Genomic DNA, 70,520 nt, shown 5'->3' with positions numbered 1-70,520 from the left:
TCCGGACCTGCGGCGACGGCGCCTACAACCACACCATCTTCCCCGGCCCGCTGGAGTTCCGCTCCCGGGAGGCCGTGGAGGCCAGCTCCGAGTACACCCTGCTGAGCATCTTGCACCACCTCCTGCAGGGCCAGTGCGACCCCGACCTGCGGCTGCTGGGCTGCGCCGTGCTGGCCCCTCGCTGCGAGGGCGGCCGGGAGCGCAGGCCCTGCCAGCGCGTCTGCGAGGACCTGCGGAAGGCCTGCCAGCCCGCCTTCGACGCCATCGACATGGCCTGGCCCTACTTCCTCGACTGCAGCCGCTACTTTGCGAGTGAAGAGGAGGGCTGCTTCAACCCCCTGGCGGGCCTGCGCCGTAAGGAGGGCGGGGTGTGGGGGAGGGGCTGCGCGGTGGGGGGGCTGCTGGAGGGCCCGGGGCTGTGCAGTGAAGAGGGCGGGGGCAGGGGGCCCGGGGCTGTGCAGGGGCACGGGCAGGGGGAACCTGGGGCTGTGAAGTGGGGTCTGCCATGGCCCTGGGGTCTCAGTGGCATCGGGGTGGTCCATTAGGACCACCTGAAAGGACAGTCCAGCCTGCATCGCTGCTGCACGGCAGCAAGAGGCAGGGGCAGGCGCGGGCTCGGAGTGCTCCACTTTTCCCCAGGCCCCGGGTGAGGGTCCCACGATCAGGACAGATTGGGGAGCAGCTCACTGCAAGGCGCTCTGGGGACCAGGGGAGGAGAGAGCTTGGGTCAGGAGTGGAAAGTTCTAGCAGGGTGGGGAAAGGGCCTCAACCAATCTCCCCACAGGAGGCACCTGAGCCAGAAACACAGGGCCGGGCCTGAGCGTGGCTGTGGGCGGCCCAGGCCTCGACAGCTCCCTCCGGAGCCCGCGCGTGCACCAAGCCTGGGGGTCAGTTCCCCCCACAAGGCCTGCAGGGCCTTTGCACCTGCCTGTGATCAGGCCGGGAGGATCCCACCTGGGGTCGTGGCCAGGAGCTGGACGCCTAGGCAGTCTCGGGGGCCTGTGTGCACCTGGAAGCAGGGAGAGGGGCTGCAGAGAGACAGATGCTGGCTCCTTGTGCAGACAAACCAGTGAAGCTGCCCTGGGTGATAGTGAGTCCCGCGTCTCTAGAGGTGTGCAAGCTGGTGTGGGATGGCCACTTGTGCTCTCCTGAGCAGGGACACAGACGAGGGTCTTGTGAGCCCCCACCCTCCTGGGCCCCTGTCCTGCAGAATGTTCCGCGATGGGGCAGAGGTTCTATTCTGCACCGTCCACTGCTCTTGCCTCCAGACGCAGGTGGCTGCTGCTGCTCAGGACTGCACCTATGCTCTCCCATTTCCACCTCACCAGGACCCTGTGCTTGGTCTCATCCTCATTTCATAGAAAAGGACTCAGAGGCTTGGGCAAGGCAACGGCTAGTGTCCTCAGCCTGTTATTGCCTCACCGATGGATGGGTGGGTTTGTCCATCACCTAACAGCTACTGAGAGCTTTGAGCTGGGACACAGAGGATGGGGGAGACACTTAGACATGCATGGGGGACACATCCAGGCTGGGCTCTGACCATTCACTGGCCGTGTGGGGCTCGGAGCTGAGCCCTGGTCTTCTGGCCGCCTTGGCACCCCCCTCTGAGAAAGGGTCACCCAGCTCCATGGGCTCCTAGGCCTTACAGCGGGCAGCTGGAAGGGACTGACCACCCCAGGAGGGCTTTCCGCCTTGCAGAGGCAGGAAGCAGGTGGTGGGGGGCAGCTGGTGGGGGCAGGGACGGAAAGGAAGCTGCCCAGACATCCCCGTGGGGCCCAGCCCACCTGCCCTGGGAAAGCCCATGCTGTTGACTGGTGGCGGGGAGACTATTTTGGACATTTCCACCACCAAATTGCTGGTTCCATCGACTTTCCTGCCCCTTGAAAGCCATTTTGAGCTGAAACAAAACCACAGGTGCAGCAAACCACTTAGGGAAAGTGTTAACTCTTCCTGCTCCCCCAGGACGCTTTCTGGGGGCTGGGCTGGGGAGGTCCAGGAGAGGGGCAGGTGGCGGGCTGTCCTCAAAGCTCAGCTGCCCTCGAGAGGCCATGGGAAGGCAGCAGGTGTTGGAGCCCAGGCCTCAGAAGGGCCCTCCCCCAGACCCAAAAGTCTGGGCATTCCCCTCAGGAAACAATTAGAAGTATTGGAAAAACGCTTGTCTTCCTTCCTTGCTTTTTCTTCTTCCCTCCCTTCATTTCTTCCTTCTTTCTTTTCACTCCTTCCATCCCTCCCTGCCTCCCCATTTCCTTGCATTTCCTGACTCCCTCTTCTCTCTTCCTATTTCCTTCCTTCCCTCCCCCTCCCTCCCCCTCCCCCTCCTTTCTGCCCTTCCCTCCTTCTTGCCCTCCCTCCCTCCCTGGAGCAGGCAGGCTCATTGTGGAATCAGCAATAAACAGCAAACATTTGGAAGGCATTGCTCTAGCAGAGTCGTGGAATGTAAGGAGCCTTTCCAAACAGTTTTTGACTGATTCATGCTGGTGTTGCAACTGTTTACATGACAATGCTGAATAAACCAAGCAGACTACAGAATGGCCTCGGTACCCTGACTACTGCCAAAAATCAATGACTTAGCCAAGAAAGACAGAGAAAAAAGGCAACTCATCACACAGTGGTTTTTTGGGTTGAAGATCTGTAGCCACGTCTTAGCCTTCCTATTCTACAGGCTTCTTATAGCCGTTGGCTGCGTTATAGGTGCCATAAAGGAAAGTTGAATTAAACGCGAAGGCAGGGGGTGGCCCCGGGGGGGGGTGTCCTCGGGGCGCGGGGCGGGAGGGGGCAGGCCTGAGCCCAGCCCCCGGCTCTCCCCAGGGGCCCAGGAGGCGGAGGAGGCCGTGCCCTCGGGGCTGCCGCCCACCTTCCTCCGCTTCGCCCATCACTCCCACGTCCAGATGCTGCGCGTGCTCAGGAGGACGGCCGCCCGCTGCGCCCACATCGCCAGGACCTACAGCATCGGGCGCAGCTTTTACGGCAGGGAGCTGCTGGTCATCGAGCTCTCCAGCCGCCCCGGCCAGCACGAGCTGAGTGAGTCACCACGGGCCGTTGGGGCGCCTCGCCAGGCGCCCCACTTGGGCTTAGAGTCTCGAGACCAGCCCAGGGTGCGGGCGGGGCTCGGGCTCTTCTCCAAACCCTGGGCAGCTGGCCACGTCCACAGGGCATGCCGGGCCACTGTCCAGACAGGGGGGGCATTTGCACCCAAGAGCCGCTTTACTTGAAAATGTGGAGGAGAAGGATTATTTGGATGGCAACCTAAACAGTCATCTAGTAGGGTTGAGTAGAATGCCAAGTGAAGCATAAGGCAGAGCAGTAGTTTGGATTCATGGGCAGGGGGCTGCATCACTGGGGAGTCTTGGGGAACCCCACGGGGGTACAAGGAGGCTGCGAAGGGAGCAGGACTGTGGAACAGTCTTGGTGCATTTGTAACGAGGATTTACTGAGCCCTCCAGAGGTTTGTTCTCACGGCCTTCCTTCTCTCATGGGACCCCAGACCTGTATGTATGTGCCAGGCTCAGTCTCGGTAACTTTGGGGCAGAATGTCTGAAAGGCTAGGGGGGCAAGATATTGCAAATAAAGCTGTTTTTCCAGTTCAAAAACCCAAAGCCATTTCAATTCACCCTGAATTGATGCCCCGATCGAGAATGGGAGAGGGCGCTGTGGCAAAGCTCTTCCCTCTTGTTCCTTCGGAGCGATCTTCTTGCACGCAAGATTGTGGAATTCAGCTTTACTGCAGCTGTAGTTTGCTAAGCTGTGGACAGGCCGCTTGGGCTGGTAGAGGCTGTGCTGCAGCCGGTGGTAAAGTAGTGTGCTCAGGACCAGGCAGAGCACAAAGCGGGGACTGGGCAGAGAGTATGGGGCTCCAGGGAGCAGGGCTCGGGGATCTGATTGGAGAATCCAGGATTTTCCAGCAGACACTCGGCCCTCCCTGGCTGGGTGGACATGGGCTTTCTGTGCCTCAGTTTCCTCGGTGGCAGGACAAGAGTGATGATGCAAACTTTTAGGGCCATCCCGAGCTGAGCCCCAGCCTCAGGGGGCTGATGAGCCGGTGGCTAAGGCCTCCCTTGGCCCCGAGCCCAGGTCACCCTGTCCCTAGAAGGCGGGACGTGTTGGATACGGGCTTTTGCACTCCCCAGCCATGGGTCCCTATGAGCAATGAGAGGATCAGAGAGGTGAGGCCACTCACCCAAAGCCACACAGTGAGCAAGGCTGCCAGGCCTCAGGCCCCTGCTCCTTCCCACAATCTAGTCATTCATTCGTTCATTCCAGTGCTGGCTGCTCTCCCGTCCAAGCACCAACGTGAACCTTAAGTTGTTACGCGATGAAGATGACTGATACCGTTATTCTGTTCTATTCTGTATTATATTACATTATATATTCTATTATTAACTAATATCCTTGATTCGTCATGCTAATAATTATGGCAAAACGGAAGAGAAGAGCTCACCCAAACAATGGCCTTGACAAGACCCCTTTGCCCCGGAGACATTTGCGCATAAGCAGTTCCACGTCTCTCTGGGCCCTGCCCCCGACCCCTTGCCGCGGGGGGGGGGGGGGGGCCCTCTCGTCTCGGGGATTCCGGGTGTTGAGGCAACGCCCCTGGCCCCGTGTTTCTCCCCAGTGGAGCCTGAGGTGAAGCTCATTGGCAACATCCACGGGAACGAGGTGGTGGGCCGGGAGCTGCTCATTTACCTGGCGCAGTACCTGTGCTCCGAGTACCTGCTGGGCAGCCCCCGCGTGCAGCGCCTGCTCAACACCACCCGTGTGCACCTGCTGCCCTCCATGAACCCCGATGGCTATGAGGTGGCGGCCGCTGAGGTGAGCGCCCACGCCTTGGGCCGGGGGCCATTGCCCCGCTACCCCCCCCGCACCTGCGCCGGGCTGGGAGATGAGGATGCTGCGGGCGTGGGGCTCAGCTGGGCCCTGTTCCCGCAGTAATGCTGCGGCGGGTTAGACATGAGGCGTGGGCAGGTGGGGGGAGACGCGTGCACCAGGCATGTGTCAGCTGGGGGCTCAGGGTGCTCTCAGACAAGGGGGCACGCAAGAAGAGACCCCGAGAGGTGGGGAGGGGAGAAGGGTGGGAGAGGAGGTCAAGGTCAGGGTCAAAGCAGTGTGGTAAGCAGGCTTCCAAGGTCACTGCTAGGAGCTGCGGAGAAGCCCCTGGCCCCAGCTTGGCCCTGGGCTTCCCTCTGCATCGGGGTGGGGCGTCCTGACCCCTGACTGGGGGCCCTGCGTCCCTAGGGTGCCGGCTACAACGGGTGGATGAGCGGGAGGGCAAACGCGCAGAACCTCGACCTGAACCGCAACTTCCCCGACCTGACGTCCGAGTTTTACCAGTTGGCTGCGTCCCGGGTCACGCGCAGGGACCACCTGGCCATCCCCCAGCACTACTGGTCGGGCAAGGTAGGACCCACCCTCTCCGGAGGTCCTGGCCAGCACCAGTCACCCAGGGCCCCATGTCGCCCTCCCCAGTGCCTGGAAACAGCCTAGGCCATCTGTTCCTCAGTTTCCTCCCTGGGCTGTCGGTGCTGGCCGAGGGGCACAGAGACCACATCAGGGTTCCCCGGGCATCCAGAGCTCTGTCCTGGACGCTCTTTCACTGCAGAGCCTTTAGTCGATGCTGCTTCTCCACCACCAAGCCAAATGCCCAGTAGGCGCCAGGCACGCGCAGCAGGGACAGACCCTGGGAGGGTCTTTCCTCTGGGTCGGACACCTGCGGCTGGTGCACCTGCTCAGTGCTGCACGAAGGTCCTGTGCACACCTGGGCAGGCTGCCTGGAGGCGGTGATTGCCACAGGAGGCAGGAATGACCTCCAGGCAGGAGGATGGGTGGGACCTGGGTAGAGTCCTGAAGGCCGGGAGCTGGGCTGGGGCCAGGGCAGGACCCGGCGGGAGGGCCTGGCGGAGGCGGTGGCCGTCCCACGGTGGTCCTGAGAGCCGCCGGCCTCGGTCCTGGGCAGGTGGCCCCCGAGACGAAGGCGATAATGAAGTGGATGCAGGCCATACCCTTCGTGCTCTCCGCCAGCCTCCACGGGGGCGACCTGGTTGTGTCCTACCCCTTCGACTTTTCCAAGCACCCCGAGGAGGAGAAGATGTTTTCTCCCACTCCCGATGAGAAGGTAGGGGGTGAGGGTCGTGCTGGGCCCGTGGGTGGGGCGGGAGGGGCGTGGTGGGGCTGGCCTGGCTCCCGGGAGCCCACGAGGGGCTTCTGTGCTCCAGCTACTCCCAGGCCCAGCACCTGAGTCCCCTCCTCCAGGAACTGGACCCCCCCACCCAACTGGCCACGTCCCCCCTCGCATCAGGGTCGCCGGTCTGTTTGCAGGGACGACGGCCAAGCCCCGGGGCCCACGGCCTGGCGGCGATTCGCGCCCAAGGGGATGAAGTTCCGCGCAAGGCCGGCAGAGGGCGCTGCTGCTGCGTGCAGGGCCCCTTCCTCTCGGGGCGCCGGACCTGGGGAGTCAGTGGGGCGCAGTGGGATGGAGCAGGAATGCTGGCTCAGCCCCTCAGGCCCTACGCTAGGGTCCCCGCGACCGCCCTGTCCATGCGATGAGCCGGGCTGCGAAAACGCCTGGGGGGCAGGACCTCACCCCACCCCGCTGGTCCCTTAAACGCCAGGCCAGTTTGCAGTGGTCCTAGGGCCAGCGTGGCCAGTCGGGTGGGTTCTTGCTGGGGGGTCCTCCATCGAGGGGGAGCAGAGCCAGAAATAGGCAAGGGCAAAACAGTATGGCCAGGGTCCCCCATGTGGGCTGCCCGGGAAGCTGGGGGCGTGCAGGGGTGTGGGTGTGTGCACAGGGTGAGGGCAGTGACCTCCGCCTGCCGGGGGCTTAGGAGGAAGCTCCCAAGGGGCGCTGCCCACGGAGCCAGAAAGTTGAGGGGAGATTTGGGCAGGGGGGCCTGGGACCTGGGTGGGGCGCCAAGGGGGTGCCCTGGGAGCACTGGGCAGCAATGCCTCTCACGAGTTCCTGTCTGCCTGCGGTCACTCATTCTCTCACACACTCATTTGTTCATTATCTCATCCACTCATTCCTTCATGCTCTCCTCTCATTCACCTAGTCATTCATTCATTCATCCACACAGTCACTTATTTACTTCTCATCCACTTACTCATTCACTCTTTTATTTATTTGGTCACTCATTCACCCTTTCATCCGTCCACTCATTCACTCACTCATACATTCACTCAATCAGTCCTTCACACCCTCATGCATTTGTCTGTTCACTCACTCATTCATCCTTCACTCATTCATTTGCTCACTCATTCATTTGTTCATGTATCCATTCATTCACCCACTCATTCATCCATCCATTCACTTCCTCATTCATTTACTCAATCACTGCCTCATTCATTTGCCCTTTTGCACATTCATTCATTCACTTATATTCATTTGCTACTCATTCACTCATCCATCCATCCACTCACCCATCCATCCATGTACTCATCTCATTCATTCTCTCACTCACTAGTCACTCTCACTCATTCACTCATGCAACCAGCACATGCCAAAGGCCTGGGGTATGCCAGGCTCTGTGCTCAGAGCTCAGGAAGTGTCCCCGGGGAGGCTGGGTGGCCTTCACTGCAGTGAGCGGTGACAACGCCAGGCTCGGCGTGTGTGTCCAAGCAGAGGAGCCCCTCTACCTAGGGCTCAGCATTTCTGAATCTCGGGTGCAGAGGCTAGAGATGTCCCTAAGGGAGCAGTTTGCCTCAATGAGTCCCACCAGAGTCAGGAAACATGAGAATCTCCTCCGCTAGCCATCAATCACCAATCGATAATCATTCGTCCTGCAGCCAGCAGTGTCTCTGTGGAAACCAGAGTCCCTAGAGAGGTGCTGGGGTGGGGGGAACAGGAGAAATGGAGCTGGCTGTGGTGTCCCCAGGTCGCCTGTCCCCAGCCTCCAAAGTGCCCCCTAACTCAGGGGATTTGAGGCCCCTGGCCTGGCTATGGCCCCTCTCCCACACTTCTCCCCGACCCCTGCAATCTGAGAGTGTGCTCTGGAGCTCGGGCCTGCTCCTCCACAGCTGCCAGGCCCTCCCCAGCCTCACCATGCCCCCCACCAGCTGAATCCCGAGGGCTCCCAGGCCCCTCAGGCCTCACTCCTCAGCCTGCCTGCTCCTCCGGCCACTCAGCTTTCTGCTCGGGCTTGGGCCTGTGATCCCAGAGCCCCTTCTGCCAAGAGCCCAGCATACCCCACCTTGCTTCCTTCCAGTCCCTCTAGCTGTGCAGTCCCTCACCCCCTGCTCCGGCCACCAGACCGGAACTCCCCCAGAGTTCCTAGTCCTGTTTTTACTTGCCCATTTAGCCCTGTGCTGAGCCAGGCCTGCGCTCATGCACGCCCAGGTTTGGGGACAGATGATAACTCTCTATGTTCCCCCGAGAGCATGTGGGCCATAGCAGCCGCTTCCAAGCCTTAACCCAAGGGCCTGGCCAGTGACGGCAGGAGAGGCAGGGGGCAGGGGAGGGCTTGCAGGGGACAAACAGTAATGGGGTGCCGCCTCAGGAGCAGACCTTGGAGACAACCTGCTCCCATCTACTCCCCCTCCCCCAGAACCCACAGCCTGTTTTGCAGATGCACAATGGAGGGCTGGAGAGGTTGGAAACGTGGGCCATGTTTTAACCACTTCAGCACCTGCAGACTAAAGGTTCTCTCTTTTCGGCAGTTCCTTCTGGACAGGGAAACCCTTGGAGATGCCTCAGCCCTGGGCTGGGGCCTTGATCACCTGGGTGGTGTTGGCCTGGCCAGCCAGCAGTGGCAAGGGTATCTGAGCTGCCACGCTCAGTGACCCAGGGACGTCTGGGATGCATCATGGGTGCTCAGATGTGGGACCCAGATTTACCTCTCAGGGAACCAGACCTGTCCTCTGCCTCGCCCAGAAGGCCTCATCCTGGGGTCTGGGCCTCTGTCAACCCCACGTGGCCCAGAGCAGTGCCCACTACTGACCCTGCAGTTTTGCCCACTCCTGCCCCCCAGGCCCAGTGTTGTCCTAGGGCCGGAGGTGGGGGTGGGGCCTGATGAGCCCAGTGCAGGGCAGCCCGTTCATCCCTCTGGCCCAGAGTGGGGGGGGGCTGCACCCCTGCCAGACCCGATGCTCAGCCCTGGGGTGCACAGATGCCCGAGATCCGGCCTCCAAGGGAGGGCCTCACGGCCTCGCTGCTCAGGGGAGGGGCAGTGAGGGAAGGGTGTTGGGAGGTAGGGGGAGCCGTGGGGGAGGGGCTGGGTGCTCTGTGAGCAGTCCTACCACAGCACAGAGACCACACACAGTCCTGGAGTCCCACCGGATGCCTGGTGGCCCCGGCTCCCCCAGGGGACTTGGACTGACACGTTTTCTTAGTTTTCCCACCCTGGCCTCTGTCCCTCCAATGGCCTCCAGCCTCAACTCCTTAGTCCTCTGCATGAGCTGACCTCCATGCCCTCTGCCGTCCCCTCAGGAAAGAGCCTCAGCTCCTCAGCCAGGTGCCAGGGCCTCCACGCAGGGGCCCCCAAGTGCCCCGTGCTCTAGCTGTGCCCCCCTGCAGGTCCCACCTCCAGGCCTTTGCACGTGCCGCCTGGCCTGGGCACTGCCCCCTCCCCTGTGCCGGCTGCAGGGGTCAGCAGCGTGGCCCCAGCACCAGGAGGGCTTCCCTGACCCCGCTATCCCCTGGCTTCGGGTCTCGGCCTGGCCAAAGCCTCTTGCGCGGTCTCTTTTCCAGATGTTCAAGCTGCTGGCCAGAGCCTACGCGGACGTGCACCCCATGATGATGGACAGGTCGGAGAACAGGTGTGGGGGCAACTTCCTGAAGAGAGGGAGCATTATCAACGGGGCCGACTGGTACAGCTTCACAGGAGGTGCGAGCCTGGGGGCGTGCAGGGAGGGTTGGGGGGTGCCGATGGGGAGGGGGCTGGGTGCGGCACCTCCTTTCCATGTGTCCTGGGGGGCTTCTGGCGCACTCCAGAGCAGCAGCACGTGCTGTACCCTCCTCTCGGAGGAACCTCAGGGCCCGGCCCGCCAGAGCTGCGGCCGCTGCCTCGATGGAAAGGGGCGCCACGTCGGCGGGTTTACTTAATGTGCACGCCCAATCCGTGATTCCAGCCAGGCCCGTCCCTTAGACACAGGACACCCAGTCAGATTTGAGTTTCAGGCCAATGATGAGGAATTGTCTCGGACCGCATGAGTATGTCGCACGATTGCAGGCTAAGATAGAGTAAAAATGGGTTCCTCGCTTCTCCGACATTTGGATGCCATGGCATGCCTGGGGGGTTGTTTGCTACGTCAGGCAGTCTTAGATGAAAACACGGAGGGGTACGATGCGGGGCGCCCGTGCGTGCTGTGGAGGCCCCCAGGAGCTCTCCGACCTACCCAAGGCCCCCCCAGCCACAGCGGGCAGAGCTGGGATCCCCATTCGCAGCTGCTGGGTCCCTCTGTCCTGAGCGGGCAGAGCAGGCAGTGCCCTTTCTGGGAGGCCTTCATCCACCATGTAACTGACCAGTGGTCCCAGGTGCTCCCGGAAAATGGAGCTGACGGGACCTTCCCCCAGGTGGTTGTTGGGACCAAGTCTGGAAAAGGGACGCAATACTTAGCCGGAGTCGGAGCCACTGGGTCTTCAGGCCAGCGGAGGGCCGGTAGCCAGGGCGCCCGGGGCAGCGGGGCTCCATGGGTTGCCAGCTTCTCTGCTGGGGACAGGTGCGCTCTCTGCACAGGAGGCAGCGCGGGATGCCGGCCCTGAGCCGGGCTCGGCGCCTGGGCACAGGGTGCTGGCCGGGGGAGATCTTCGGCTCCACACCCCGCTTCCCCTCCGTGACGCTGGGGCGGGCGGAGCAGCAGCCACCCTCGGCCTGGGGAAGGCGGTGGCTGCTGGAGAGCCCCTGCCCTGACCTCCGGGCCGGCCCCCAGGCATGTCGGACTTCAACTACCTGCACAGCAACTGCTTTGAGATCACGGTGGAGCTGGGCTGCGTGAAGTTCCCACCCGAGGAGGCACTCTACACACTCTGGCAGCACAACAAGGAGTCTCTCCTGAATTTCCTGGAGACGGTGAGCGCTGGGGTGGGCATGCCCTGTCCCAGCAGAGCCCGGGGCCCCCGTGGCTGCCCCCTCAGGCCTCCTCATCTGGAGTGAGGGCTGGTATCCCTGCCCCCCTCCCCTCCAAGTACCACTGCCTTTTCCTCCAGTAATCCATTCCTTAACCTGCCGGCCACCTCTCCTGACCTCGTGCCAGGCCCTGGCTGGGTGCTAGGGACGCCAAGAGCAGGCGTCAGAGCCCACAAGGGCACAAACAAGGGGGGGTGGTGCCGAAAGCAAGGTGTCTCACCTAGCCCCTGAGACCGGGGGGGGCTTCCTGGAGGCGGTGGCACCTGGGCTGCATGTTGAAGAATGAGCAGGAGAAATCAAGGCACGAGACAGGCAGCACTCTGGGCAGAGGTGACGGCGAGTGCTGGAACTGGGCCTCTGGGGGACTGCAGTTCGTCTGAGACTGCAAGGATCCCCACGGCTGGAATTGGTGGCACTGGGGGAGGGCAGAGGCTCTTGGCACCAGGGTATCTGTGTTTCCAGGCAGGTGCCTTGGGGCAAGTCTACCCCTTGGGTAGGGAAGGCATAGTCAGGAACGGGCTGGAAGAGGCAGAGGGGAGATGGGAAGTCAGGCCAGGCCAAGTGGGTATAAACCCCCCTCCCCATTATGGGGGCAAAATCACCCCAGAAACAGGCAGCTGGGTTGGGGAGGAGGCAGCTTAGAACTTAAATTTGCCCCGGAGAGCCAAGCCTCCCAGCAGTTTAGGGACAAATGCTGAAGGTCCCATCACCTAGCTCAGCTCTGTTCCATGCCTCAGTTTCCTCAGTGCTGCTCCCAATAAGGTGGGATTTCATATGAAGCAACACATCCAAAATGAAACATGATACTGTGGTTTTGTGGAAGTCTGTGCTCCTTGGTTTTACTCCTTGTTTTTTGAGTATTTTCAAATTCACCGACCACGTACCGGCACAGGGTCTAAAATCCAGCAGGCCCTGAGGGAGAAGCAGGGTCAGCCCGAGGCAGCTGAGGACAGTGGGTGGGGTTGTCCATTTTACAGACAGGGTGCTAAGGAGGGCCAGCACTGCTCAGGGTCACCGAGGCACTGAAGAGCTTTGGTCCCGGCTCAGCGGCTGTGAGGCAGTGGGAGAGGAAGAGAGAGAAGGTCAGAGAAGAAGAGACATTGGTCATGGCCCATTGCCACCCTGTGACCGCTGGGATTTTGAGCCCAGATCTGCCTGCCCCAAAGCCCCAGCTCTATTCACGAGCCCCTCTTTTCTAAAAGGAACAAGAACCAGGCAAGGACCTGGGGGAGCCTTCCTGAAGCAGTAGCAGCAATAGAGAGAGAGAAAAGCCCCAGATAATAACTGACTGTTAATAGCGTTGTCTTAGCTGCTTCATGGCTGTGCTAGCGACCTCTCGCAGCTTGGGGTGATTATTATCATTCAACAAAGGCCCCAGAGCAGGCCGCCACTCATTTCACTTTACGGCTGTCTGGTGAAAAATGAGTTTTAAGGAGCCTTAAATGGAGCTGGGTCACTGAGCGGATATTGTCCGTGAAGTCTTGGCGTGGAAAGATTTAATGGCGAGCTCGATGCCGTGGGAGGCTGGGCAGCGCTGGAGCCGCCACCGCCTTCCGATAAGGGCTGCGCCTGTCGTGGCCAATTGAGGCCCCTTCCCCGGTGATCCTGACCAGACCCAGGGCGGGGGGGCAGGGGTGTCTGTCCCCGCGTCGCGGCGGGGAGGGCGTGCCGGCCTCTTTCCCTGTTTGTGTGTGGATGTGACACTTGAGCCCGAGAGCGGGGACTGAACAAAACCTCCGTGCAAGCTGACACGCAGAGCGGGCCGTCTCGGTCAGGCTGGCGGGGAGGGCAGCAAATGTGCGGTACTCGTGATTGCTGGTCGCTGACGTGGCGCGCTCGGGGTGGGGCGAGGCCAGAGGGGGGGGGGCCAAGGGGGGGTCTGGGGGCCTCGGTGGGAGAGGAGGGGCCCCACCTCTCAAACAGCCCCATCTATTCCTTCTCCACCCACCAGGACGGCCGAATGGTTAAGTTCCAGCCCCCCACCTATCAAAAGTGTCCCTAAGTGGTGGTTTTGGAGTTTACATGCACCGAGCAGCTACCCATGGGTAGTGCAGAGTTGAGAGCACCCAGGTGTGGGCATGAGGGTGGCGCCAGCGCCCCTCGCCTACTGCGCTGAGTCCCCACGTGGAAGGTTCTGGCCACACCACAGTTTTTCCATTCCTCCGGATTCAGCTCAGGCCCAGGAGCTGATTGGTAGCGCTGGACCTGGGGGGCCCTGCAGGCTGGGGGCTAACCTCTTCGGGTCTCCCGAGCGGTCCGGAGCTGCATGGGCCTCCGTCCAGCGCCGCAGCCCCCTGAAGCTGGGGAGCCCCGGCAGGTCACCCACCAGCAGCTTTCCGATCTGAAAAGTACAGCAGCAATTGTGAGGATTAGATGAGCGCGTGCCCGGTAACATCAGAGCTGAGTATGGCACCCAGGAAGTCCTACAGAGGCGGCAGCTGTTCTCATTTTATTTAAGCTCATTTTGCAAGTGGGGAAACTGAGGCACGAAGAAGTCAGTGGCTGGTCCACAGTCAGGAGTTCCGGGGACATGTCGGTTCCCTCTCCTCGAGGAAAACAAAGCCCCTTGGGGGTGCATTTTCCTTGGAGGGGTGAGGAGGCTCTCCCTGCCCAGCTGCCCCCGACTTGCATGGGCTCAAAGCGCTGTTGCTGTCAGGGGACCCCTCCATCCATTAAAAGATATTTTAAATTGTTTTTCTATGACTATATTGGTATAAAGATAAGTATATTTGCATTATGTTAGAATATTTTCTTTGACCTAAAATTTTGGCTTTGGCTTTGGACTTGCAAAGAAATGAAACCATTTCTGTGGCATTGGGGGACGGGGGCCCCTGCTAGGCTGAACTTCCCTCACGCCCCATCGTCCGGCTCTCATTGGACGGACCCCAGGTTGTTCTCAGCTGGGCCGGGCAAGGGTGCGTTGGCTTGTTCAATGTGAGCTCTCCTTTGTAGGGGAAGGCGGGTGGGAGTGTTAGGCAGGCCCAGAGAGGTCTCCGTCTGGACACGCGGACCCCGAGGCCGCAGTGCGGTGTGGGTGCAGGGCCGCAGGGTACTGGCCAGCCCTCCCCAGGGTCACCAAGCAGGCAGCGTCCTGGGCCGCGGCTGCGCCTCCCGTGAATTCACTCTTTCCCCCGGCCTTGCGTGGGGTGGGGTGGCTCTCCACGTCGCAGCTGCCCGGGGCCTGAGGGCCGTTGTACAAGGCTGCAGCAGTTTCCATCCCCAGGCCCGTGTCCCCCCTGCTGCCCACATCCCCTCCTGCTATCCCTGGGCTCCGGCCGCAGAGGCAGGGCAGGGGCTCGGGGCCTGGAAGACGAGCGTCTCCGGCTCTTCTGTGTGGGGCTCGCAACCCAGGAGGCGAAGCTGGCCAGCCCTTGAGCGGAACTGTGGAGGTGGGGGGCAGAGCTGGGGTCACCAGCCACCTCCATTTCACAGAGGAGGAGACTGAGGCCAGATTGGGGGCGATTTATTTGACGTTGCAGCAAGGGTGGGGGTAGAGGTGGGCCGGGATGATGCCGGTACTCAGCAGAGGGTTTCCGGGATCCCCGACTCTGAGGAGGTGCGAAGGGAGCCGGCTGGGGCGGGGTGTCCGGGCCTCACAGGGAGGCCGTCATCTTGCCCCGTCCTGGGTCTCTCCAGGTGCACCGAGGAATCAAGGGCGTGGTGATGGACAAGTTCGGCAAGCCGGTCAAAAATGCCCGGATCGCGGTCAAAGGCATTGGCCACGATATCACCACAGGTACGCACCGTCCTGGCGCTCCGGCTGCCCGCGTTGACCTAATCCACAGCCAGGGCCCAGTGGTCACCTCTGCCCTGCGGCCGGCCCAACCGCCCGCGGTGGGGAGGGGGCCTGGCCGCCACCTGGGCTTCCTGCTGTGCCCCCGCAGCACTGGACACAGGGGCAAGCCTGCTCAGGTGGTGGGCGCCAAGTGACAGTCGACGCCCTCTCCGTCCTTCTTGAGGAGTAGCTCTCTGCTGGAAAGTCCCTCCAAAGACTGCAGGGACGGTCAGCTCCAGTGCCCGAGCCCTTTCGTTTATGTCCCAGAGCTCACACCCTAGGGATATGCACGTGCGTCCAGCCCAGCGTGCGCTCTGGGTGCCTTCAGGGATTTCAAGTAGATTATAAGATTGCAACACACTATGACGTGTTGCCCAGCAGAAGTGTGTCCTGGAGCAGTGAGGTCTTAACTAACTCAGCATGGGTTGGGGATGCAGAGTGGGGAAGTCAGTGAGGGCTTCAGGTAGAGATGAAATGCTGCTTGAGTGGGGCTTTGAAGGCTGAATAGGAGTTCAGTGGTGGAACAAGGTGGGAAGGACAGTTGAGGCAGTCTGCCCCAGTTGCTGACCTGTTGTTCCCAGGGAGGGTCCTGAGTCTGGCCGAGCAGCACTGTCATTCTGTTTGTCCACAGCCCCGGGCGGCGACTACTGGAGGTTGCTGCCCCCAGGGTCCCACATCGTCATTGCCCAAGCCCCTGGCTACTCCAAGGTCATCAAGAAGGTCACCCTCCCTGCCCGGATGAGGCGGGCCGGCCGGGTGGACTTCATTCTGCAGCCGCTGGGCCCAGGCTTCAGCCAGCCGCCCCGCAGGGCTGGGCCAGAGCTCCGCGACCCTCTGGGAGACAGCGACCCCCTTGGGGAGCCGGGGGAGTGGGGCCGCGGGCCGCTGGGGGCCCGGAGGCCATCGTCCGGCGGCGGGAGCAAGCCCTGGTGGTGGTACTACTTCACGGCGCTGAGCCCGCACAAGCCCCGCTGGTTGCTCAAGTACTAGGGTCCCTGTACCCCAGCACGCGCCCTGGGGCTCGGTTCCTGATTTTGTCTTGTGCGGAGATGCCGCAAAGCTATTCCATTCCATTAAAAGCGTCTTGACCACCTTCGACCCTGACGAAAGGCTGTGTGTGTGATGGACATGCTCGAGGGGACGTGGGGGGAGCTGAGACGCTGGGTCCCAGGGCTGAAGGTCATGTGGACAGGATGACCGCACAGGTGGGGGTTGGCAGACAAAAGTGGGAGGGGGCCCGGCTGAGAGGAATGGAGGGTGCAGCCAACGACCCCCATGGCAGGGTCTCCCTCTGCGCCTCCTCTCAGCCTTTGATGCTGGGGCCCCAGACTCCACACAGGGCGCCCCCGCCTCTTTCGTCAGGAGGCCAGCTGTCCTGATCCGACCCCTCCTGTGTCGGGGGCCTCCGTGGGTCCCAGGGTCCCAGGCCCGGTCAAGACTGACCCCACGCAGGCGCAGGAAATCCAGATGCGCAGTGCTTCCCGCCAGCCCTCGCCCCACCACGGATAGCTTTGGGGTTCACGGGCAGAGCTGAGAGCAGCAGGGGCTCGCGGACCTGGCGACGCTGTGGCAGGAGGCCCAGGAGAAGGGCTGGGAGAGCCGCAAGTTAGGGCATCCTGTACCCACGAGGCCTTTCTCGGACTTGACTGGAGATGAGGTGGGCGGAGCTCAGCCGTGCAGGCCAGGGGGCCTAGAGACCCGGAGAGGGGTGGGGATCCCCGTTAGGGAGCCGTGGAGGGGACGGGATGGGGAGTGGGGCAGTGTGGAGGGACGGGGAGGGGACAGCAGGTCGAGGCATCCTCGCCACGACAGCCCCTCACTCGTGCTCGCCCCACGGAGCTTTGGGCTGCGGGGAACTCCAGGGGATCTCTGAATCCTCTCGCTACAAGCCTGGGACCTTTGACGACGTCCCTTCTGCTGCGTGGCTGTGCTCCCGGCTCTTCCCGCTCGTCCCCACTTGCTCCAGTCTCTCCATCCTATTGTGCAAAGTCTGCATTTTATTCTGCATCTGTCGTTCTCAGGATTTGGGAAACAGAAGTGGGGCTCCAGGGGTCTGTCTTCCTGGTTCCTGGCAGGGTCATTTCTCAGCCTTTTCCGAGGACAGAGCTAGAAATGTTTCTTTTTAAAGGGAGCATACAGCATGAGTTATCTCGGCCCTCCCAATTTAAAGTCAACAGTTCTTAACTCCTTTGTCCTGCGTGGAGGGTCCCAGGTCTCAGCAATGCAGAGGATAACAGAATTGGTGTCTCACACAGCTGCTTGATGTTGTAGCATTTAACACACGTCGTGCCCGCGGTCTCAGAACGGCCATGTCAGCTCAGCCACTGCCGGCGTGTGACTGAAAACAGCATAAGGTGTCTTATTTTTCCTTGCAGCTATTCTTGCCCTGTGATACAGCCCCAGCGATTGTTGGGGTATCCCCCCCAAAGCCATGGCCAAGTCTAAGCCCGGTCCTGTGGAGGTGAACCCATCTGCAAGTAGGACCTTTGAAGATGCCCTTAAGATGAGGCCAAATCAAAGCAGGGCAGTCCCAGCGTGGCTGGAGTACTTATCACAAAGCACATTTGGGCGCAGAAGTAAAAGTCACAGGAGGAGAGAGAGACAGACGCCGTGGGGCGGAGGCAGAGACTGACAGCCAGCACCAGAGGCCACGGACTGGAGAAAGCACAGCCTCCAACACCTAGGGCTGGACTTCCAGCCTCCAACAGGTGAGCCCGTAACTTCCTATTGTCCACATCACAGCCTGTGGGGTTTGTCAGAGCAAACTCAGAAGGGATCTGAGGTCAGATCATTGGCTTTTGATATTCTCAGCAGCTGACATGACCTCGCTCCACGGAGCAGTGAAGAAGCACGAGCGCCCGCAGAAGCAGGCGTGCGGCCGGGGCGGGGCACAGGCGGTGCAGACCCCCAGAAGCACTGCTGGCCAAAACGAGCCTTCTCAAGCGGTGGGCCACCCCTTAAAACACAGCAACGAAAAGACAAATACATAGGCCCTAGAGCCACGTGCAAACTTTCTGGCGCTAACAATCACGGTCCATAAACCTGAATCTGTTTATTATCCGCAGTAAAGGTGAGAAGGTTCTTTTTGAGTTCTGAGTTAGTGTCTGGGAAAAGCCAGTGGGAGAATACCTGGAATACAGAGCAAAAATGCAACCATAAGGAAATCAGGAGGAAAAGAAATTTTAAGGACAGATCCAGCGGCCCTGATATGCAAATTGGAGAGGGGGAACAGAGGACAGAATAAAAATGTTCTTCCAGCTAAAGAAGTACCGCACCTGTAGACTGAAATAGCTCATGGCGTTCAAGGGAGGGTTGGCGTAGAAAGATACAGAACCAGGCATTTCCCGCTAAAATTCCTGAACTCTCAGGAAAGAGCCTTTAATAGCTGAGCAGAAAAAGTCTGCTCAGCTTCCATGAAGAAAAAGAAAGTAGAGCCAGATCGGCTCTGGACTTCTCCACTGCAACACTGAGAGTCAGAAAACAGGCGTCTTCCTTTCCCGGGGCTGCTGGAAATGACCACAGCGCTGGCAGCTTTAGACAACAGGTTTTACTCCCTCCTGATCTGGAGGTGGGAGTCCCAGACCCAACGGGCCGTGCTCCCTACAAGTGCCTGGGGGCAGCCAGGCCTTGCCTCTCCCCTGGCTTCCGGGGTGCTTCAGTCCTCGGGGTTCCTCGGCTGCAGCCACCGTGGTCCCTGCGTTCGTCTTCATGCAGCCTTCTCCCTATCTGCGTCCCTCTCTGCCTCTCCCTGTAGAGACACCTGTGCCTGCATTAGGGTGTACATCCTTCACTTCACACACCTGCAGAGGTCCTTTCGCGGAAGGGCTGTCTCAGCTCTCCCCCACCCAGTGAAACTCAACACCAATACCCACCAAACCTTTGTCCTGCCCAGGCCCAGAGCGCTTTACGTGCATCAGCTCTTTTAATTCTCACACAGCTGTCGGGGAGAGGGGTTATAATTTGCCGCACTCCTCCCCCCGCCGCCATTCAAAGGCACCGAAAGGTTAAGTAACTTGCCTATAGCCACACAGCAGAGCCGGAACCCAGGAAATCTATCTCTGGGCAGCCCTGTGCCCCAACCAACACCTGACTTGCTCTGCAGAGAGAATTCATGGGTCACAGAGAAGGAAAGAGGTTTCCAGATTTGCCAGGAGCAGGGAATATATCACTCACAAACTCATCTGAAGAAGACGCAAGAAAGATTCTCAAGCAAATAACCCCAAGCTTAGCCCAGAGACCCACCCAGAGGCCGCAGAGGAGGCGGGAACAGGGCTGGGCTGCTGCGGTGGGACCGTGGTTTAAGGGCTAGCAGGGGACCTGGAGGTGGGCAGGCCCCAAGGGTTGACCTCAGAGCCGCTGGCTGCAAGACCAGCTCCAGGTCACCGCTCCTCAGGGCACGCTGGGGGCAGGGGGCAGGGAGAAAGGGGGTTCTAATGTGCACAACAGCCTGCAGCCAGGGGGTCTTTGGGGGTGAGTGTATTGCTTTTGTATAATGGAAAAGGGAAGGTGATCCCTAGGAGAACAGAAAAGCCAGGAGAAGGCACAGACGCCAATAAAGAGAAAATAGCAACATGAGCAGGCAGCCAAAACAAGGTGTTGGGGGGTCAGCTCGTGCCCCCCTCAAAGACGTGCTTGGGTCTTAGTCCGCAGCCCATTGGAAGCAGGTCGTGAGGATGCCCAGATGGGTGAGGGTGGACCCGCGTGTGCAGGAGGGAGGGCTGACTCCAGGCGGCTGACGTCCTCGTAGACCAGGGAAGCTGAGCATGGAAGTAGAATCCAGCAGAAACCAGAGGAGTGGACCCCAGGGACAGAATGCCAGGAGACACAGAGGCCACTGCACCCCCGGCTCTGGGGGAAAGCCGGCCCTGCCAAGTTCTCGTCACCTCCCAAACCACAGACAGCAGCCCTGTTGTTCAAGCCACCCCGTGGATGGCATCTGCCGTAGCACCGCTGGTGAGCTGAGACACAAGAGGCAAACGAGGACACAGAAAGGGGAAGAAAAAGAACAAAAATGACATGGAGAGACTGAAATGAAGACTATCAAAATGTGAATGGATACTAGACCTTTATCTGATATTTCGTTTCCAAATATTGTCTCCCATTGTGTAGGCTGTCTTTCTACTTTCTTGATGAAGAAGGCCTAGTATCCAGAATTTATAAAGAGATTATTCAACTCAACAACAAAAAGACAGCCAGCCCAATTACAAAATGGGAAAAAGACTTGAACAGACACCTCTCAGAAGAGGAAATACAAATGGCCAAAAGGCACATGAAGAGATGCTCAGTGTCCCTGGCCATTAGAGAAATGCAAATCAAAACCACAATGAGATATCATCTCACACCCACCAGAATGGCCATTATCAACAAAACAGAAAATGACAAGTGCTGGAGAGGATGCAGAGAAAGAGGCACACTTATCCACTGTTGGTGGGAATGTCAAATGGTACAAGCACTGTGGAAGGCAGTTTGGCCGTTCCTCAAAAAACTGAATATAGAATTGCCATACGACCCAGCAATACCACTGCTAGGTATCTACTCAGAGGATTTAAGGGCAAAGACACAAACGGACATTTGCACACCAATGTTTATAGCAGCGTTATTTACAATTGCAAAGAGATGGAAACAGCCAAAATGTCCATCAACAGACGAGTGGCTAAACAAACTGTGGTATATACATACGATGGAATATTATGCAGCTTTAAGACAGGATAAACTTATGAAGCATGTAATAACATGGATGGACCTAGAGAACATTATGCTGAGTGAGTCTAGCCAAAACTAAAGGACAAATACTGTATGGTCCCACTGATGTGAACCGACATTCAAGAATAAACTTGGAATATGTCATTGGTAACAGAGTCCAGCAGGAGTTAGAAACAGGGTAAGATAATGGATAATTGGAGCTGAAGGGATACAGACTGTGCAACAGGACTAGATACAAAAACTCAAAAATGGACAGCACAATAATACCTAATTGTAAAGTAATCATGTTAAAACACTGAATGAAGCTGCATCTGAGCTATAGGTTTTTTTGTTTGTTTGTTTGTTCTGTTTTTTTATATATATTTTTTGTATTTTTATTTTTATTTTTTTCTCTATATTATCATTTTATTTCTTTTTCTGTTATCTTGCTATTTTTTTCTAAATCGATGCAAATATACTAAGAAATGATGATCATACATCTATGTGATGATATTAAGAATTACTGATTGCATATGTAGAATGGAATGATTTCTAAATGTTGTGTTAGTTAATTTTTTTTTAATTAATAATAAAAAAGAATGTGAATGGGTTGAATTCTCCTGTTAAAAAACAGACCATCGGGTTGGGTCAAAAATCAAAACTAGCTACATGTGCTTTAAAGAAGCCTGCCTGAACTGCAGTGACAAAAAATGCTTGAAAATAAATGCACAGGGCCAGCCACCATGGCTCAGCAAGCAGAGTTCTCGCCTGCCATGCCGGAGACCCAGGTTCGATTCCCGGTGCCTGCACATGCCAAAAAAAAAAAAGAAGAAAGAAAATAAATGCATAGCCAAAGGAAATACAGAACAAATACACAAAAGGAAAGTGAGGGTTTTATTTTTAATACAGAGAAGGTGGACTAAAAGATCAAAGTACTAAACAGGAAAGAAAGACATTTTGAACAATAAAAAGAACAGTTCAAGAACAAGATACCATAATAAAGATGTATTATACACTAATCAACTTAGCAGCTAACCATAAGAAGGCAAGTAATTTAAGCACACAAGGAGAATTAATCAAAGCACAATTCCAGTGAGAATTGCAATGTACCTTTTTCAGACTTGGATCAATCTATGATATAATAAATCAATCAATTAGGTTTTAGAGAAATTGAATCACATTATCAACAAACTCAATTTAATAGCTGTATACAAAACATCTCATGCTCCAAATAGTCATTATACATTTTCAAAGACCCACTGAGCATTTATAAATATTGATAATGTATGTACTTAGCCACAAAGAGCACCTTAAGAAGAATTTACATGGCAGAGACTTAACAGGTGGCTTTCTCTAACTACATTTTAGTAAAATTAGAAAAATAAGGCAAATTTTACCCAAACTTGGAAAGTGAGAAATGCACTCTTAAGTTAAACTTTGGATAGAGAGGAAATTTAGCTGCAAGGTAGAAAGAAAAGAGGAATGCATTAGCCCCTGGAGGTTTATTTCTAATGTAAAAGCCTGGCTGTGCCTCGTGGGTCCTCAGGCTCAGGACACCCTGTGGGAGGCGGGGGGATCCTCTGTCTGTGACTTCCCTATCCTGGGGGCACCCTCACCCTCCTGGTCCCAAGACACCCGCATTCCAGGGGGAGAAGAGGAGGGCGGGGCCCCCAGGCTGCCCATCCTTTCTGCTCACATCCCGTTGGCTAGCACTTGGCACATGGCTGTGTCTGGTACAAGGAACACTGGGAGATGTGGTTTTTCTCTTGGGTGGGGTGTGCACAAGCGAAAACTGAGGCTTCCGCTCCTGGAGACAAAGAGGGGAGTGGTTTTTAGAAGCCAGTGAGAGTCTGAGCTACATCCTTGGAGTAAAAAGGAAATAACTGAAATTGAAAACTATTTTGAGAGCAGTAGAGAGCAAAACTCTTCAATGCAGGTGTACTCATGGGGAATTTTAAAGCCCACATACATCATTAAGAAGAAAGACTGAAAATGAAGGAATTCACTTATCTTCCTAAAAACAGAAGAAGAGAAAAAAGATACAGATAAAAGTTGAAATATAAGAAATAGGAAGCAAACGAACCAAAATAGTAGAAAGGAATAATAAACCCTAAAGTTGATTCTTTAAAAAGACCAACAAAATAGATAAAGATCTCATAAACTTGATGATGGAAGAAAGAGAATAAAAGAGACCAGATTAGGAATGAGAAAGAGATGTAACTTGAAAACAGATTGAAAAATATTTTTAAAAGAAAACTTTCTGTAGTTTGGGGCCACAGATTTGAAGACCTAAAGAAAAAGAGATGATTTCCCAGCAAAATTTCAATTGCCAAAATTACCCGAAGAAGAGAGAGAAAATTTGAGCAGATCATGTACCTTAGAAGAGGTGGAAATGTGATTTCATGTCTTCTTGGGACCAGGCAGTTGGGAAGTGTTTTAGTTTGCTAAGGCTACCAGGATGCAGTACACCTGAGATGGATTGGCTTTTATAAAGGGGATTTATTTAGTTACAAATTTACTAGTTTAGGAAGGCACACAGCGACATCTGCTGGGCTTCGTGCCCAGATTCCGGGTTCAAGCGACTTTCCCCAAGGTGGTTCCTTTCTGCATCGCCAAACATCTGGGTCCGAGTGGCTCTGAGCTCTCAGCTGAGGTTTGCTGGAATATGCTGAGCAACTTGGAGCTGTATTGAGCTATTTCTCTGGCTTCTGACCTCTCCTTTTAAGCCTCATTCACTGGGGAAGGCACTGCCCTTAGCCCAGGTGGCGGTGATCAGCCATAGATGAAAGTCACATGCTGATGATTTAACGCCACAGCATCAGAACTGGGCACCATCGCTTGGCCAAGTTGACAGCTGAACCTAACTGCTAAAGGAGATTGGTTCTAGCTCACCTCTAAAGAGCAGATGAAGTCAATGTGTTCAAACGATCGTAGACCACTGAAAAAGAGGGTAGTCTCCACGGTTCATCATACAGAGCACAACTCTCTCTCTCTAGAAGTTGATACAAATAATAATAAAACCATGTACTTAGTTCTCTCATGACTATAGGTACAAAGTTTTTAATTAAATTTTATTTAAATCAAATTCAGCAATGAGTCAAAAGACTATTACTTTCTGATCAAGTCAGTTTTTTCCAAGGATGTAAATATATTTCAATATCTGTAAATTTTAAAAATTAATCCAAACATCCTTAAATTGAGGAAGAAAACAAATGATCTAGAGGGTGCAAAAGCATTTGGTAATATTTAGTAGGCTTTTCTTATAAAAATCCTACGTAGAGAAGAACAGAAGCAAATTAGTTAAATATTATAGTATTTATCAAAAAGCATCAGCAAACATAATTTTAAATGGCTAAATGCTAAAAGCATTCTCATTAAAATTAGAAACAGGAGAGAGAAGAAGACTGGTGTTATTATTTAACATTGTTTAGAAGGTTCTGAGATATATAATAAATATTAAAAAAATTACTGTTAGGTTTGGAAAAAAGAGATAGAAATTATCTCATTTTTTCTAATGTTGTGATTGGGTACCTAAAAGTCCCAAAAATTGCTCTCACAAAACTACTAGAAAGAATAAGAGAATTTGGAAAGGTGGCTGAATAATGATAAACATACAGAAATCTATTTCTCAATAGATTTTTTTCTCAATATCACTATTCTCAATAGTAGCAACAATCAGCTAAAACGGTCATGGAAAAAAGTTCCGTTCACCATAAAAAGATAATCTGTGATTTTTTTTTGGCATGGGCAGGCACCAGGAATCGAACCCAGGTCCCCGGCATGGCAGGTGAGAACTCTGCCTGCTGAGCCACCGTGGCCCACCCTGTGACATTTTTAATAAAATCATTTGTGAAGAAATGCAGTAGATATATAGGAAAAAGCATAAAATCTCATTGAACAAATGGAAAGGCATACCGTGTTCTTAGATAGCAAATCATTTTAGCATGAAAAGTCAGTCCCCCAGTTGGATTCCGTGAGCATGTGGAAAAATCTGGAAGGACTCACGGCCGACTCACATTGGCTGGACAATGAAGGAGCAGCATGCTGGGCGGAGCTAGGAGGAGATGGCACGTGGCAGTAGGAAGAGAAGGGAGGAGAAGAGAGGGAAATATATAAACTTTATGCACATATGGGGGACTTCGAGCAGTTACATGAGTTAAAAATCAGCCACTGAATGTAAAAGCGTGCAGCCGCTGTGGCAGACAGTGAACAAATCCTCAGAGAGTTAAGTATAGAATTACCATGTGACCTGGCAACCCACTTCTGGGTAAATACCCAGAAGAATTGAAAGCAGGAACATGAACAGACATTTGCACACTGGTATTCATAGTGCATTGTTCACAATTGCCAAAAGATAGATGCAAGCCAAGTGCCCATCAACAGACGAGTGGATAAACAATATGAGGTGTAGAAACACAATGGAATATTATTCCGCTGTGAAAAAGGAATAAAGTCCTGACGCATGTGACTACATGAATAAAACTTGAAGATTGGAATAAACCAGACACAAAGGACAAATAGTATTTGATTTCACTGAAATGAAATAATCAGAATAAGCAAATTTGTAGGGTCAGAAACTAGTGCACAGGTTACCAGAGGATGGGCTGAGGGTAGGGAATAGGGAGTTAAGGCTTCAATTGTTCAAAGTTTCTACTTGGGTTTATGGTAGAGTTTTGGTGATGGACGGTAGCGATGGTAGGACAACATCATGTGTGCAACTAACTGCACCGAGTTATATATTGTGGTTAAAGGGGAAATTTTAGATCACACATATGTTGCTAGAATAAAAACTTTAAGAAAAAACATGGTAAGACGTTCCAACACAAATGGTGACCTGTAAACTATGGGCTACAGTTAGTAGTACAATTATAATAATATTCTTCCATCAGCTGTAACAGTTAACCACACTAATGCAAGGTGTTAATAATAGGGGGGTGTCAAATCAATAGGCCAAGCCCTTGATCTTGAGACTTGCTCTTGTGAAGCTTATATATGTAGTGGAGAAGCTTAGCCTACCTATAGGCAAGCCCCAGAGTCACCTCCAGAGGACCTCCCTTGCTCAGATGTGGCCTCACTCTCTCTCTAAGCCCAACTCTCCAAGTAAAATCATTGCCCTCCCCCCTGCGTGGGACATGACATCCGGAATAAAAGTCTCCCTGGCGTGTGGGAGATGACTTCCAGGGATGAGTCTGGCCCTGGCACCATGGGATCAACAATGCCATCCTGACCAAAAGGGGGAAAAGAAGTGTAACAAATAAGATATCGGTGGCTGCAAGAGTTCAAATAGAGTCGATAAGCTATTCTGGAGGTCACTCTTATGCAAACTTTGATTAGACCTTGCCACCTATCATAACTTGCCAAACCCCAACCAACACCATTCCAGCCAATCCTAAAGAACACCTAGGGCAATGTATAAGATTCTACAAAGGTTCCATGCACCAGGGTCACTTTCCAGAAACCTACAACCTCCAGATGGGCCCCTGGAACAGATAAATCCTGAAACCTAGAGGGCCCAGCCTTTCCAGAACATCAGCTAATTCCGTCTCTCTGCCCCATATTATTGACATCCTCTTCCAACATGAAAAAGTTACAATGGCCATAGTCCAAAAATACCCCTAAAGAGAGGGATAGAAAGCTCAAAGGTGATGATGGAGTTATACAGAGAAGGTAGGGTTTAACCACTGAGTATGATTGCTGAATCATTATATTGATATTTCATTTAGTCTCCAGTATCTTAGAGCAGCTAGAATTAAAAACCTAAAATTGTGGAATTGTAACCCATACCAAATTCTGAAATCTGTTCTACAACTAATTGTCACGCTGTGCATTGAAATGTATTGCTTTTTTGTATATATGTTATTTTTCACAAAAAAGAAAAAAGTGATAATAAAAAAGCATATATTCCTCTAGCCTTCAATGTTCTGGAGCAGCTAGAAGGAAAAATCTGAGAGGATCGTATGGTAGCCCGTGATCCTGGGATCACTCTGGGATCTGCCTGTAGCTACGTGTTGAAGAGTGCTTTGAAAACTATTGCTTTTTTCTTTCTTTGCTTTGTATATATGTTATATTATGCAATTTAAAAAGTTTTAAAAAAATTAAAAAGTAAAACAAACAACACACCAGCAAATATCAATGGTTCTGGAAGCAGCCTACCAGAAGTCTGGTAGCGTTCATTTAAATGTAATAACTTTTTGCAGGAGACAATATTCATGCATTGAAAACAACATATGGCTTTCGATAAAATAAAAGGGGTACAATAGGAAAAAAATAATAATGAGGGTGTATGGGAACTTTTATTTTCTGCATGATTTTTCTGTAAATCTATAATTTCTCTAATAAAGTCTATATTACAATCAGCCCACCAACCAACCAGCAGCAAAAGGAATTCATCTCTGGAAGGTCCTGGAGCCAAAAGGTTGACCCAGCATGGGGTATCTCAAGTCTGAAAAGCATAGGGGCACACAGAAGGGGGTGAGGGCTGTCCCCCGACTCTCCTTTCTGCCTGTGGATTGGGGATCTCCAGGGCTCCCCATAAAGGAGGTTGTTCCGCGTCCCAGCCTCGCCGTTTGGGCGTGTGTGCGTGAGTGCTCTCGGAAAGCCCTACTGCCTTCTCAAACTCAGTCCAGCTGCCCCTCCAAGAGCTCTTTGCCCAACACTCCTCCCCACAGAGGGGTGCTCCTCCCTCGCGGGCATCCTGTGTCCTCCCTGGACCTCTGGGTCATTCCACCCTTCAGTTGATGAGCCCTTCTCCCCGGCTGCAGATCCAAGCCCTGTCTTACTCATCAATGAATTTCCTCTGAAAACTCAGGACCCAGCTTCTGGGGGAGGGGCCCAGGGTCCGGCTCGGGGCCTACTTCGAATGAACAAATTATCTCGCATGGGCAGGAGAAGGTGGAAAAAAGATGGGTCAGGGAAAGGAAGCCAATGGCGTTTAAAGCGTCAAGGCACAAAGATGTCCTCTGTTTGGGGAAAAGCATGGAGTCATGGGATGTCGGCGTGGCAGTGGGTGGAGAGAGGGCAGTGGGCGCCTCGAGGACAAGACTGGGCCGCTGAGGCTGGAGGAAGTTTTCCTGGGAAGAAGCTCTGGGCTAAGGCTCATTTCGGTCCCTTACAAGCATGCTTTTTGGGAAGGTGCCTATGTGTAGAGGAGAAGCCCTGGCACCAAGAGGAGGCCGCGTGCAAGGCTGCAGTGCTGGTCCTGGGAAGAGAAGGTGAGCTGTGCTGTAGCTCGGAGGTGCCGGCTGTGGACAGGAGGGAGATGTCAGGGTGGCTTCCGCGGCGGGGGTGGGAGGTTTCGTGTGTGTAATGGGAGTGAGTTGGAACCTCTGCCCTCGTTAGATCTGTAACTCCGGAGCCTGGGCTGGGGCTGAGCAGCGAGGTGTTGTGGGTTTGGGGCTGGGCAGGTGAGATCCTTAGGGATGGTTTGGAGAGAAGGGAGAGCAAGATGTCAAGGGCAAGATGCCAGGGGCAAGATGCATAGTCCGTGGTCTACCACAGGCAGCCAAGGAGAAGGTTCTGCAGAGGAGCCTGGGAAGGGTGGGCCTGGCAGGACACGAGGGCTGTGAGAGCTTATAAAGGTCGTGGGAGTGCCATGGGCCACTGGCCGCACTTGACCCTCACTTGCTGGGGCTCTGATTGACTTGTGAGCTCTGCAGGGAAGGCAGGGGGCTGAGCTGGACCCCTGTGGCCTCCAGGTTCCAGCAGAGAGCCTGGAAAATGGCAGGGACTTGTTGAATGGTGGCCCAGTGATAGAACCATCCTGGTCCATAAAAGTAAGGGCAAGAAATAGGGTGAACCCTGGAAAGAGGCTGGGTCTGGGAGGGGCAGAAGTCGGAGACTTGTGCAAGGATGTCTTGGGGAGCAGCTGGGGTGCAGCAGGGAGCTAAGGGGCAGGGAGGCTGGCTCTCTGCTGTCCTGACTGGCCTGCACAGGAAATCGGGTGCTGGACCTCCCCAGAGTGTGGGGTTATGGGGGGCAGTGCCCTTCTTTCCTGGAAGGGGGAGACATGAGCATGACTCTAAAGCAAACACTTCCTGAGCAGCCCCCATCAGTTGGTTACATTCCTAGGGTCTGGGACAAGCCAGGGAAAGGGGGAGTGAAGTGGAGGATCCAGAGGGCGGGGGGCTTCGGACCCTGGGAGGTGGAGTTGGGGGGTCGTCAGGCCTGGGGAGTGGCAGGAGAGAAAGGGAGCATGGGTGCGGTTGCAGAGCCTGGGTGGAGGGTGGGAAGGGGAGACACCCCTCACCCCAGGAGCCCCGCTTTTCTCTGTGAAGGGGGAGCCGGACTGTTTGAGGGGAGGCAAGGGCCCAGGGAATCACCCCTGAAAGATACAGGGTGACCATGACTGGAGGCCGAGGGAAAGGAAGGGCCCCGCTGGTAGAGGGGGCTTGTGCTCTCACCCCTCCAGCCCCCGCCCTGTCCTGGCAGCATGTTCTAGAATCATACACTGTTAATTTGCAAACCGCCTTGAAGGTCATCAGGAGACACTTCCACCCAACCGGAATCCCCCCCAATACTGGTCTTACCATCTCGGCTTGTATGCCTTCAGGGATGGGATGCTCACCCCTCACAGGGGACCAGCAGTGTTGGTTGGGTGTCACTGCAGGGAAGCTGTCCCGTAGGTGGGGCCGCGTCACCTTTCACCTGCCCGCCGAGTGCAGCCCTCGGAAGCCACACTGGCCACCGCCCCTTCCTCATGGCAACTTCCCGGCCATCTAAAGGCAGCTTCTGAGAACCGAGAACTCACAACCTGGTAAATGTCCATTTCCATTCTCTGCAGCTGGACCCTGCACAGGGCGAGGACAGATGCAATCCGGGCAAGTCCCCACTTCCTCCCCTGCATTAAACCATAAACCACTCTCAGATGATTTTATGAGAGTCATTTGTTTCCTTCCATTTTCGAATGCCAAATCTAATCTTTAGAGAACCCACTCCCTTCTAACTCACATATTATGGGCTTTCATCAATAATAATATACGATCAATTACTCAAATGTAATTGATTAGCCGAGAGAACCGTACCTCCCCCCTCCTGCCTGATTGCTCAGAGGTCGCCATGCAATGCTGGCCGGGCCCTTTGGCTGTGGACTATCTTTACCCCTTAGCTGAGATTAAATTTATATACAATTTACTAATGTTAGCCTAAGAAAAATTCAAAAGGGCATTTTACATCCCAACCCTACAGATGACACCGTCACAGGGCGCGATAAGGAGCCCAGGAGGTGGATTAGCGGCCGAAATTGCCTTTCGCGTTTGCCCTGTGCTTCGTTCATCTATATTTGGCCACACAGATAATGTTTTGTCATCAGAAAGTTGAGTTCCATAAATCCAATATCGGCCAATTCAATAAAGAGAATCAGAGCCGGTTTCAGCCAGTCTGCGCCTCTCTAGGCCGAGACAGGCCCGTGGTCCTTCACCGAGGCGGCAGCGGCGCGGAGCGGCCTTCAGCCAGGCACAGCGGGCACCTGGATCCCCAGCGGGGCCCGGGACGGCCTTCCCCACACGCGGGGGGCGCCCCGGACGCACCCCACCGGGCCCCGGGGAACCGCCGCCTGTGCCTCCGCGGCTCTGGCTCCCCGCCCACCCAGCCACCCACATTACTGCCCCCGAGCTTGACCAGGAGTGCCCAGGAGGCTGGCCTCTGCGGGCCTCTCTCTCCCTGGGGCTCTGCCCTCCTTTCTTCAAGGGATTTTCCGGAAGAGATGTTATTTTTAAATATTTTTATTGAGAAATCTTCACACACGTAAGTCCACACATGGTGTGCAATCAGTGGCTCACGATATCATCACACAGTTGTGTATTCAGCTCCATGGTCATTTTTTTAGAACATGTGCTTCACTCCAGGAAAAAGAATAGAAAGAACAAAGAAGAAAAAGATACATCCCATACCCCATAACCCCTCCCTCCTCTCATTGACCACTGGTATTTCCATCTACCCAATTCATTTTAATAAACCCCCTATTATTTATCTATCTTTTGTACTTATTTTTTTACTCATCTATCCATACACAGGATAAGGGGAGCATCAGACACAAGGTTCTCACAATCACATATTCACATTGTAAAAGTTATATCGTTATACAATCATCTGCAAGAAACAAGGCTATGGAACACAGCTCAACGGTTTCAGGTACTTCCCTCCAGCCACTCCAATACACCATAAACCAAAAAGGGATGTCTACAGAATGCGTAGGAATAACCTCCAGGATGACCTCTCGAGTCTTTGAAATCTTCAGCCGCAGGGACATTATTCTGTCTCATTTCTCTCTTTCCCCTTTGGTCAAGAAGGCTTTCTCAGTCCCACACAGCAGGGTCCCAGCGAATCCGGGAGTCCTGTCCTGCGTTGCCAGGGTGGTTTACACCCCCCGTCCGCTCTCTTTGCTTGTTGCTTCTTCTTAGTCTCCTCCGTGGCGTCTCTTCCTGTGCTTGACCCTTAAATGCTGGCGGCTTCCAGACCCCTCCCTGGACAGCTTCTCCTCACTCTATCCACACGCTCGGGCCTCCAGCCAGCTGTGAGGGCTGCTGTGGACCCACCCCTGGGCCAGACAGACCCACGACCTCCCCGGAGGGACAGATCCCTGGCCTCTGTGGCCGTCAGCATGGGTGGGGTCACCTTTCCCAGACCACACCTTGTGGTGTCTCCTTGTCTTAAATCTTTCCTGGAATCGCGAGGGAACTACAACACACTGCGTGAGTCCATGCACACACACGCACGCACACACCTAGAGGGCGAGCGTGGAGGTCAGGCTGCTTCTGCCGGCACTGTGGTAGCTTCGGCAGCTTCCCAATAACATCCTCTGCATTGCTGAATGAACTCCTGGGTCCCCCCTCCCTGCAACCACTTGCCATGAAGGGTAAATGGGGTGATGCTTGCAGCGAGCCCCTCCTGGAAACAGGCCTTGTCATGATGAGGGGCAGAGAAGCGAGGGCTCACCTCGTTTGCAGACTCTCTGTGCCGCCGTGACCCCCAAAAATGCACCTTCCAAGAAGTGATTCCCAGCCGTGCTGGAGACAGAGTGCGGTGGTACCACCTTATTTTCAAAGCATATGCCTACACACCCACAAGAGCCCCCTGAAGAGCCCTATGAGGAGAGGGGGCAGGATTACGAGGTGAAAAAATGAGGCCAACAGCGGCTGAATTTCCTGCTGGTGGAGGCGGGGGCATCCCTAAGGCCAGGCCGCGGGCTATGGACTCCTGGCCACGGGCCACAGCCACCTCTCCACTCCCAATGCCTTCCCTGCAAAAGGGACCCCTGGGGTCTCACATCCCCTGGCCACAGCTGGCAGCCACGAGAGCTGCGTCTCCCCCATTCCGTGCACCCGTTTTCTGTGCTTTGGGGGAGCTGGAAACCCGAACGGCACCTGGCCAGCCCGGTTCACTGAGCGGCCGCGGGGGAGGTGCCCTGCCTGACCGCAGACTGAACCCGGGGCGGGCGCGTCACCATCGCCCTGCAGAGGGGTCCGCGCAGCTGCCTGCGTCCTGGCGAGGGCCTGCCCTGACCCCTGGCCCTGGCACAGCGCAACCCCAGGGCCTGGGAGCAGCTGCTGGGCAGGGACCCACATGTACAACACACCGTGTGAGTCTGTGCACACACACACGCACACCCGGGCCACCCGAGCTCACTTCCAAGGCCACCTCCCGCTCAGCCCCTTCCCTCGGAGCCCAGGCGCCCAGGGGTGGGCCGGGCAGGGTAGGGGTGGGGGCCAGAGGGGGAGGGAGCAGGCGTGGCTTCTGACTGGACTGGACACTGGCAGCCCCACAAGCAGGTACTGCGGGACCTGGTATCTGAGAATTGCCGAGGACCTCCCGCAGCGCTGTCCCCTCCCACTCCACGCCCCACCTCCTCACTCCACTTCCAGCTCCCACCTCCCCACTCTACCTCTCCAGGCCCCCACCCTACCCCACCCCCTCCACCCCCACACTCCACCCCCCCCACAGAGGCTCTCTGTACCAGGGCGGGGCCTGCAGGCCCCGAAACAGACCGCTCGCTGTTGGGGTTCTAGCTTCAACCCTGGGGCTCTCCTGCTCTGCGCTTTTCCCCTTGGGGCTCAGGCCAAAGAACATGTGCCCGAGGGGGCCCCCGAGCCCATGGCAGCAGCTCTGCCCCTTCCGGGAGGGGTTTCTAAGGAAGGAGCTCCCCGCTCAGCCTGCCTGCTCCCCGAGGACGGCGGTCCCAGCACAGGGTCCCCAGGTCCCCAAGGTGGGCAGGGGGCCACCCACCTCCCGGGGTCTCTGGGGCGGCCACAGGCCGGGGAAGGAGATGCTGGGCCCCAGCCAAGGCTCTGACCCCGGCCAGGCGCCCAGGACTCGATCCCAGCTCCACAGGTAGACCTGCCCAGGGCTCTGATCCCTCCCGCGGAAAATGGGGGCGATGGTCACCCCGTCCTCCTGGAGGCGGAGCCCCTCCAGCCCTGGCTGCCTGCAGCCACGAGCAGGACCAGCAAGCGGCCAGCGGCACCCCAGGGACATGGGCTGTGACTGACGCTGAGCTGTCACTGACAGATGCCTCCCAGCGCCCCAGCTCTAAGGAAGGCGCAGCGGGGTGCCCAGCAGTTGCTGGCACGGAAGGCTTCGGGGTGCAGCTGGGAAAGGCCTGCGGTGCCTCCTGCTTGACTCTCTGTCACGGGTGGGGACACTGAGGCCTGGCCTGGTACCACCGCCGTCGCACGCCTATGGCCCCCACCTCCGGCAGGGCTCCATGATGACCACTGAAGACGCCTTGGTGGGCTGGACTCTGCCCTGGCCTGGCCGCAGCCATGCGACAAGCCCAAGGCCTTGCCCGGAGCCCAGAGCTGAAGTGAACGTGAGAGGGAATGGAATTGGGGGGCCCCCTCGGGAGCCACAGGGTGCTGCGCTCTTCCCCGGGTGGGGGGTGGGGGCGGTCGCCCTTACAGGCGGAGGGGGAAGGAGGTCCCTGCAGAAATGCTGAGCTGGGCCCTACACTGCTGGGGCTCCTTGGGCAAGGGTGACTTGTCCACTTTGCAAGGTCCTCCCCTCGGCCGAGGGAGGCTGTTGCTGGGGGGCAGCTGGCCCGGCCAAGGTCAGGCTTGGGAGTTTCCCAAAGGTGGTCTCTGGAGTAGCCGGTGGGTGCCATCGCCCACCGCCTGCTGGTGAGAACAAGCCAAGGGGAACCTTCCAGAAGCCATCAGGCCATGTGGACGCAGGGGTGGAAACCTTCCAGAGGCTGTGCTGGCAGCAGCTGCCTCTTCAAAGCCGCTCCATCCGTCCACGTACTCTCCTCTGAGCTGCGCCCGTGTGGGGGTCCTGGGAAACCAGGGGGGCTCTGCTCTCTGCTGTCCTTTCTGGGGCTGTGGCCTCCTGGGAAATCCGATGCGGGGGGAAGTGTTCATTAGAAAACAAGGATGATTTAAAAATGCAGTGTCGGGGGTGCGAGGGTGGTGCAGTGGTAGGATTCTCGCCTGCCAGGCAGGAGACCCGGGTTTGATTCCTGGTCCGTGCGCTTCCCCAAAAATAAACAAGCAAGCAAAACAAACAAACAAAAAGTCAACACACGGTGCTGCAGTAACAGGATACTTACACGGAAAAAGAAGGAGGCGTGACCCTGCCACGCAGCGCGCGCACACACACACACACACACACACACAATGCAGTGTGCAACAGGATGGAGTCACAGAAACGACAACCAGCAGCAGCTGCAGATTCCCGTGAGTTGCTCCCTTCCTCTGGGCTCGGGTCCCACCCAACGTAACCCCAACGTGACCCCCTCGCCGACCCCAGGCGCCAGGCCTGGCCCCCCCGCGGCGGGCGCCCCGGGGCAGGGGAAGCTGCCTTTACGTCGTGCCCGCGCGGGGGGGACCCAGCAGGTGGGAACCGCGTGTTCACAGGGCCCGGGGTGGGGGGGTCTCGGTGCGCGACTCGGGCCACCTACAGGTGCAGAAGGAAGAGGGGCTGAAAGGGTTAAACCACGAGGGCGGGGGCCGCTCACGTCCCCGGACCCTTTCAGTTCGGGTTTTCCCTGGTGAGCTTCCACTGCAGCTCAAGTCAGAAAAGCAAACCGAGTGGCGGCCGGCTGAGTCACGCGCAGTTCATTTGAAGACGTCGGCTCGTTTCCCTGAGTGGGGAGCGGCGCCCCGACCCGGGTTCCGTTGTTCCCAGCGGGAGCCTCGGAGCTGGGCCCTCCGCGGGGCACCGGAAAACGGGGCTGTCCTTCCAGGGCGGGGGCCCCACGCGGTGGTGCGGGGCAAAGCCTCGGGCTCGTGGCGACTCAGTCCACGGCCGGCCCTTGTGCGCGGCCGGCAGCAGCCCCGACTTCTCTGCATCTCAGCCTCTTCCCGCCAAAGTGCTGCGGGTCCCCAGGAATCGAGGGACCGTGGCCGGCACACGGGGGGCGGGGCTCCCGGAAGCAGCATCCATGCGCAGTGACACCGCCGCTGGCGGGGTCTGTGGCGCGGGCCTTGTGGTGCAGAGAAGGTTTACCGTGGGCACTCGGGTGCCTGCCTTAATCTGTTTTCTTTTAATACAGTCTTATACTTGGAATCTATTTGCCCTTTAAGGGTCTCTTCCTATGCTTTCATAAACATCGCTTCCGGTGTCATAAACCTGTTCAGCAGCTCAAGGAGATACAGCTCAGAGGGATATAACTAATAGATGCAGGAATTCGGGCTAAGGGGAAACAGGAACAGGAAAGCTAGGTGAAGTTGGGGGGCAAGGGAACACATAGATGCAGGCCAGAGGCTCCTGCTCTCTTGCACGGTGTAGAGCGAAAATTTGAGCTTGGATTTCCTAGCGGCCACAGCAAAGATGGAAATAGGATTGTTCTATGACTCACCATGCCTGCAAGATTTAGAACAGTGATGAGTCATAGTGAAGATGGGGCAGCCTCAGCCTAGGCCTGGGAGAAACTGGTAAGAGGGAAGGGATGTGGATGGGCTGCTCACCGCTGCACTGGACACAGGCTTGCTGAGGCCCTGGGGCTGGCTGGTCTGGGGAGGGGACCCCTGAGCTTGATGTGTTACCCCCTAACAAAGGCTGTTCCAGTCCACACACCGCCCAAGGGGGTAGGTCCCACCATCCGCTTCTGAAGGCCCAGGTGACACGGGACCTGCTCCAATCCGCACAGCCGGCACGCGGCCCCCAGGGTGGGCCCAGCTCTGTCCCACTCTCGTGGCCCCGTGTACCGCCTGAGGCCCACAGCCCGACCCGAGCTCAGGGGAGAGGCTGCTCCTGCGGCTTTTCCTTGTGATGTCTTCCTCGCTCCTTCTGAGAAGTTCCTGGCTCTCAGCAGAAGAGACATTTGGGGAGGCTCGGGTCTGACATCATTCTAACACTCAGCTCTCAGCTGGCTGGAATTCAAGAATAAGAGGCAAGGCAGCTGGAGGAGTGGACAGAATGCAGTGTCTTTGTCTCTCCCAGCCTCAGTACAGTATTTCCTACACACAAGCCCTGCGTGAGGCCTGGTCCAGGGCAGTGCCCAGTAAACACCTGAAGGAGGAAGGAAGGTAGGAGGGAGGGAAGAGGAGGAGGGGGGAGGGGAGGGGGAGGGTGGGATTGCTGCGAGGAGGCCAAGCCACGTGTCCCCTGGCGGCTGCTTGTGAGGCTGGAGCTGCGAGACCGACTGGGCTGTGATTTCAGTCCCCTGGGACTGACGACGGTGACGAAGTTTGAGCTAAAAAAGCACGGCTACTCTTGCTCCGGAATCTGGGTCACGCGGTCTCGGGGTCAAGCCCATGTTGCCGGAATTAATACCTAAGATAAACAGAGCCCTGGAGACGCTGGTCAGATTCTCCAGCTGGGTCAGAGGTCTGCCGGGAGGTGTGAGGAAAGGTTTAGAGGGGACCGGGGTCAAATCTCTGCAGCCCAGAAGGCGGGCAGTGGGCAGTGAGGGGCCTCTCCCAGGCAGGAGACGGGGGCGTCAAACAAACTCATTACTCGGAGAGGCTGAAAACCTTGTCTGAGCCCCTCTCGGCTGCCTGAGCTCATCAGCGTCAGCTCCTCACCGCGGGCCCCCGGGTCCCGCCGCCCCTGGCCCCGTTGTCTCCAGGGCCCCGCGCTTCTGGGCAGACGGGGGGCGGGGGGTGACCGCGGGGTGGGGGCAGGGCTGGGGCCCGGGCCACCGCGTCCCTCCTAGGGGCCCAGCCTCCGTGACGGGCAGCTCACTACCTCGCCTTTGGTTTGGATGATGCTGATGGTGTGTGATGGGGCAGGGGCTGGGGGGCGGTGACTGAATCCTTCCTTTGGGAAAGCTCTTCTTACATGCTGCAAGGGGCTGGGCGGGGCCCGTGCTGACCCGCCTTCCAGCCGAGGGCCTTGACCACACCCATCAGCCTTGGGGTGCTGTGCCCTCCTCCCCAAGGGGGGGCCATGACCCGCAGCCTGCACTTCCCAGGGGGGCGGCCAGGAGGGGCCCACGGCTCTGTCCACACTCTCAGCCTCGGGCGGGAAGGCCTCACTCCCCAGTCTGCGGACTGTATAAAAATTTAAATCCGATTCTGAACTTTTATGGCGCAGCCTTAGGGCTAAGTGATGAAATGCTAATGAGTATTTATAATAATAACTGCCCTCTCTGCTCCCTTCTTCTTTAAACCCTTCCAAGTATCTTCATCCAGAGAGAGAATCATCGTACCATCCCTGCTTATACACGGAGGTGGGTCTGGTTGAAAATAAAAGTGAACTAAACCCAGGAAGTGTTTCAGATCATCAGTCATCCCAGTAGTTTTACAGGGAGAGAGGGTGGGAGCAGCCAGGAGGCCCCTAGCCCCGCCCCCCAAAGTCTGTCTCTCTCATCCCCCACCCAAGGGTAGTAGCTCCCTCCTTCCTCCTCCTCCCTCCTTCCTCCTCCTCCCTCCTTCCTCCTCCTCCCTCCCAGGCAGAGCAAGGGAAAAAAGAGGTCCCTGCTGAGGGCACAGAAGGGGCAGAGACCATTGGTCCCTGGCCACCAGGTGTGTCGTTCTCCCTGCAGCACTGCTCCCCTCAGTAGCTACCCCCACACCTTGTCCTCACCCTGCTCCAGGCTCCAGGCAGGCTCCTGCACCCAGCTCATCGCTGCCAGCAAACCTACAGCCGTTTTCTAAACTTCTCCCCTACAGCATCACACATGCCACCTTGCCGGGCTCATTCTAAACTCCTTAGCGTGATGCCCCCCCACCTGTCTCCCACCCTTTCCTCTACCCTTCCCTAAAGGAGCCTGGGAACCTTACTGTCTTCAGAAAAATGGATTTTGCAGATGGAATTTAGAGACTTGACATGGGTGATTATTGTGGATTATCCAGATAGGCATAAATGTCATCACAGGAGTCCTTAGAAGAAGGAGATGGGGGGATATTGCCCCACACGTAGGACTGGATGATGGAAGCAAGAGATTGGAGTAATGTGGCTGCAAGCCAGAGGATGCTGAGAAATGCCAGCACCTCTAGGAGTTGAAAGAAGCCAGGGACAAGTTCTCCCCTGGAGCCACCAGGAGAAAGCAGTCCTGCTGACACCTTGATTTTAGCCCTGTAAGACTTCACGACAACAAACGCGTGTTTGTTTTAAGCCACTATGTTTGTGGGCCTTTGTTAGACTAGGAACAGGAAACCCGTTAAACACACAGTGCATTTTCCTGCCTTTGCCCACAGTGCTTCCTGTTTCTACAGTTCTTTTTTACTAACAAACTCCTACACAAGCTTCAAAGCTCCACCCAAACATCACCGCCTGTGGCTGAGCTTCATCAGCTATCTGTGTGGGACTGAGGGCTATTTCCTGACTGCGTACACCTCATGTGTAGCATGCTCCGTGTCACTGCAGACAGTTTTATAGCCTGGATCACATCCCCCCATATGCATTTGAGCACAAACATTGAGGGGAGGGACAGCCCTTTTCTCGGCTGATCCTTGCTTCCCTGGGACAGATCTGCTACCTAGTAAGTGCTAAATGAATTCGGGCTGAACTGATTGACTGAGCAATCATGCGCCTCCATGTACAGACTCTGTGAGTGGGCCTGCACTTGATGATCAGCCTTGAGGGAGCAGAGATTTATGGGGGCTTTGGCAAAATTGATCAATGAGCCAACGGTTAGCACAGACTTCGGTCTGTCAGCCAACGGCTCCTTGTTTGGGACGAGGGTGGGGGGTCCAGCCGGGCGGCACTGAGGGCGGGAGGCTGGCAATGTGCAGGGCCGTGCCGGGGCTGGTCCTGGGGGTCGGGGCCCTGGGCCCTGCCTCGCCATGAATGCGATGCCTTCCCAGACTTCAGGACCCACTTTCTCACTCTACCTGCACAGGCCAGCAGGTCCCAGAGGCCCAAGGACAGTGATTCTAACATAGTGACAAGTCACTTTCAAACAAGACAGGGGAAAGCTGTTACGGCTGGTCACTGCACTGACCTGTGGGGTCCATTTGGGTGGGAGAGGGACCTCAGGACATGCACTGGTGGGTGAGCCCGTGACTCCTTGTGGAGGGGGACCCTCAGCTGCCCCAGCCATCCGCAGACTTCCGAGCAGCCCAGCTGGCTGGAAAAGGCCCAGGAGGAACTCAGGGCTGGGTGGGCATTGGATGGGGAAACCAAGGCACAGGGAGCCCCAGGGTCTGTGCAAGGTCATTGGACGTAGGCGGCAGCACCCAGGGCAACCCATGGCCCACTGCCCTGCCGACCATCCCCCCACTCCTCTAGGACAGGCCCCAAGCAACTTGTGTCCGGGCTTGAGCAGGAGTCAGGGGAGCTGTCACCCCCTAAATCACGCGCCCACGTCGGCCAGCCTTCCGAGCATCTGCTCCCTCCTACCCACCCCGAAGGAAACAAGAAACCACCTGAGATCTTTACCCTGAGGTTTTATTCTAAATAAAGAGCCGTGGCCCAGAGGTCCCTGGTGGGAGAGGGGTGAGGGAAGGTGGTTTCATTAAGCAAAAGTTTACAATAAAAAGCCAAGTCTCTAGCTTCCCCTCCACTGCGGCGAGAGCCGCTGAGCAGAAGCCGGGCTGCTTTCTGCTGAATTATGGCTCCCCGGGGCCGCCAGAGCCAGAAGTGAGCCTGAAGTCGTGTGCTCTGGGGGCTCGCTCCATCTGGGGGTTGGGGCGGGGAGCAGGGGAGGGGGAGAGGGTCAGAGAAGCCCAGACTCCCCTCCCCAACCTGGGCACAGGACGGGGGCTGGGCGAGGGGCACGCGGGAGGACCCTCCTCCCACTCACAGCTGCGTCCCGTCCCAGGAAGCCTGGCCCCCACTGCGCTCTGCCAGGCTCACCCCAATGGCTGCTCGGGTCAGCATTAGCCTGTCCAGCTCCAGTGGCCCCCAGTGGCCCCCATCTAAAGTCTGAAGCCCTCCACAGTGCCCTCCTCCCAGCCAGGGCCCCTCTCCAGGCGGGGACGCCTTCCTTCTGCTCCCTTCCCTCCCCGCCCGCACCTTCCACTCCCCCCAGGCCCCCCACATGGGAGATGGGCCTTGAGGGGCAGTTATTGTGAGGGCAGAATGACCTGCGCGCAAACCCCAGCTTCTCCACTTTCCACCGGCTGGATCACCACGGACAGTCAACGGCTCTGCATCTGTTCATTCATTCATTCATTCATTCATTCAATGTCTAACACACGCCTGCATGTGCCAGACACTCGCTCAGCTCCCGGTTGGTGGAGAAGAATCACGAGCCCACCACAGACCCTGCAATCACGAGCCAGCTCTGCCTAGTTGCTTAATCCTGCATCGATAGGACTTTGTTCAGAAAATTGAGATTCAATTCCCATGCCGAACAATTCACCAATTCAATTGTGCAATTCAAAGGTCTTTAGTAAATTCCGGGTTTTGCAGCAGCGTCACAACCAATTTTAGTATATTCTCTCCACCCAGAAAGAAACCCCTTAGCTGAAATCCCCAAAACCCCCAGCAACCACTAAGCCACTTTCTGTCCCTAGTTTTTCCTATTCTGGATATTCCAACAAACGGGACCAAATAATTCATGGCTTTTGGGTCAGGCAGCCTTCACTTAGCGCAGTGGTTTGTCTGAACTACAGCGTATTTCAGTACCTCATTCCTTGTGATGGCCAAATAACAGTCCACTGTATGTTTATTGCCACATTTCGTTTAGCCCCTTATCAGCGGACGGACATTTGGGTTGTTTCCACTTTTGGCTGTTGGACAATGCTTCTATGAACATTTGAGCACAAGTTTCTTTTTCTTTCTTTTTTTTTTTTTAACATGGGCAGGCACCAGGAATCGAACCCAGGTCCTGTGGCATGGCAGGCGAGCACTCTGCCTGCTGAGCTCCCGTGGCCCGCCCAGAGCGCGGGTTCCTGCGTGGACATGTGTTTTCAATCCACTTGGGTCTGTACCTAGGAATGGAATTGCTTGGTACAGGGTGTATTTTTCCATTTATTTAGGTCTCCTAAAATAGTCATCAATGATATTTAATAACTTCCCCCATAGCGATCTTTCCTATCCTGCTTTGGATTTATTTTTTTATCTTTGTTGTTGCTATTGTAAAAATCAGATTTTTTGTTTGTGGCTGGCATAAGGTGATGCAAATTTGAAAATATAATAATCTAGGATTCATAAAGCTCACTAATCTCTTTATTAATTCTAATAATTTATCTATACATTATTTGGGGTTTTTTTACAGAGAAAAATATACAAAAATAATGACAATTTGGATCCCTTTCTTCCAACTGTTATATTTTTTATCTCTTTTTCTCGACTTGTTGAACTGGCTGGGACCTTCTACCTAAGATTACTTGAAAGAGGAATTCTTGCCTTCTTCCTCAGTTTAAAAGAGATGCTTTTTATATTTTACCTTTAAGCATGCTGTTTGCCAGGTTTAATAGATATTCAATATTGAGTAAGCAAATGCTCTTCTCTTCTAAATTTGCTGAGTTGTTTTTTTAAAATAAGGAATGAATGCTGAAGGAGTGATTATAATTCTTTATGCATATTAGTTTATTTAAATCTTCACAACAGCCTACGAGGTGAGTACTGTTATCTTCCTTTTATAGCTGAAGCACAGAGAAGTCAAATAAATTGCCCAAGGTCACACAGCTGTAAGCAGCAGAGCTGGGATTTGACTCCAGAGCCCAGGCACACTGTTCTGTATCTTAACAGCAAAATTGAATAATTTGAAAACAAATGGAGTACAAATAGCAACAAAATCCAAAATCTGGTTCTTTAAAAGTAATAATAAAATGACCAAATCTTTGCCAAGACTATTCAAGAGAAAAAGGAGGCACAAATAAATAATCCCGGAAATGGTAAGGGAGACATACCTATAAATATGATAGACATTGTACAATTATAAGAAACTATTATGACCCACTTTATACCAATATATTTGAAAAATTATAAGAAATAGATATTTTTTCAGAAAAACATGCATTATTCAAGTTTATTTAAGAAGAATTTCAATAACCCACAACCACAAAAAAATCAAGCATCCCCAGGACATTTTCTAGGTTTAACACATCTTCAACTAGCAGAAAACCACTACCTTATTCAAACTTTAAGGAAATAGAAAACAAATGCTGCTGCCTCATTTGATAAGGCTGATACACCCTGAAACTAAACTTGCCAAGGGGAGTACAAGAGGAAAATGTGGGCCAATATTATTTATACGCACATTTATATGAATATCTTAAATGAAGAATGAGCACATTAAATCCAGCAGATTATAAGAAAAATACGTTACAAAAAGGCAAGATTTAATCTAAGGATGTAAAGGCATTTCAACAAAAATTAGATCCATTTCTAGATGGGTCAGAGATCCCAAAGTGAGAAACAAAACTATTAGAAGAAAATACATGAGGATGGCTTCAGAAGCCCCAGGTAGGAAAAATTTGAGTCCAGATCGCAAACAAAATAACTCATAAAGGAAAGAGGGATATATTTGATTACATCAACATTTAAATTGCCTGTAGGACAAAAGACATAAACAAAGATAAAAATCACGCAGCAGACAGAAGATATCTGTAGCATGTATAATAAGACAGACAGTTAATATGGGGACTATATAAATTGCTGCTAGAATTCAGTGAAGACAAAGGCAAACAACCCAGGGGGAAGTGGACAAAGGGAGAGGGTGTCTAAATGGCTAGTGAGATGGATGAACATAGAGGAAAAATGTTGGAACTTTCTCCCACTGGGTGCCCTGGGCAGGCCATGTGGCCAGGCGGCTCCGCCTCCTCCAGCCCCGTGAGAAGACACAGCACCCCAGCGCTTCCCCTCCAGGGACTGCCACGGGCATGACATGCCCAGGGGCTCCGGGCAGCTTTGCCAATCGGGAATGGTGATCGAAATGGATGGGGTAGTTGAACATGCACATTTGAAAGCAGACAATGCGGTACTACAGAGGTTCTTGAGAAGCAGCTGCTCTGTAGATGAGAAGAGTGAACTAGGGCACAATATAGCGTTGAGGACAGTGCGGCCTTGGGTGGGAAGGGGATAGGAGACACTTAACCTTACTGTGGATTTCATTTCCTTTATTTAAAAAAATCTAACTGAAGATGATAAAGTGAGAGCGTGCATATGGGTGGGGTTTTTTCTTCTGTTTTTTTCCCCCTCTGTATTAAAAAAAAAAAAGGAAAGAAATGCAGGAGGGCAGAAGAGAGCAGCACTGAGGACAGGGTGGGGAGAACAGAGGGGAGGGGTGGCTGCCCATGGGGGTGCCCGGGCTTCCCTCGGCCGCTGGAGCCGTGACTCACCCGGCCCCCCGGCTGGAGGCTCCGCGCGGTTCTGGGGTATTGATCGGAGATTTCATTCTCTGGCCACAACCTCCCCGGGTGTCTGCAGCAGTAACCTGCATCCTGAGAATTGCCACAGCCTCGCGGAAGCCTGGTGGGGTGTCCAGACAGCATGGTGGAGAGGGGGTTGGGCCGGGAACCCAGACTTGCTGGGTGACCTCGGGCCTGGCACAGGCCTCTTCTCATCCTCACACTGGTGAAGAGGGGTTCACTGACCTCAAAGGACACCTCTGAAGCCCCTGAGTGTCTACGTCACCACTTTTATATCATTGGAAAGTTAATGAAGACTTCCAGAAAGGAAAATCTGCTTGGGGTCTTGAGGGATGAGTAGGAGTTGGCAAGTTAAAGGAAAGAGAGGGGTTCCCAATCAAGGAAACAGGAGGGACAGTGGCATAGAGGCATGGAAAGGTCTGGCACATTCTAGAGGCAGCAAACTGGCTGAGCTGGTTTCGTCTTTCTGGAAGTACTCACCAGGGGCCTACCTCAGCCTCTGTAACCGTGTTCCAGATGGAGGTGAACGCAAAGCCTGTCCAGGAGAACACCCTTAAACCTAGGGGCTCAAAATACCCCCACCTCCTGTTTTTAGCCGTCTCCCCCCAGCCCCAAAGAGGTGGGAGTTGTGTGGGAGGTACAAGCCTGTTCTGCATGGTTTTGTCCTTTGGGGTCCAGTACGGGAAAATGAAGAGGTAATCCACTTCACAGAGATATATGGCTGCTGCCAATGACAGCACCATGCCTGCTGCCTCTTCCTCCATTATCGTTCTGGACCAAATCAATATCCAAACAACCGAAGTCTAGACGCATAAATGTCAAACTATTTAACAAGAAGCAGTTAGTGCAGGAAAAAACACTTAAATGGCAATTGAGGGGTTCTGATGAGCCTTAAAGTAGCTTAGGAGGATTTATGGAAGATAAAAACAGTTTAACTAAGCCTGGAGCCCAGCCCCCCACCACCCAGCCGGGGAGGGCCCCGGCCACTCTCTCTCCCCAGCCAGGCTGCTGGACGGGGCTGCTTGGTCACAGGGAAGAAAGGCCTTTGTCTTATGGTCCCTCCGGCCGCTTTCCAAGCTTCGGGTTGTCCTTTTACTAATACTGATGTAATGTGATGGACCATACTCTGCAGCCGTGGAACCACAGCTGGGCTCCGCCGTCGCCAGGCAGGTTCCCATCCGTCATTTGTTTAAATGCAACAATTGCTACAATGTGTCCTGTGCCCGCCACAGTAGGGTCCCTCCATCACCTTCCCTGATCCGCCCAGCCAGCCCTCCAGGTGGGGCTTCTCGTCCTTGCAGGAAGGTGAGGGAGCTGTTGCTCAAGGACCCCCCAGCTGGGCTGGCCTCCAAATCCTTCCAAACGCAAACTTGGGTATCCCCCCACCCCTACACCTTGTTTGTGCTGTCCCGCCCAAACGAGGGCCAATGCTGCCTTCCCCTTCCCCAGCCCCATTGGGTCTGGCTGACTCGAGGAGTGAGGTCTGACTGTCCCCAGAGAGGGGGGGTGGCCTCCCAGGAGGAGCCATCTCAAGTGCCCTTAAACTGCCCACTTGCTGTTGAGTGGAATCAATGGCGGCTCCTTAATTGTTGGTAATGACTTCAGGCCCATCCAATTATTGCCGCACTTAACGAGGGTCTGTAAATCACCTTAAGTACTTGGAAGGCAAATGAGAATAAGATGGGAATTTGAAAGGGACTCCAATTTCCATGGCACCAGCACCTGCTTCCCACCCGCTTCTGCTGTGTTCAATCGATGCTTTCCTGCAGGGAGCTCAACGCTGTAAGCCGTGGAAGCCAGCTCAAGAGTATCTCCGGAAATTCCCCGAGCGTGACCCAGAGGCTCCTTAGATGAAGGAAGGCGAAGGCTGGCAGTTCCTCGTGCAGGTCAGCCAACGGCCTCCTAGTGCAGTCTCCCGGCTGAGCCTCTCCAAGTAGAGGCGCCATACTTCTCTCTGCTCCACAGTCTCCAATTAGAATGAAAGTTGCAGCTCTGACCGCACACGGCCACCCTGCTGAGACCACCGTGGACTGACCTGTCCCTTCCGCTGGACTGGCAAGCTCTCTGGAGAAGGGGCAACACTTGGCACAGTGTCCTGTATATAGTAGGTGCTCAATGGATGCTTGCTGTTGGGGCAATATATGGATTTTCCTTTCTTTGTGATTCAATTTCTACCTTCTGTTTCTGGCAATGTGACAATCTAGATGCTCAGAGAAGGCATCCCAGTTCAGAACAATAAATACGCCTTTCATATAAAATCTTTTCAAATGCATATCTGAAATAGCAGAAGTGAATGAGAAACGCTTGCTGGCTGGAAATGATAAGAAATTGCAAAGCCAGGCAAGTGAGCAAGTGCAAAAGGCAGGGTTACCCCTGGACACGCTGCCAACCTCCAGTGTCCTGGAGCTGAGCTTTAAAGGGCCCCATGGAAGCAAGGCCCAGCCAGGTCTTAGGTTGGGACAAAGATGCTTACCTTCCTAAGACAGCACCTGGCAAGGCCCTGGTCCTGCAAAGGGCGCTGAGAGGAACAAGTCCTCCTTAAAAAAAGAAGAGTAAGGTAAAAATTAGGCTTAGGTGGTCGTAGGATCCCAGGTACAGGTGGAGGTGAGCACAGGCCACAGAAAAGTGCTTTGCAGTAACGTCCAATTACATAAACTTTGAATTAAAAATCAATAGACAAAGAGTGAGAAAAATAGAAAGGAAAAAAAAAACGCTGCAGAACTAGCCCCACGAGGAATGCAACAACAGGGTCATTAGATAAAGAACACAAAATAAATGTTTAATGCTTTTTAAGAAATTAAACTGATGTCAGAATTTGACCAAAGAGAGGAAACTATCAAAATTGACAGGCCTGTTTTGAGAAAACTAAATTGAATTCTAGAAATGAAAATGCAAATGTTGGAGTTGGGAAAACAATCAACCAGCAGAGTTGGTACAGCTGAAGAATGAGTGAAAGGCAAATAGTCAAGAAGAAATCACCCAGACTGTCACACAAAAAGATGGTGACAGAACTACGGTCAGAGTCTAGAAAGAGAGAAGAGAGAGAATGAGGAAGAGGAAATATTTGAAGAGATCTAAGTTGAGAACTTTCCAGAACTTCTAAAATATTCTAATCTTCAAATTCAAGGAGCCGCACAAAACCCAAGAAGGACAAGTAAAGTTAAATCCGGCCCTGGACCCATGACAGTGAGAGTGCAGAGTGCAAAACGCACAGGGTTGCTCTTGGCAGGAACCAGTGGGGAGAGGGGAAGAAGCCGTGGGAATTCTAGCACGGCCAGCAGCAGGCTGGTGTCAGAGCGAAAAATCATTTCCAAAGAGGAAATGCCTGTCAACCTCAAACAACACTCTAAGAAGTGAAAGAGATTTTCAGGTTTCTGAGAGAGATGGAGAATACTATTTACCAATGGACATTTACCAAAGGGAATTCTAAACCGATGCTCCCGACAGAAGTAGAGTGACGCCGGAAGAAGGCTGGATGTGAAAAGGCAAAGCTGACTGAGGGACACTGCATGTGCACAAGTGAATTTAAACATCAGCGTGCCCACAGATAACAGTCTCTGTTGTGTAAGAACAAAAGCTCAAGAACTAAAATGGTAGACGTCAGGTGCAAATGAGTCTGGAGGAAGTGAAAAGCATTCATTAAATATTAGATTTTGTTAGGTCAAATAGGCATATGAAATTTCTTGAGCACGTACTAACAAGGGTGGAAATAGCATAGGGGAAAAGTCATTGCAGGAAAAATTTTAATCCAAAAGAAGGCAAAAAATTAAGAAAAAATGACTGAGTAAAAGCAGTACACACAGAAAGTCAATGTTTATATATGTTGGTTATATGTATCAGTAACCCCCATGAATGCAAATAGATACAGCCTCTGGTTCACGACTCAGCAAGTCTCTATTGAGTTCTCATTTCATGAGGGGCACTGATGTAGGTACTAGGAATACAGCATTAAACCACACAGGCAAAAATCCCTGCCCTCAGGGAGCTCGCATCCAGTCAGGGTAGAGGGGGAAGGCAGTACATGCATACTACATATGTATTTGCATGATACACACACACACACTACATGAATGCACATGTACACATATATATGCATCATGCTGCATACCCACCACACACGCATAGGGCATGAGTGCACACAGGTATGTACATACATTTATATATGTACTGCAATGCATACACATACATATATATGCACATGCAACACACATGCATGACATGCAATACTACATTCATATGTGCATATATACTCAGACATTCATTAGAAGTGAGGCAGGTAGGACACTAATTTAAATAGATTAGGCAAGGTAAAAACGCCAAACTGAGAGATAAAGATGAAATGGAGTTTGAAAATCTAAATGCATTCAGTTTATGAAAGACACACTTATGAGGACAGAGAAAAAAATGGAAGGAAAAATGTACATGAAAATATTAATAAAAATGCAGATATGGCAATAATATCAACTAAATAGACAATGAAAACCATTCCTACAGGGCAGGCCACAGTGGCTCAGCAAGCAGAGTGCTCGCCTGCTGCGCCAGAGACATGAGTTTGATTCCCGGTGCTGCCCATGCAAAAAAAAAACCAGAAAACCGTTACTACAGATAAAGTCGCTGAGATAAACATTTCAATTTGACTGCAATTCTAAACTTGTTTATACCTAATAACCTTGAAATATGTAAAGCAAACTTCATCAGACTGCAAGGAGAGCCACAAAGAAAACTGGACAAATCCTCAGCATTGAGGGCTATTTTAACATAGAATTTGTAGTAATTGATAGAGCAAGGAGACAAAAATATCATAATTGCATCAGCCAACAATTATGGACTTCTGGCCTCTAAAACCACGAGCCGGTAAAATCTTCTTGTTCAAACCACCCATCATGGGGTATGTTTCATAGCAGCCTGGTTAACTAAGCCAGGGATTTTTTGATACAAAAATTAGATCAGTTCTGGCAACACCACTCATGAACCTAGATACAACAATCCAAAAAAAAGAACAAAAACAAAACAATCAAGCCAAATTCCACAATGCATGAAAGTCAGCAGGTAATGTGGGTTGGTGTTTCTGTTTCCTAGGCTGTTCCAAGCAAATACCATGAAATGGTTTGACTTAAACAATGGGGATTTATTAGCCTACAGTTTTGAGGCTGATAAAACGTCCAAATCAAGGCACCATTAAGGTGATGCTTTCTTCCTGAAGACCAGGTCATCCTCGGCTCCTCTGCCACAGGGCAAGGGATACGGCAGAGTCTGCTGGTCTCTCCCATTTCTTCTGGATTTTATTGCTTTCAGCTTCTTAACTCCTTGGCTTTCTTTCTGTGTGTCTGAATTTCATTCTTTTATAAAGGACTCAAATAATAGGCCTAAGATCCATCTTGGTTAGATTATGGAAGTAACTTCATTCAAAGGTCCTATTTAAATGGGTTTACACCCACAGGAATACATTAGATTTAAGAACATTTTTTTCCTGGGGTACATCTAGCTTCACAGTATCACAGTTGGGGTCCATTCTAATAATGCAACATTAGAAACGTTGTTGATATAATTCATCACATTAACAGATAAAATTAGAAAAATTATATGATTATATTAATAGATATTAAGAAATACTTTACAAAATTAATGATTAAAATCCATTCATGTTTTTAAAAACTATATTAGCTACTAGAGTTAGAATGGAACTTTTGCAATCTGATGAAGAATATCTACAAAATGAAGGCAAACACAAAAGCTAAACAAAGAAATCCTTTTACAAACGGGACATTCAAAGATGAAACACTAAAAACAACCCCTTTAAAATCAGATACAAAGCAGGATCCCCATTATCTCAGCTTCCATTCACCTTTACTGAAGATGCTAACCAGTGCAATAAGACAAGAGAAAGAAAGGAGCTGTTTGGCAATTGCAAAGGAAGAAAAAGAGCTATCATTATTTTCCTGTGGAATGTTTATCTACGTAGGACACACAAAGTAATCTACAAAGAATCTATTAGAATTAATGAGAGGACTCAGCAAATTTCTAGATAGAACATTGATAAACTAAAGTCATATGCATTTATGTGGCAATAACAGAAAATGCAATTAAAACATCATTTACAATAGCTAGAAAAATTAAGCGTTCAGGAATATATCTAACAAAAGTGTGCAGGAGCATTGGGGGGAATTATTTTTAAAAATTACTGAAAGGAAGCAGAAGAGATCTAAGGAGAGATATCTTTATGAGAAGATCACGATCATAAAGTGGTCAGTTACTCCCACATCAGTGTATACATTCAATACAATCTCAGCCAAATCCCAGCAGATTTCTTTTTAGTAAGGCTTGGCAAGCTAATTCTAAAATTTAAATGGAGCAGCAAAAGGCCAAGATGACGAGCTGAGACACGAAGAAGAACAAGGTAGGGTTTGGGGAACTCACCTAACTATGTACAGAGGCTTCCTAAAAGGCCATCGCTATGACGACAGTGTGAAGTTTGTGTGAGGCTAGATGTAGATAATTACATGGAATATACTGTCCAAAACAGATCCATGCATCTGCGGAACTTTATGACACTCGGCCGATGGAATGTAAGTTGATAGAATGACTTTGGAAAGCAACGCTGAGTGCAGTTGGCGAGGCACATAGCCTCATGCCCAGAAATCCCACGGCCACCTATACACCTTGTCAGAATCACCCTGGACTGAGCCAGAAATTCACACCCGCACACCAGGCCCACTGACCCAGTCTCTAGGAGCGGGCCTGTCTGCAGTCTGGGTTTTGCCAAGCCCTTGGGCCACTCCAGTGCACACTCAAGTTTAGCACCCAGCCTTAGAGAAACTCTGCTTCATCAGGACGTGACACACTGGGACCTGGCGGCCCATTGTTGCTCGAGGTCCTGGCCCGGGTTGAGTGGGTGAAAGGGTCACACCCTCCTTGCATTCCACCCATTTCCTTGGCTGCGTCTTCTCAGACACCTTTGCCCTCTGCCCTTCCTTTACTCATCTCTAGATTTCAGAGCACCCAGAACCCACTCCCTCACAGGTGCTGTGATAGATGCTGGGGATACATTCTTGAAAAAAAAAAAAACAGGCAAAAATTCTTGTCCTCGATTGAGCTTACAGTTCAGTGGGAGAGACAAACATCAATAAGCAACCCAAATAGCATATCAGAAATTTTAAGTGTTATGGGCAAGTGACAGTTTACTGCAGCATCAAGAAGCTCAGATGTACAGAGGAGGGGTAAATTTGAACTCCATGCCAGGGCAGGCCTCACAGAGAAGGGTCATTTGAGGGAGGTGAAGGAGTGAGCTATGCAGATATCTGAGAGATGAGTATTCCAAGCAAGGAGGACAGACACTGCAAAGGGCCTGGGGTGAGCTGTGTCTGGGGTGCTCAGGGAACAGGAAGGAGGTCAGAGTGGCTGGTTCAGATGAGAAGGCAGAGCTAACAGGGAGCTAGATGGGGGATAATATTTTAAGACATTGCAATGACTCCGGCTTTCCTTTCAGGGAGACAAGGCAACACCGGTGACGTTGGAGCAGAGAAAAGAGATGAGCTATCGGTTTTAAAAGGACTATGCCAGTTGCTGTTTTGAGAACATATTCCAGGGGCGATGGTAAGGCAGGGAGACCAATCAAGACACTCGGAGTGACCCCACGGAAGGACAGTGGTGGTTTAGCTCAGGGTGGAGCCGTGGAGGTGGCGAGAGGCATGCAGATGCCAGATTTTTAAAAAATACTTTATTAGAGAAGTTGTAGGTTTAGAGAGAAATCATGCAGAAAGTACAAAGTTCTCATACACCCAACCCCAGGCACACAGTTTTCTCTATTATTAGCATTTTGCATTAGTGTGGTAGCTTTCTTACAATTGATAAAATGATATTATGATAATGATATTGGTAACCATAGTCCACAGTTTGCCTTAGGATGATGAACCCGTTAGCCAGTTCTATGGCTTAAAAAAAAAGTTATTCTGGTCACATATATATACAACCTTAATTTTCCCATTTGCACCACTTTCAATGACACAATCCAGAGGTATTAATCATTTTCATGGTGTGTGCCACCATCACCCCCATCCATTACCAAAAGGTTTCCATCGCCGAACAGAAACTCTGTGCCAGTCGAGCGTTAACTCCCATCCCCACCCTCACCCCAGTCCCTGGTAACCTGTATTCTAGTTTCTGACTCTATGAAGTTGCTTATTCTAATTATTTCAGATAAGTGAGATCATACAGGATTTGTCCTTTTGTGTCTGGCTTATCTCACTCCACATAAGGCATCAAGGTTCATCCTTGTTGTCACGCTTTTCAAAACTTCGTTCCTTTTTATGGCTTAATAATATTTCATTTTATGTGTATAAAATATAGTGTTTATCCATCTGTTAATGGAGATTGGGTTGCTTCTACATTTTGCCCAGTGTAAATAAGGCAAATGACGATGATGAACATTGGTGTTCGAATGTATGAGTCCCTGCATTCCTTTTTTGGGGGGATATGTCTGAAAGTGAGATTGCCATGTCATGTGGTAATTCTATACTTAACTTTCTGAGAAATAGCCAAACTGTTTACCATAGCAACCAACCACCATTTTACATTCCTGTCAACATTGTTTGCAGGTTCCTATTTCTCCACATTCTTGTCAGCACTTGTTATTTTCCTTTTTAAAAAAGAAAAAAAAGTGGCCATTCTACTCTGGAGGTCACTCTTACACAAGCTTCAGTTAGACATTGCTACCTATTATAAGTTGCCAACCCCCAACCAGGACCATTCCAGCCAATCCTAAAGAACACCTAGGGTAATACATAAGATTCCGCAACAGTTCCATGCACTAGAGTAACTTTCCAGAAACCTACAACCTCCAGATGGGTCCCTGGGCCAGATAAGTCCTGAAACCTAGAGGGCCCAGCCTCTCCAGAACACCAGATAGTTCCATCTCCCTGCCCCATATTAGTGACAGCCCCTTCCAACATGAAAAATTAGAATGGCCATAGTCCAAATACCCCTAAAGTGTGGGAGAAAAATCCAAGGTGATGGTGGAGACAGAAAACGTAGGTTTAGCAAACAAGTATGATTGCACAATCATTATATTAATTTTTTTTTTAGTTTCCAGTATCTTAAAGCAGCTAGAAGTAAATATCTAAAATAATGGAACTGTAACCCATACCAAACTCTGAAATCTGTTCTACAACTAATTGTTGTGCTGTACTTTGAAATTTATTGCTTCTTTGTATATATCATATTTTTTCACAAAAAAAGAAAAAAAAGTCAATTGTTATGATGAAAAAATATTCCTTCTAGCCCCTAATGCTCTGGCGCGGCTAGAATGAAAAATCTGAGATGATGGTGTGGTAGCCTATGACAAACTCTGGGAACTGTCCTGTAACTACTTGTTAAAGAGTGCCTTGAAAGCTAATGCTTTTTTCTTTCTTTGCTGTGCATATATGTTATATTATACAACAAAAAAGGTAAAAAAAAAAAAAAAAAAAGTGGCCATGCTAATGGAAGTGAAATGGCATTCCATTGTGGTTTTGATTTGCCTTTCTTTAATGGCTAATGATATTAAGCATTTTTTCATGTGCTTATTGCCCATTTGTATATTTACTTTAGAGAAATGTCTAACACATTTGCTCATTGTCCTTTTGTTATTGAGTTGTAGCAATTCTTCATATACTCTGGATATTAAGCATTTATCATTTATGTGGTTTCCAAATATTTTCTCCCATTCAGGTGATTGTCTTTTCACTTTCTTGATAATGTTCTCTGGTGCATAAAATTTTTTAATTTAGATGAAGCCCTATTTATCTTTTTCTTTTGTTTGTGCTTTTGGTATAAAGTCTAAGAAACCATTGCCTAGTGTAAGGCCCTGAAGCTGTTTCTCTGTTTTCTTCTAGGAGTTTTATTGTTTGAGCTCTTACGTTTAGATCTTTGATCTGTTCTGTGTTAATTTTTGTAGATGGTGTGAGGTAGGGATTCACTTCCATTCTATTGCATGTGGCTCTCCATTTTTCCCAGCAACATTTGTTGTAGGGACTACTCTTTCCCCATTGAGTGGTGTTGAGGATTGAATCCTGCCCCCCCACACACACACACAAAAGGCATGTTCAGGTCCCAACCTCTGGCCCTATGGGTGTGAACCTATTTGTAAATAGGGCCACTGAAGATACTATTAGTTAAGGTGGGTCCAAAATGAATCAGGGTGGACCTAAACCCAATAAAGCTGAAGTCCTTATAAACAAAGGCACTTGGACACACAGAGAGAAACCACAGTGAGCAGCAGAATCTGTAAGTCAACAAAACCTGTAAGAAAGAGAAGACACCGAGATGTTCGTTACCCTGTGATGGAGAAGCCATGGACCAAAGAGCCCAGGCAGCTAACCCTGGAACCCCACACTCTGGGGAGAAAGCTTCACCTTGCTGATGCTTTAATTTTGGTTCACTTCACAAAGGCTCCAAACTGCACCCCAACCCATTGTGTGTCGCGGCTGGGGAAGTAAAGCAAGTGGACTTGGCATCCTCGTAAAAATCCAGTTGGCCATCCGTGAATGTAAGCGTTCATTTCTGAGCTCTCCATTTGATTCGACTAGTCAATATGTCTTTCCTTGTGCCAGCACCATGCTGTTTTGATTACTGTGGCTTTGTAATAAAGTGTAACATTAGTAAGTGTGAATCCTCCAACTTTGTTCTTTTTCAAGATGGTTTTAGCTATTTGGAGCCCCTTATCCTCCCATATGAATTTGATGATTGGCTTTTCCATTTCTGCAAGTATTGCAAAATTCTGTTAGAATTTTGGTTGGAATTGCATTGTATCTATCAATTGCTCTGGTAAGAATTGGCATCTTAGCAACATTTCATTTCTTTCAATCCATTGATACAGAATGTCCTTCGATTTATTTAGGTCTTTTTTTCATTTTTTTTAGCAATGTCCTGTGATTTTCTTTGGAAAAGTCCTCTACATCCCCGTTTAAATTTATTTCTAGACATTTGATTATTTAGTTGCTATTATAAATGTAATATTTTTTCTTGATTTTGTTTTCAGATTGTTCATCACTGGTGAGTAGAAACACCACTGATTTTTGCATGCTGGCCTTGTACTCTGCTTGACGAACTCATTTATTAGCTCTAGTAGCTTTGTTGTGGGTTTTTCAGAATTTCCTATATTTAGGGTCACATCACCTGTACATAGGGAAAGTTTTACCTTTTCCTTTCCAATTTGGGTGCCTTTTAATACTAGCATTGCCTAAGTGGGGTACATCTGTTACAATCAATGACCCGATCGATACATTTTTGTAACATGATGATACAAAGTCCATTGATGACAAAGGGTTCACTCCCTGGGTGGTTCAGTGCCATGGGTTTTGACAAATGCATGTTATATATCCATTGTGATGGTATCATTCAGACAAGTTTCACTACCCTAAAACTAGAAGGGCTGAATTTACTTAGTGAGCCAAAGCAACTTGATCAGTTTGTGCAGTGGAGTCTCCAGAACACTCTCGGCTAAACCCCCAGCTGGAGAAGAGGCACAGACTCAGGAGGGGGGACTGGGTCATTGGATGTCCCAAGTGCCAGGAGGGAAGGTCATTTTCAAAACCACCTGACTGCACATCCCCAGGCTGCCCTCAGTCTGACTCAGCTGGCCTCTGCTGGACCCTTCCTGCCAGTGACCAGGCATGCTGCTTCTCCTCCCACCTGCTGCCCTCCAACTCTAGCCCCATTTCTCTGCTCTTACTGCAACTCCATTGAAGAGGTGCCTGTGCTGACTGCCTCTAATTTCTTCATCCCCCAAGGCAGGCTTCCTGAAGTTGTCCTGACAGTGCCCAGAGCTCCTCGCTTTGCAGTCCCAGCGCCACTTCTCCGAGCTCACGTGCCATGGCCTCTTGGTGGCACTGACAGTCTTCCCAGCTAGCTGCTCCCCAGGCCCTGGGGACCCATGTGTGGCAGTTAAGAGTTTCCTTTTTCCTGTGATTATCCTCAAATCCTGTGAGGGCAGGCCACCTTTGTAGATGACCAGTGCTTACACAGCACGTGGCCCACCCAGCCCACTACTTGTTGAAGGAACAAATGAATAGGTGAAGGAGTGACACTGTGTTACCTCTTTGGAAGCAGAGTCTGAGATGGGGATTCTTGTGCAAGTGGCTTATTGGGGCAGGTTCTCGGGAGGAAGTAGAGATGGCACCACCAAGCTGTGTCCCTTGAGGCTGGGTGCTGGGTGTTTGTCGTGGCAGTGGGCTGTCCCAAAGGGAAGGGGGCTGCAGAGGCTGGGCGGGTGGGCTTCGGCATCTCCAGCCAGGTGACTGGGGCCAGCTGAGGGTGGGTTTCCAGAGAAGAGCGTGGCTGTGGACCATTAGCAGCCAATGCTCCCTGCAGCTGGGGCAAGAGGGTGGGGGGTGGGATGGGGGGTGGGCTGCATTAGCATGGAAAAGGCCCTGTGGGTGGGGACCAATCAGCATGGTCCCTGAAGCAGTGCCTCAGTATTACCTGGGAACTTGTGGGAAATGAAAATTCTCCAGCTTATCTTAGACCCACCGGATCAGAAATTCTGGGCGCAGACCCAGCAATTCATGCACAGGAGCCTCGGGGTGAGTCTAATGCCAGCCCCTCCCCTGCAGAATTGCATAGCACCCCACCCCCACCCCCAGCTACCCCTCAGCCCACCTGCCTCACGGGGGAGTAACAGATGCTGAACAGGAAGCTGATCACCCACCTGCCAGCTAGGTGCTCTCCCAGCTGCCTGGGTGCCCCGGAGCTGCTATAAGCAATCACCACTAACTGGGGGGCCTGACACCATGGAAATGCACTCCCTCCTATCCTTTCAGAGGCCAGAAGTCTGAGCTCCAGGAGCTGGCAGGGCCACGCTCCCTTGGGGGGCTCTAGTGGTGGACCCTTCCCGCCCCTTCCAGCTTCTGGGTCCCCTTGAGTGGCTGCATCCCACTACGGTGTCCCTGCTGTCACGTGGTCCCTCCCTGTGTGTCTGCACCTCTGTGTCCCTCCTCTTCTAAGGGTCATTGGCTGTAGGGCCCATCCTGCTCCAAGAAGATTTCATCTCGAGATCCTCCTCTCAGTCGCATCTGCAAAGACCCAATTTCCAAATGGGGTCACATCGGAGGCTCTGGGTGGACATGAATTGGGGGGGCCCATTTGACCCAGCCCAGCAGCTCTCCAGCATCTGCCGAGTTGCTGCCAGGCACATAGTTGGAGGTGGCCTCCTCCTCGGCCTGAGGCTGGGCTGGGTCATTTGGGGCCCCCCACTGATACCTCCCACGTAGGGAGCGGGTGGCAGCCGGCCTCCCCCCCTCAGCCGATACTCATGGTGGAAAGTGAGAGAGCATGCTTGTTTAAAAGAACACTGAGCCCCCTGTTCCAGGAACATCCCATCACATTGATTGTGTGGGTGACACGGAAGCACTTAGCAGCCCCCGCGCTCGCTTGGATGCACCTGCCATGCACTTCACCCAACTCTCTGGGCTCTTCTGGTTACTGGCGTCATCTTTCTCATCAGAAAGAAAAACATATTTGCCTAAATTTAGAACATTTTCTGGGAAGAGAGGGTGCAGCATGACAGTCAGGGGACAACAGAGGGAACGTGCCCCCCGGATCCTCCCCTTCACCACCCCCCATGGATACCCTGAGGCTCCAGCCAGGTGGGGGTACGTTCCTGCATGGGGGCTCAGGGGCATGGGGGGAACAAGCTCACGCTTTGGGGCATGGGGGTCAGGGGACCTGTTTTCACTGCTGGTCTTTGGGGAGGGAGGACTGAAAGTCGTGAGTCTCAGCCCTGAGCACAGCCTCCTGGAGGCCCGAGACAACCGGGTCACGTGGGAATGATTATTACCCTGTAATTGAGTGGTCCCAGCTCCGCGAGGGGGTGTGGGGGTGTCTGGACACAACCCAGCTCCTTGATCAGGCCTGGGGTTTCAGATCCTCTCCTCTGAAAAAGCAGAAGGATCACTTCTCCTGCCCATCACCTTGGAGTCAGGAATCAAGGTCCCAGCTCTCGCCCAGCCTCAGGACATCTATCCACCTCTGGAGATGGACAGGTCAGATGAAGAGAGCAGGCAAACCTGACATATCCCAGTTCAGGAAGGTCTCGGGATTGCCTGGCCTCCCAGACTCATGGGTGGAGCTTTGAGTCATTGGACATGATGTAATTTTCTTGTGGTTAGTCCTAAAGGTCACAGCTTCTCCCCTCACCTGCCAGACCAGCTCTTCTCTCATGGTGGGGGAGCCCCTGCTTTTTGGGCCTGCCCCTCAGTTGCCACCTCAGTAAAATGACCTTAGCAATCCCCTCTGCACTGCCACTCTCAGTTTCATCAAATGTCTCCCATCCCATTTCTTCTCCTACCACAGGACAGCATGAGGGATCCAGGCTTTGCCCATTGATTCCCACATCTTCTTGGGGAAGGGAGAGCTACCATCTGATACCCTTGGGACTCTGAGTGAAACATGATACAGTGGGAACCTGGAAGGGCCTTCCCCATCTGAGCTCCTTAAAGCCAGCCACATCCATCTTGGAGGAGGGCTGATGGGAGAATCCTTGGGCGTGACGGCATTGGGAGCTGTCCCTGGTGCTGGTCTCATGCATGCTACACAACCAACCAGGCACCACCCTCACTACGAGGGCTATAAGGTTGATTCAATCACTGTCCAAAGCAGTCCTTTAGGTTTTCCAGGCCTCTGGCCTCATCCAATCATATTTATAACTGTTTACTTTACTTTCCCAACACTCATGTGCTAACATTCACCAGTGGCAGGTGCAATCTTAGGCAGTGTGGAAAATAAAGAAGTAAATTAGACCTGACTTCTAAGGAGCTCACCATCTCATGGAGGAAACAAACAGGTATGCAAATGAACATCGTGTAAGGCAGGAAGTATTCATGACCTGAGGGAGCATGAGGGAGGTAGGCAGGCAGTGACCTAGGCAGGTATACTGACTTCTCCTTCATTATTTCACTCAAAGATAGTCACCAAGACCAGCAGCTGAGGAAGCTTCTGAGGGGGCAGCATTGCCTTTGAGGTTAATTCTCTGGTGGGTCTGCCTGTGGCAGTGGCAGGTGGACGACTGGTGGGTAGCTTTTCTAGCAAAGGGAGCACACACGGGGCTTCTCTCTGGTGCGGATTCTCATATGGGCCCGCAGGTTGGTTTGGGGGCTGGAGGACTGTGCACACATGCTGTGCTTGAGGGGCTTCTCCGCTGCCTGCATCTTCTGTGCATGTGTAGCTCTGATGTCTGGAAGAAACCTTTGTGACGCTCAGCACAAACAAACGGTTTCTCGTTCCTGCATTTTCTCTGGTCGGCATCCAGCCGAGACAAATATCTAAAGATCCTGAGACAGCCCTCACATCTGTATGATTTGGGAGGACCGTGGACTCTTTCTTGGTTACCTCACACCTGGTTTTTCCGTCATTGCTTTGGTCAGTAGTGACAGACTCAGGGGTGGCTTGCTCTGGCCTGGGGAGAAACTGTGGTTCCACCCTCATAGGGACATTCTGATAAGAGAGTCCTCCCAGGAATTCTTCCTGGAATCTGGAGAAGCCAAGCCTGATCTCCTGAGGTTCTGAACATTCTCCCAAGAAACACTCCCCTCTTCAGGCTGATGGCTACTATCTCCCTGAATGATAGTTAGGAAAGATACTCTATTTCTTTGACTAATAATACTGTCATTTACTTTAATGGTTTTCATAGAAATGTTGCTGCTGCCTTTTTTATGGTCATCTCCTTGTCCTCTTTGAAGAGAAATATCTTAGAGACCCTGGAAGGCTGTCCTCATGCTCTCTCTTGAGGTTCCTACTGGCATTTGGTCCATGAGATGAAAAACCACTTCTCTTAATGGCATATTCTCCGAGAAGAGGGCTTCCTGTCCCTGCCTGTGAACATGGACAAGGCCAGGTGACTTCATGCCGTTACTGGTGAGATCTTCTGTGAGTTTCTCCAGGTTTCTTCCACTTGAGTCCCATTTCTATCAAAGTGGACTTGTTTCTGCAATGTCCATTCAGTGCAAACTGCTCCAGGACCAACTGAGAGATCATTTCTTCCTTGCTGTGTTTTTCAGGCTACAATGAGCCATTGTTGGTTTGATATAAGATGAGTTGAGGGCCCTTAGCTGGAACTTAGAGGTTGCCTCTCCCTCCTGGACACCAGGTCCTCGGGTGGGTTCAAACTCTGGCTTGTCTGACCCAGGATCACTCCTGGCTGGGTCACGTTGAAAGGAGGTTCTGAGATCCAAAGCCATGCTTAGCACGATTTCTCAGAGAGACTCAACCTTGAGCATTCAGGCTCTGCTGAGTTAGATCCTCAGGCTCTCTTCCTGGGTTAACAGTCCAAGCTGAGTGATCCCAGGCTGAATGCTGGTCAAGGAGTATGGCTTCATTTCTGCAAGGGTTCTTCTGATACACCTTCTCACAGCTCCTCCCTTTTGTGGGGTCAGGGACTGAGTGATTGATTTAAAGATGTAGTCAGAAGACCCTTGTCCACTGATTGAATCAGCAGCTTCACCCGGTAGCAGCTCGAGGTGTCCGAGACCTTGTTGTACAGCCTCTGAGCACAGTGGCCTGCATCTGAGGGTCTGGTCCATAACCAGACATAGTAACATTTCAGCTCTGTTTCTGTAGCTCAGTTCAAATCAGAGGAGTCAACGTAATTCTGATATACTTAATCCACATGAAAGTGAACGACAGAAAAAGATCGTAGCAAAATTCCATGTAAAGCTAACATGGAAAGGGAGAATAGGGAACAGAATATCTCCATATACAGTGAAAGCAAAAAATCCAATAAAAATATGTAAGCACAGTATTTACAAACAAGCTAAAAGAAATTAACACAGTGGCAGAAGAGGCAAAGATCAACAACAGAAATCAGAATTAGAAAAACTCAGAGGTGATAGGCACAAGGAAAAATTAGGAACAAAAATTTCACAAATGAAGATTATACTAGAAGGAAACCATGAACAAATTAAAACAATGTACAATGGCTTCAGAGAAATAGAAGATAAAAAAAGAAAACTTTTAGAAATCAAATGTCATGAAGAAAGAGATAAATACAATTTGAGGGAAAGTAACAGATGAGATTCAACATACCCTTAATAACAGTCCCAAAAGTATAAAACCATCACAATGGAACAAAACAAATACTAAAACTATGTCAAGGAAACTTTTCTGAAATTAAAAAGAAATTACGTTGAAAACATATGTCATTTTCCTTGGAAAGTTGAATCAGGATAATTAACACTGAGACATAACCTTCTATAAATACTAGACTTGAAAGAAAACAAAGTTCTTTGGGCATCTAGACCAAAGGAGCAATTCACTTATGTTCTATTCTAACAAAGCTGCTGGAATGCAACACACCAGAGGCGGATTAGCTTTTAATAAAAGGGAATTTATTTTGTTAAAAACATATAGTTCTTCAGAGGGAAGGCAGCTAACTTTCATCTGAGGTTCTTTCTCATGTGGGAAGGCACAGGGCGATCTCTGCTGGCCTTCTCTCCAGGCCTCTGGGTTCCAACAACTTTCCCCGGGGTGATTCATTTCTGCATCTCCAAAGGCCTGGGCTGAGCTGTGAGTGCTGAGATGAGGTGGGCTGAGCTGCTTGGGCTGTGCTGCGTTGAGCTCTCTCCTTTAAGTTTCCCATGAATTAAATTATTTGGCACTGAGATTAAATGATGAGCATAAAGAAGACGACAGAGTCTATGGCGACCGTATGATCTGACTGTATAAGTAGGTGCAGTCATTGAAAATGGAAATAGAGAGCCTGGGGGAAGTAGGCAGAGCTGCTGACTGCTCCACAGATATTCACAGGAAGTAAGAGGAAATTATTCTGATTTAGATTTGGGGGAAGTGAGAGAGGAGAGGGGAGAAGAGGTGCAAAGTTAACTTCAGTATCACTTTTAGTGGGGATCCAATGGTTAATAGCCAAAAATAAGGGAGCGGAGTGGATTTTGGAATGAATCTAACCTTTAGAATTTAATGACAGCACAACAAAACCACCTGCAAGAGCATCGGAAACAAGATGTAAAGGGAAAAGAGCAGATAATACAAATCACAGAGTGAATCACTATTTTAATAAAAGATTTCTGGTCATATATATATGCACATATTTATTATATATAAAATGTTAAAAATTTGATAAAACTGGAGCCAATAATAAGGGTGATTTCAGGGATATATAGATAAGAGAAAAAATCAAAGTAGGAAAAATGTGTACTTTTTTAGGGTGAACATCTTCAATTGGATTCTTTCCATTTGATTAGCTGGAGATGTGACTCCACCCATTCAAGGTGGGCCTTGATTCGTTTACTGGAGTCCTTTAAAGGAGAAACATTTTGGAGAAAACTCAGATGTAGACACTTGAAGAACAGCTGCCCCGAGCCGACAGAGATGCAGACGTTTGGAGATGCTTGGAGCACCGACAAAAGGCCAGTGTCTAGACACGGATGTCTGGAGATGCAGAGCCCTGCAGAGGAGAGCTCTGAACACACAGACACACATATATTCATAATCTACCTAAGCTTAGAAAAACAAACAAGGATGAAAATGCCATAAAATTAAAGCAAAATGTTTACTTCTAGGGTATGGGAGGGAATAGAGCTGAGGGGACGGGGATCGAAGCTGGACTGAAATAGTAAGAAATTAATTCACTTCACATATTTACAAAAATTGAATTAAAAATTAGATCACGAAAATAAAAAATGAAATGAAATGAACCTTAACATGTATCTGATCGGTGGCAAAACAACACGGAGAGTGAGTATTCTAAGCAATTTAAAACCCAGTAATTTCACTGCACTCCTATGTGGGAAATACCATAAAGTGCAATAACATTGCAAAACAGCCTTAGCCCATTTTTAATTATCTCATTGTGAACCATGTCAGTTGTTGTTCTGAGCCCTCTGCATAATTTTAAAATTCAGTTCAGAACGGGCATGTTGGTGAGAACCAGGATTCTTAGCCTGGGAAAAATGAGACATAGGTACTAGAATGAGAGAGTAAGTCAAAAGTCTCTAGCTGTGGATTTGAAACCAAAGTGACCGTATAAAGTCATGAAGTATTCTGTATTAAACTGAAAGGGCATTTCTGGCTTCTGTATATTGCAGTGGCCTAGAAATAGTGACCAAGCATCTCTTGAAATATCACTTCCCATGTAAACAAACCAGGACCCCTCAAGGACATTGCAGGTTACAAGTCTGGGGCGGGAAACATCCAGCATGAGGCTGAACCGTCCTGTCAAACCCAAAGGTAAGGAGTGTGTTGAGATGGCTAGTGCCACAGCAAAAAGACTCTGGGAACGAGAGAAAGAGGCTGCACTGTCATTTGAAAATCTGAGCTTCAACCAGGATGCTATAATGCAGTGGGCTGAGGCACATTAATTATGTTCAATCTATGAGTTTATAATGATGAAAAATAAAAGAATCCACATATTCTAACTCAACTTGTCTGGAGAGCTCATTTAAAAAATTCGAACACATGGAGCCCAGAATGGGGGAGAGGGATTGTAATTTTGTGTAGCCTAATGTAATGCTGGCGATATCCCAGAGTGTGTTGAGCAGATAATCAAAAAGTATTGGCAAAGTCACTTGATGGATGGGAGAAAAAATATAGAACTATTAAATTTACCACTGGGGAAACCCCTGATACTATCTCAAACATTGAGGACTTCAAAGTCAATAGACCAAGCCCTTGATCTTGAGATTTGCTCTTGTGAAGCGTATGTATATAGCGGAGAAGTTTAGCCTACCTATAGGTATGCCTAAGAGTTACTTCTGGAGGGCCGCTGTTGTTGCTCAGATGTGGCCTCACTCTCTCTCTAGGCCCAGCTCTGCAAATGAAATCATTACCCTCCCCTCTGTGTGGGACATGACATCCAGGGGTGAAAGCTCTCCCTGGCAACATTGGCTGCAACCCCCAGGGATGAGCCTGGCCCTGGCACTGTGGGATCAACATGCCGTCCTGACCAAAAGGGGAAAGGAATGGTAACAAAATGAGGTATCAGTGGCTGAGAGAGTTCACATAGAGTCAAGAGGCTACTCTGGAGGCTACTCTTATGCAAGCTTCAGTTAGATATTGCTATCTACCCTGGTTTGCCAAACCACAACCAAAACCATTCCTACCAACTCTAAAGAACACCTAGGGCTCTATCTGAGATCCTAAAAAGGTTCCACACACTATGGTTACTTTTCAGAAACCTACAACCTCCGGATAGTTCCTAAACCAGACCAGTTCTGAAACCCAGAGGGGCCAGCCTCTCTAAGACATCAACTATTTCTATCCCCCCATCCCATATTATCAACAGCCCTTTCCTACATGAAAAATTTAGAATGGGCATAGTTCAAGATCCCTAAAGAATGGGAGAAAGATCAAAGGAGAAGTGCAGTTATAACAGAAAAGATAGAATTTAACAAATGAGTATGACTGCTGAATCATTATATCGATATTTCTTTTGGTATGCGGTGTCTTTGAGCAGCTAAAAGGAAACACCTAAAATTGTGGAGCTGTAACCCATGCTAAACTCTGAAATCTGTTCTATAACTAATCGTTGTGTTGTGTTTTAAAATTTATTGCTTCTTTGTATATATGTTATTTTTCACAACAAAAAATAAAGAATCTAACCAGTCACCATCGCAGTACACTGCTACGAATATTCAAAAACAGGTCTTTGTGTGGATATAGGTTTTCATTTCTCATGTGTAAATAAATGAGAATGGAATTGCTTTCTCTGGGCTATATGATGAGTAGATGTTTAAATTGTTTTCCAAAGAGGCTGCAGCGTGGACAATCCCTCCAGCAATATGGGCATTCTAGTTGTTCCTTGTCCTTGCCAACACTTGATGTTGTCAGTCTTTTTAAATTTAAGCCACTCCTGTAGGTGTGGAGTGGTAGCTCATGAGGTTTTAGCTCACACTTCCCCAAAGACAAATGATGTTGAGCTTATTTTCCTGTGCTCGATCGCCATTTGCATGGCTTCTTCTGTTCAAATGTCTTGCCTATTTTTTAAAATTAGGTTGTCTTAGTATTGATTTTTCAGAGTTTTTCTTTTACACGTATATTCTGGAAACAAGTTCTTTATCAGATGTATGTTTCATAGTTTTAGGTTAGTTTATGGTTCATTACAGGTTAAGGGGGCTTAAGAAGCACAGTGGAGGGGGCTGCTGAAGTCAGGGTAGTTGATGGATAGAAACAAGAGGGGAGGCTCCTGGTGTTCTACGAGCTCATCATGGAATTTGAGGAGACTAGGAAGAGCCAGAATTCCAGGTTAGCAACTGATTATCATGAACAATGATGTCAATAATTTTCCTACACAGGGAGTGACCAACGACAAGTCACTTTCTCTTCTGACATGCACAGCAACCTGGTACAGATAGAAGGTTGGACAGAACTTTTCCACACTGTTGTGCCAAAACTCAGAGATGTTCAGACATTTGCCCAAGGTCACACAGCTGCAGAGACAGAGCTAAGAGTACTCCTTTGTCTCTGCTTTCCTGCTCCAGTGCAGCCTCCATTCCCCACCAGGGTTTCCTCATATACTGGTGTCACTGTCTACTTTGGTCAAGCCTCTGCTTTCAGTTTGGCTGTAACCAGGCAAAATTAGGAAATTCCTCTTTTCATGAATTCTCTTATTTTTTCATTCAGAAAACACTGAGGCCCATCAGGGGCTTGCTGCAGGGATGAAAGCTGTCAGTGGGCACAGAGCACCTGGCTGGGTATCTCACAGCAGGCTCTGACCACGGCTACCTGGGTCTAACAGGTATACTCACCTGGTGGTCCCCATCAGGGTGGCTGGCTGGGCCAGGATCCCAGTGCTGGCCACTCTAGGATTCTGCTCACCCTTCTAGAAAGTCCTTATGTGGGGACTTGTGTGCCACAAGGTCCCAACAGGATCAGATGGCACACTTAAAACAGGACAGCTCAGGGGCGTCTAGTTGCAAAGATGGGTGCAGGGTAACCACGAGGGATGGTTCAGAGCTAGAGTTTGTAACAGCTGTGCCATGAAATGTGACATAGCAGAGGGAGCAGCTACTACAGCCAAAATAGAGGAAGAGTTGGTAGAGCAGATACCTGGAGGAGAGCAGCCTTCCGTCATGGACGCTCTTGCTCAGGGCAACCTGGCAAGGAAGAGCCAGCACCCTGAGGACTTGTCTGGCTCTTCTCCCTCCCTCTGATCTCCACTGGGGCTCCCTATTAGCCAAACCCACCCGGAAGCCACAGGGCAGGGGAGCCAAGTCTCTGCAGGCCCTACAGGTCAGCTCCTAGGGCAGAAAGCAGGGTGGGGAGCGCAGAGAGAAGATCTGGAGGTCAAAGGGAAGTTCCTCAGAACACCAGCAAAAGTGCCAGTGGAGGAGAATCCACCAGCTACGTAAGGCTGGGCTGCCAACGGAATATTCTATAGTGACCAGACCTGTGGGAGAGTCTGCACTCAATAGGGAGGAGGGAATTGGACTGAAGAAGTGGGTAGCAGCCTGTCCCTGGAGGTAGGCAGGTAGAGGGAGATGGATGTTTGGGAGGAGGAAGACGATGGTAAAGGGGTCAGGCACAGGACGGAGGCCTGGGTCTTCAGGAGAGGCTGCATGAGCACACTTGGTCGGCTCAGGTTGAAATAGCTCCCCAGCTGCGGGGTGCGGGCCAGCTTCATCTGCAGACCCTCCCTGTCCTCGGGGAGGTAAGGTGATAACAAAGGCCCGAGGCCAAAGCCGCCTCGGAGCTCAGAAACAAAGTTCCCTTCAAAATGAGTGGGGAAGGGTTTCAAGAACTTGGGGGGACCCCAGACACTTGAAAAACATTTCAAGACATCTGAAGAGCTACAAAGACACGTGGCTTCGCTTAGGCCCGGCCAGAGCCGTCTTTCTTGTGGGATTCCGCCCCATCACTCTTGGAGCCCACGGGACCAGCAGGGGAAAATGAAAAACAACGTTTTAAGGAATTATCGCAGCTTCTTTCCTTCCTGGCTGCCTCTCTCTCCCTTTTAAGTCGACAGAAAGGAGCTTTGCCCCCGCCCAGATTTTTTGCAAATGTGAAATGGAGCGTCTGCGCCGTCCCGGACACACCATTTGATTCTGGTTTGCACCCAAAGTGTGATGACAGGAGCCTTCGGCCGGTAATGGACGAGGACGGACTCTGGGAAGGGGGAAGCCGGAGGCACCGCATTAGTCTTGCTGCCGCAGCTATCACTGAGCCGGCCAGCGAAGGCTCCCCCAGCCCCCCACCCCCAGGCTGGCCTCAGAGGACACCGGTGGGGGGAGGCAGGGAACCCATGGGGCCGACCACGCTGCCATCTGGTGACTCTGTGAGAGCCCCAGGGAGAAATGACCAAAGCCCACCCCGTCTACACACTGGGGGTGTAGATGACCTGGAAAGAGGGAAATGGAGGGGCAGGCATTGGGGCACCTCTCACGGAGACACGGTGGGCTCTGGTGGGGCGGGGGCGCTGCACTACTCCAGGTGTGTCTGCCGCAGGCATTGGAGCACCTCTCATGGAGACACGGTGGGCTCTGGTGGGGCGGGGGGGGCTGCACTACCCCAGGTGCGTCTGCCGCAGGCATTGGAGCACCTCTCACGGAGACACGGTGGGCTCTGGTGGGGTGGGGGCTGCACTACTCCAGGTGTGTCTGCCGCAGGCATTGGAGCACCTCTCACGGAGACACGGTGGGCTCTGGTGGGGCGGGGGGCTGCACTACTCCAGGCGTGTCTGCCGCAGGCATTGGAGCACCTCTCATGGAGACACGGTGGGCTCTGGTGGGGCGGGGGGCTGCACTACTCCAGGTGTGTCTGCCGCAGGCATTGGAGCACCTCTCATGGAGACACGGTGGGCTCTGGTGGGGCGGGGGCTGCACTACTCCAGGTGCGTCTGTCCCGGGGGATAAAGGCAACCCTCATAGGCGGCAACCGGGGCTCCCGCTCTCCCCACCCCACGCCCTCGCCACATCACTCAGGGGTTTTCCACTCCGGCTCTGGCTCAATCACCTCGTTGGCCAATAGAAAGAGGCAGAAGTGACACGGTGGCCATGCGGAGTCTCAGCGATGAGATGCCTCATGTTTTGACGTCCTCTCTGCCTCCGCTCGCAGCCCCGGCTGGCTGCTGCAAGATGAGACACTCGCGGAGCAGAGAGAGTTGTCCCAACTTCTCTTTGTCTTCACCACGGCCCCCAGCTCCCCGCAGATGCGCGAGTCGTGAATGGATATTGTCACATGCCACTGAGTTTGGGGTGGTTGTTACATAGCAAAAGTGAACTGACACGAAGACCTACTGGGGGTGCATCCATCTGGCCTCCTGTTTCTCCTTCTTTATTCCCTGTTCATCTTCCCCATCAGGCTGTGGACTCTGCTGATTCCTTCCAGGTCCTCTGGGCATGTTACCCAGGCCCCACCATCTCTAATCCCACCCCAACCCCAAGAGGAAAGGAAGTCACAGTGTGAAGGTGCATCAGATACCCAGAGGGGACAGTTTGTATCTCAGCTCTGCCACACACCAGCCGTGGGACCTGGAGCAAGTGACTTTGTTTCCTGACGGGTAAGGTGTGTATTAAGTAGCACCTGCTTGGGGAAGCTGCTGGGCAGGTGACGTGTGCTGAGTACAGAGAGCCAGGCATGGAGCGGGCAGGGAACCGAGGGGGCCCTCACGTGATGCTGGTGCACGGTCAGGAAGGGCAGCAACCTGTCTAGACTGGACCAGCGCTAGCCTCTGTGCTGGGCAACCTCAGCTGGGCTCAGCCTCTCCCTTTCCAGAAGGCGAGCAGAAGAGACACTGTCAAGTGCAAATTTGATAACCAGACACCGTGCTGGGGCTCGCGGACAGCCCAGCCTCCCTTTGATCCTGGCTGTCTGGGCCGGCCACTCTCCAGCCGCCCAGGGTCTGTTTTCCATTTGAGTTTGCCTGGGCCCTCCTTTGTAGAAGATCAGTTTTCAGGCCCCAACAGATGGAACAATAAGTGGGAAGGGAAGGCATGCCATCCTCTCCCTCACTGGGGTGATTCCCTTGGCTTGCCCAGCTACCAGAAGCACGATGGGATCTGGGACCCCCACCCCAAATGCTGAAAATTTTTCCAAGGGATGGAGACAAAAGTGCTCCAGGAAAGGAGGGGCTTCCAGAGTGGCTCTGCAGGACCTCAGCACGGTCGCCAAGGTCAGCAGCAACATGAGGGGGAGGCCACCCCATAGGCCTCTGAGTGGTCTGACAGGGCAGCAAACGGAGACTCTGAGGGTGGGCATCAACTGAGCAAAAGAAGAGGACCTGGACCTCGGCAGTCTCTCAGGCCATCTTTGTTGAATAAATCCATGAATTGGTGGGTGGGTAGGTGGGTGGATGGATGGGTAGATGGAAAGATGGATGGAGGGCGAGTGAATAGATGGGTGGATGGATGGGTGAATGATTGAATGAGTGAGGAAGGGTGGTTGGGGTTGAATGGATGATAGAACAGATAGACGGAAGGGTGGATGAATGGGTGGACAGATAGCTGGATGGATAGACAGATGGGTGGGTGGATGGATGGATGGGTGGGTGGGTGGATGGATGGATGGGTGGGTGGATGGGTGGATGGATGGGTGGGTGGGTGGATGGGTGGGTGGATGGATGGGTGGGTGGGTGGGTGGATGGGTGGATGGATGGGTGGATGGGTGGATGGGTGGGTGGGTGGATGGGTGGATGGATGGGTGGATGGATGGATGGGTGGGTGAATGGGTGGGTGGGTGGGTGGGTGGATGGATGGGTGGATGGATGGGTGGATGGATGGATGGGTGGGTGGGTGGATGGATGGATGGATGGGTGGATGGATGGATGGGTGGATGGATGGGTGGGTGGATGGGTGGGTGGATGGATGGGTGGATGGATGGATGGGTGGGTGGGTGGATGGGTGGGTGGGTGGATGGGTGGGTGGTGGGTGGGTGGATGGATGGGTGGGTGGGTGGGTGGGTGGGTGGGTGGGCGGATGGGTGGATGGGTGGGTGGATGGGTGGGTGGGTGGATGGGTGGGTGGGTGGATGGGTGGATGGGTGGGTGGATGGGTGGGTGGGTGGATGGGTGGGTGGGTGGATTCCACCCTGCTTTGGCTCTAAATTAGAGGGGATAAACTGCATTCTAACTTTGTGAACATGGGCAACTCACCAGGATGTCAGCTGTGCTGGGGATAGGTCTTGCCTCCGTTGCTCAACTCCCTCTGATGCATCATAAATGGTGTCTGGTGTGCAACAGCACTCAGTTTACTGACCAACATGATCACTCCAAACCTCAGCTTAACAGTGAAATAAGGATAACAGCAAGCACGCCCCTCCTGGAGGCTGCTGGGAAAGTCAGACAAGACAAGCTGTAGAGCTTGCTGTGCCAATAGCACATGACACACTCTTGTAAATGGTCCTTCTAATCATTATCATTAAATAAAGGACCTTAAGAAACAGGGAATGACTAACAACACAATCACCTGATAAAAGTAATAAATCACATGCCTTGTTTCCTTCCTTGGACTTTCGCAGTTAGTCCAGTAGACGGTGTCAGGTGGCCTAGTGAACGCGATACGGGGTCCCAGTCCCTCTGCTCTCCCATCCTGCAGCTGGAGGGCCTCCACCACATCTCTCTTCATGGCTCACGGTGGCTGCTCAAGATCCTGCCACCTCATCACACCACAGTGTCCAAACAGGAAGCAAGGATGGAGGCGGGTGTGGCCCAAGGGACGTCCCCTCTGATTGCTATTTACTGATGTGGAAGGAAAATGTTTGCTTCAGCTCAATGTCCAGAGCCAGACCAGGGGCACCTTCTGAATGCAACTGAGCTGTCATGACCTTAGACCTGGAGTCAGCAAACTTCCTCTGTAAGGGTCCTCACTGTGAGCACTTTTGTCTTTGGAAGCTGTGGGGTCTCTGCCTCAGCGAGGCCACCATAGCACAGATGTGGGTCTAGACAGCGTGGCTCTGTCCTACTAAAACTCTATAACAACAGGTGGCCAGCAGGAGGTGGCCAATCAGCCATAGTTTGCCGACCCCCACCTTAGGAAAAAGTCACCCGTCACTTGGGGCTGGGCCAATTGTAACCAACAAATCTGCCATGAGCATTTAAACCACCCCACGATGCTCCATGGGAGGGGCCGTGGCCTGTCCAAGACCACACAGCGGGCCAGGGCTCCCCACCCCTTGGGAGGAGGACTTCTCCCATCTCTGCTCTGGAGGGGAGCAAGTGGCCTGGGTGGGCGCAGTGCGTGGGGCATGATGTCCACCTGTCGGAGGGAGGGGTGGGAGGCCTGGCTGGAGGCACAGGGGGCACGTGGCCTCTCTGTGTCCCCACCTGCTGTGAGCCTCAGACCCAAGGGACACCAAGACACGCCGTTCCAGCTCCTCCCCTGGGGCACTACTTCGTGGACCTCCTGTGGGGCAAGGAGGCTGCACGACCACTTGCTCCCTCGTTGGTTCTGATAAACAGAA

General features: G+C 52.1%; 1 protein-coding gene, 1 long non-coding RNA gene and 1 pseudogene across 2 annotated transcripts; 2 read left to right on the top strand and 1 right to left on the bottom strand.

The window, feature by feature from the left end:
- Positions 1-236: 236 nt before the first annotated feature.
- CPZ (carboxypeptidase Z) lies at positions 237-15,924 on the top strand. Its single transcript, XM_077137109.1, has 9 exons — positions 237-354; positions 2,809-3,021; positions 4,613-4,809; positions 5,233-5,394; positions 5,951-6,109; positions 9,677-9,812; positions 10,858-10,997; positions 14,691-14,790; positions 15,461-15,924. The coding sequence occupies exons 1-9, from the start codon at positions 270-272 to the stop codon at positions 15,817-15,819; spliced, it is 1,551 nt and encodes a 516-aa protein (XP_076993224.1). The 5' UTR covers positions 237-269; the 3' UTR covers positions 15,820-15,924.
- An 18,187-nt stretch (positions 15,925-34,111) lies between these two features.
- On the top strand, positions 34,112-69,394 carry LOC143663451 (uncharacterized). Its single transcript, XR_013165911.1, has 3 exons — positions 34,112-34,175; positions 67,425-67,623; positions 69,341-69,394. It is a non-coding gene; the product is annotated as an uncharacterized LOC143663451 (long non-coding RNA).
- On the bottom strand, positions 58,078-59,356 carry LOC143663694 (zinc finger and SCAN domain-containing protein 4 pseudogene; annotated as a pseudogene).
- Positions 69,395-70,520: the final 1,126 nt, after the last annotated feature.

The sequence above is a fragment of the Tamandua tetradactyla genome, chromosome 19 (assembly GCF_023851605.1).
Source record: "Tamandua tetradactyla isolate mTamTet1 chromosome 19, mTamTet1.pri, whole genome shotgun sequence".
Lineage (NCBI taxonomy): Eukaryota > Metazoa > Chordata > Mammalia > Pilosa > Myrmecophagidae > Tamandua > Tamandua tetradactyla.
The sequence above is the reverse complement of the archived record's forward strand: the minus strand, read 5'-3'. Positions and strand labels throughout refer to the sequence as shown.

What these genes read in the sequence shown, in the direction of transcription:
- CPZ (XM_077137109.1), top strand. Translation starts at nt 270, where the DNA reads ATGGCCTGGCCCTACTTCCTCGACTGCAGCCGCTACTTTGCGAGTGAA. An exon ending in CTCCCACTCCCGATGAGAAG is followed by an intron (nt 6,110 to 9,676) that starts GTAGGGGGTGAG and finishes TCTCTTTTCCAG; the next exon opens with ATGTTCAAGCTGCTGGCCAG. An exon ending in TCCTGAATTTCCTGGAGACG is followed by an intron (nt 10,998 to 14,690) that starts GTGAGCGCTGGG and finishes GGGTCTCTCCAG; the next exon opens with GTGCACCGAGGAATCAAGGG.